This window comes from Spermophilus citellus, assembly GCF_964194105.1.
Source record: "Spermophilus citellus genome assembly, chromosome: 8".
Taxonomy (NCBI): Eukaryota; Metazoa; Chordata; class Mammalia; order Rodentia; family Sciuridae; genus Spermophilus; species Spermophilus citellus.
The window spans coordinates 1,058,061-1,128,867 of NC_138189.1; the positions used below are offsets into that span (position 1 = coordinate 1,058,061).

The 70,807-nt window shown below is 53.9% G+C and overlaps 2 protein-coding genes across 6 annotated transcripts in view; both read right to left on the reverse strand.

Annotated features, from left to right (window-relative positions):
- Positions 1-21,345: 21,345 nt before the first annotated feature.
- Positions 21,346-52,370, reverse strand: FAM53A (family with sequence similarity 53 member A). Of its 5 annotated transcripts, none has more exons than XM_081303833.1 (8): positions 51,797-52,370; positions 47,676-47,766; positions 40,458-40,573; positions 38,153-38,386; positions 33,109-33,163; positions 31,471-32,264; positions 21,873-22,747; positions 21,346-21,794 (listed from the first exon to the last, which is right to left on the reverse strand). In XM_081303833.1, the coding sequence occupies exons 4-7, from the start codon at positions 38,228-38,230 to the stop codon at positions 22,439-22,441; spliced, it is 1,236 nt and encodes a 411-aa protein (XP_081159959.1). In that variant the 5' UTR covers positions 38,231-38,386; positions 40,458-40,573; positions 47,676-47,766; positions 51,797-52,370; the 3' UTR covers positions 21,346-21,794; positions 21,873-22,438. The 5 variants fall into 5 exon arrangements, with proteins under 5 accessions (XP_081159959.1, XP_081159957.1, XP_081159955.1 ...); XM_081303831.1 differs by having other exon boundaries at positions 21,354-21,794; positions 31,483-32,264; positions 40,474-40,573; XM_081303829.1 differs by having other exon boundaries at positions 21,354-21,794; positions 31,483-32,264.
- Positions 52,371-66,733: 14,363 nt separating this feature from the next.
- The window catches only part of SLBP (stem-loop histone mRNA binding protein), a 10,563-nt gene continuing 6,489 nt past the window's right edge, over positions 66,734-70,807 (reverse strand). Inside the window, exons 6-8 of the mRNA XM_081303503.1 lie at positions 70,761-70,807; positions 69,559-69,640; positions 66,734-67,640 (exon numbers count right to left, since the gene is read on the reverse strand). The exon at positions 70,761-70,807 is cut by the window's right edge and continues 103 nt beyond it. Coding sequence (XP_081159629.1) covers positions 67,524-67,640; positions 69,559-69,640; positions 70,761-70,807 — 246 coding nt within the window. The 3' untranslated portion in view covers positions 66,734-67,523. The remainder of the gene's footprint in view (positions 67,641-69,558; positions 69,641-70,760) is intronic.

Genomic DNA, 70,807 nt, shown 5'->3' on the forward strand with positions numbered 1-70,807 from the left:
CCTCACTCTCCATCCCTCACTGTTCATCACTCACTCTCCATCCCTCACTCTCCATCCTTAACTCTCCATCCCTCACTCTCCATCACTCACTCTCCATCCCTTACTCTCCATCTCTCACCCTCCATCACTCACTCTCCTTCTCTCAGTATCCATCGCTCAAAATCCATTCTCACTCTCCATCCCTCACTCTCCATCACTCACTCTCCATCCCTCACTCTCCATCCCTCACTCTCCATCCCTCACTCTCTATCCCTCACTCTCCATCACTCACTCTCCATCACTCACTCTCCATCACTCACTCTCCATCACTCACTCTCCATCACTCACTCTCCATCCCTCACTCTCCATCACTCACTCTCCATCACTCACTCTCTATCCCTCACTCTCCATCCCTCACTCTCCACCCCTCACTCTCCATCCCTCACACTTCATCCCTCACTCTATATCCCTCACTCTCCATCCCTCACTCTCCATCCATCACTCTCCATCCCTCACACTCCACCCCTCACTCTCCATCCCTCATACTCCATCCCTCACTCTCCATCCCTCACACTTCATCCCTCACTCTCTATCCCTCACTCTCCATCACTCACTCTCCATCCCTCTCTCTCCATCTCTCACCCTCCATCACTCACTCTCCTTCTCTCAGTATCCATCACTCAAAATCCATTCTCACACTCCATCTCTCACACTCCATTCCTCACCCTCCATCGCTCACAATCCATTCCTCACCCTCCATCACTCACTCTCCATCCCTCACTTTCCATCACTCACCCTCCCTTACTCACTCTCCATCCCTCACTCTCCATCATTCACTCTCCATCCCTCTGTCTCCATCCCTCACTCTCCATCACTCACTCTCTATCCCTCACTCTCCATCACTCCCTCTCCATCCCTCCATCTCCATCCCTCACTCTCCATCACTCACTCTCCATCCCTCATACTCCATCCCTCACTCTCCATCCCTCACCCTCCATACCTCAGTCTCCATCCCTCACAATCCATTCTCACTCTCCATCCCTCATTCTCCATCCCTCACTCTCCATCCCTCACTCTCCATTCCTCACACTCCATCCCTCACTCTCCATCCCTCATACTCCATCCCTCTCTCTCCATCCTTCACACTTCATCCCTCACTCTCCATCCCTCACTCTCCATCCCTCACACTCCATCCCTCACTCTCCATCCCTCATACTCCATCCCTCACTCTCCATCCCTCACACTCCATCCCTCACTCTCCATCCCTCACAATTCATGCTCACACTCCATCCCTCACATTCTATGCCTCACACTCCATTCCTCACTCTCCATCCCTCACTCTGCCTCTTCATAATCCATCTCTCACTTTCCACCCCTCACACTCCATCCATCAAAATTCATCCTCACAATCCATCCCTCAACTCCATCCTTCACACTCCATCCCTCACACTCCATCCTTCTCACTCCATCCCTCTCATTCCAATCTCACACTCCATCCCTCATAATCCATTCCTCACACTCCATCTCTCACTCTCCATCCCTCACAATCCATGCTCACACTCCATCTCTCACACTCCATCCCTCACACTCCATTTCTCACTCTCAATCCCCCACTCTCCATCCCTCACACTCCATTCCTCACTCTCCATCCCTCACTCTGCATCCTCATAATTCATCTCTCATTTTCCACCCCTCACACTCCATCCATCAAAATCCATCCTCACAATCCCTCCCTCAACTCCATCCTTCTTACTCCATCCATGACACTCCATCCCTCACTCTCCATCCGTCACTCTCCTTCCCTCATAATGGATCCTCAAACTCCATCCACACCCATCCCTCACACTCCATCCCTCACCCACCATCCTTCACACTAAATCCCTCACACTCCATTCCTCATGCTCCATCCCTCACTCTATCACTCACACTCCCTCCCTCACTCTCCATCTGTCACTCTCCATCCCTCACTCTCCATTCCTCACACTACCTCCCTCACACTGCATCCCTCACAATCCATCCTCACACTCCATCCATATCCATCATTCACACTCCATCCCTCAACTCCATCCCTCACAGTCCATCCCTCAGAGTCCATTCCTCACACTCCATCCCTTACACTCCATCCTCACACTCCATCCCTCACACTCCATCCTTCAGGCTCCACCCTGCACACTCCATTTGTCACTCTACATCACAGACACTCAATCACTCACTCTCCATTCCCTCACACTCCAACTCTCATACTCTATCCACTCACTTTTCATCCCCTCATATTCCATCCCTGACAATCCCACCCTCAACTTTCATCCCTCACTCTGCATCCCTCACACTCCATGCCTCACACTTTAACATTCCATTCCATCACAGTTCGTCTTTTATACAACATTCCTCACATTCCATTTATCACACTGTATTCCCTGTTCCTTCATCTTCTCACATTCCATCCCATCATCCTCCATCCCTCACAATCCATCCCTCACACTTTATCTATTCACTCTCCATCCCTCATTCTCCAAAGACTCACACACAATCCCCTCACAGTCCATCTTCTCACACTACAACCCCCACACTCCATCCTCTCATATCCATCCTTTCACACACCATTTCCTCACACTCTTTCTTTGACACCTAATTTCCTTACACTCTATCCCTTGCAATCCATCTCTTCACACTCCATCCATTCACATTTCCTCCGCTCATACTTCATCCCAAATACTCTGTCCCTCATATTCTATCCCTCACACTCCATCCTTCGCACTCTTTCCCCCTCACTCCATTCCTCACACTTTATCTCCAGAAACTTCATGTCTCACACCCCATCCCTCACACTCTATCTCTCACATTCCATCCTGTCACAGTTCATCTGTCACACTCCATCCTCTCACTCTATCCCTCACACTCCCTTCCTCACACTCTATCCCTAACATTCCATCCTGTAAAACTTCATTCATCACACTCCATCTGTCACCCTCCATCCCTCACCCTCCATCCCCTGAGAATCAATTTCTCACACTCTGTCCCTCACACTCCATCCCCTGAGACTCCATTTCTTACACTCCATCCCTCACACTCCATCCCTCACTCTCCATCCCTTACACTTCATCCCTCATACTCCACCCCTCACACTTCATCTTTCACACTCCACCCCTCATACTCCACCCCTCACACTCCACCACTCATACTCCACCCCTCATACTCCATCTTTCACACTCCACCCTTCACACTTTATTCCTTACACTGCATTTCCTCACACTCCATCCCCTCAGACTCCATTTCTCAACTCCATCCCTCACACTCCATCCTCTCAGACTCCATTTCTCAACTCCATCCCTCACACTGCATTCCTCACACTCCAACCTTCCAATCCATCCCTCACACTCCATCCCTTCAGACTCCATTTCTCAACTCCATCCCTCACACTCCATTCCTCACACTCATCCCTCACACTCTACCCCTCACACTCCATCCCTCACACTCCATCCCACACTCCATCCCATTCCATACACCCCTTTCCCCAGTATACTCTCACCACTCTTACATATATTTTCTCATATGTGTTTTAAGCATATGTATATATTGATGCATAGTTCCATTTGTGGTAATCATATGTAATGTATTTTTGTGCATATTATTATGAGCTTTTGTTCCTATATACCTAGTATGTATGTTTCGTATATAAGTGTGTTCATGCATGTTCTTCATATACTTGTTTGGATATATTTGTTTAATCGTTTGTATGTCTTACATGTGTACATATGTGTATGTATGTCACCAGGATTGATGCATCAATTATAAATGAATTGGAGTCTAGTCCAAGTTGTGTTATAAATGACACACCCATTTAGTCAGTTATCTGTTTATCTACTATATGAATCGTCTTTTTCACTGCTGTGTCTAAAATAGCTGAAAATTACAATTTTATGAAGAAAAAATTCACTTGGGGACTTCGGTTTCAGAGATCTTATTCCACAGGCAGCTGGCTCCATTCCCTGGGACTCGAGGTGAGGCACAACATCATGGCAAAATAGTTCAGCAGAGAGAAGTGGCTCATAAGGTTATCAAGAAACCCAGAGAGTCCACACTCACCAGATACCTTGGATCTACCCCAAAGGCACACCTCCATGGCCCCTCCTCCGGCCACACCCCAGCTGCTTGTTACCACTCAGTTAACAGGCTCTCATAATCCAGTCTTTTCACCTCCAGCCTCTAGCTTTGTCTCACACATGAGCATTTGAGGGACACCTAATATTTCAGCCATAACATCTCCCTACCTGAATGTGTAGGGAGATGTTATGCCACACAAATGTGTGTGTTTTTAGAAGGAAATCACTCAGTCATCTCAAAAGTGTCAGGAAATGTATCTGATAACCTTTAAAAAATTTTAAATATCTCAAAAACTTGGGATAAAAACAAATTGGATTATTATATGGAGACAATGGAGACAAGAATATCTCTACATCCACCCCTCAGGCCACACGATAAGATCTAGGGGGTAAGGTCACTCAGCAAGTTTTAGCAATGGACAGGAAAAGTTGGGTCCCAAAAGAGTCACTGAGATCAAGGGGCCAAGGTTCCCAGAAGAGAGCCAATAGGCTACCACTTCCAGAAAGAGCCAGTCCAGCAGCTGTGGAGGTGTGGCCGCAGACACACTGCTGCTCGCCAGAAGAGCAGACACCATCGGCCAGCATGGGAGGAGCTGGGCCAGGCCCAGGCCCCCAGGGGACGCCACCCAATGCCACTGCGTGGTTCTGAAAACCCACCTCACTGCCTGACGGAGTGGCCTGCAGGTAGGCGGCACCAGGCAGGGGAGGGTCCTCCTTGCAGCGGGCAATGGAAAGTGTCCCCACCCTGCTCAAAATGAAGCCCAATTTAAATCTGATGGAGTTTATCTCTGGACTTCCCCTCGGTTGCCCTCGGTGACGGTGAGGACGCCTGGGAGCGTTACTGAAGGTGGGTGAATCATCAGATCATCAGTGTGCACAGACTCTGACTGTGTGATGTCCAAGCTCAGCCTGCCCAGGAAGAAACAAGGACAAAGACAGGACAAAGGTGGCTTTCTCCCTGGGAGTGACCACAGGTAGACCCCAGGGCTGGCATGAGTGGGCACTGAGTGGACACCTTTGCCAGGCTCCTTCTGGCCCCCATGGCCTCCCAAAGCTGTGCCCCTCACACGCGTCCTGCACCCAGAGCTACCCACACAGCCTGCTTGCCGAGTCCCGCCCACAGCCATCAGCCTCCTGCAGCCCAGCTCAGTGCCAACCCTCAGCTCCCCATAGTGGACCACTCACAAGCTGACCTCTAGGCCTGTGGTCAACAGCATGCACCCCAAACTCTCGAGGAGCTGACAAGGAGCCAGACAGGTGCCCCTCTGTCCTCTATGGGGTGTGCGAGCAGAAGGCCACGCAGGGGCCCAACACAGGCCAGGCCTGCCCAGGTGGCCTGTCTGTGCTTCACCCTGAGCCAACATGGAGACGCCACGTCAGCACCCCACAGATCCCTCCAGCCACGCCCACCACAGCTTGCAGCACCTCAACACCTGTGCCTAGGGACCCACTGCCGAGGTCGGAGCCCCCCATCCCATCCCCCCAGGGGCCCATCTCTGAGCTCGGCAGCACCATGAGCCTCTGGAGACACTTCTCAACTGACCATCACAGTGGTACCCGCCTGGCACTGGTGCCCATGCTGAGAAGGGGGCAGCAGGTCTACTCTCTGCCTGGCATGGCCAGGGCCCCAGGACCTGGATGCTGTGGAGCCAGCTGGTCACGCCACACGTGGATGCAGCCCATCACCCACCAGCTGACAGAGACGGGAGAAGCCTCCCTGGACACAGTGGGAACTGCTCTGAGCTGGTCAGCTCTCCTGGGAGGAGGGCTACTCTGCCCTCTGCAATGAGGCTCAGCCAGGGCCCCGGGCCACATGGCCCCAAGGCTCACGGCGCTTCAGCCAGTTGGCCACCAGCTGGACAGCTCTCAGAGTCCCTGTGGCCACCCACCACAGGGTTGCCCAGCTCCCCGCCCACCCCTGCACCTTGGCCCACCCTTCCAGCGGGGGCGGCTGCTTGGTGACCTTGTGGTAACCCGAGTGCCATCCGTCAGCGGCCGGCCGCCAGGCTCCGGAACACTGCGGCAGCTCATCTGAATTCAAATTACCCTGGGAGCCGTGGCGGGTGCCAGCCATAACTCAGAGCCCGTGAGGAGGAGCGCGGCCCGCCCGCAGATTGGACATTACCATACATTCCTGGGGCGTCGGACAGCGCTGCTAATGAAAATATCAATCAAAAACTCAGCTGACTTAATGGTCAATTTAAATTAATTAATTGGAGAGGAGAAAAAAGTTGAGGAAGGCAGTGGTGCTGGGCTCCATCCCCAGCGGGCAGTGAGCAGGAGGCAGGACGCGGCTGGGCATGGCCCTAGGCTGGGAGGCAGCAGCTGGGCCCAAGGCCCCCAGGGCACATCCCAGCACCCAGGGACCCATGCCCGCCCGAGAAAGGGTGCGAAGACTGAGCTTCCTGTCGTGGCCACCCACCCACACAACAGGTGCCTGAACACCCGCCTGCTGGTGGCCCCACTAGGTCCCTCAGCTCCACGGACAGGGAGTGATGGCGTGGTGAGCATCGGGGAAGGCCCTGGGCTTGGGCCTCCTCCACACACCTGCCCAGCCCAGGCTTCCTGACCTGGCCCATGAGGCCCGACTGCAGTCCTCTGCCCAGGGTCCTGGAGGGCTGAGGGCTCAACAGGGGTCAGGGGCGCAGAGGCCCCTTGAGGCCTGTCAATTTCTTCCACACAAAAACAGAGAGAGGGGCTGGGGATGTGGCTCAAGCGGTGGCGCGCTCGCCTGGCATGCGTGCGGCCCGGGTTCGATCCTCAGCACCACATACCAACAAAGATGTTGTGTCCACAGAATACTAAAAAATAAATATTAAAATTCTCTCTCTCTCTCTCTCTCTCTCTCTCTCTCTCTCTCCCTCCCTCCTCTCTCACTCTAAAAATAAAACAAAACACAGAGAGAGCAGGAGCCCGTGAGGGCAGCCTCAGGATGCCAAGGTGGCCAGAGCACAAAGTGCTTGCTGTCCCTGTGGCCAGGAGAGGACTCCGCACTGCCCTCCTGCACTGGTACGCCAGCTTCCACAGGGAAACGCCTGCGCACCCACAGCCCCAGCCTTCAGGGACACAGGGTCCCAGCTTCACCAAGGAGAAGCTGAGGCCGGGAGAGGAGCACGGAGATCCCAGAGGCAAGACTCTGAACCCCAAGTACAACGGCCCAGGCGATGCTGGGCCAGCCGTCCAGGGACCCACTCCAGACGTGCCAGCCGGTTCGCACCCTCCACACAGACAGGGCAGGCCAGCTCCACCTCCAGCAGGGCAGGCCGCACTGCTCCATGCGAGGGGCGGTGCTGGCTGTCCCTGTCCTCAGACATGAAACTGGAACAGGTCCCTTCCTGGCAGAATTACTCAAGCACCTGCCACGTCGCAGAGGCAAGCCAAAGGCCGACCCTCAGCAGAGCCTCAGGAAGGCTGGCCACAGCGTCCTCCCCCTGACCCCAGCTTGGCCACCTGAGCAGCTCGTTCCTGGACACCGCTGGCCCCAGAAGACATGGGTGAGGCTCTCAGGGCCCCTGGTCACACACCTCCAAGCTGTGAGGAGCCAGCCTCACGCAGACCAAGGACAAACAGGAAAAGCCCTGCCATAGCATCCAGAAGGGGCCTGGGGCATGTGGGCAGTGCCCGAGGCCCAGGCCCACACTGGGTGACCGGGATGAAGACCTGTGGTGCTGCGGCTGCCTGGTACCTCCTCCCCAAAGGTGGTGGCAGTGAGGCCCAGCCAGGGCCACGGGTTCACCGTCCACCCAGCAAGACTCATGGCTGGCAGAGCTGGGGCTGGGCGCATCTGGGGGAGGCCAGCCCTCCACAGGCCTCGGACAGACGCTGCCAGGACAGGGGCTGCTGGACTGAGGACGCAAGGCTTGGCAAGGAGTGGCCACCAGAGGGCAGAGCAAGGCCGCTGTAGCGCTAGGACCAGGGGGCGGAGGGCAGGGTGCAGGGACACAGGTGGGGGCAGCTGGGGAAGGAGCCCAAGGCGTCTGTCCACGGAGCAGAATGACCCCTCCCACCCCATCCTGCCCACCTGGTACTCCCCCGAGTCCTAAGCAGATGCCAAGTCCCCACTCCACCAGTCAGGCTGATCACGCGTGGCACCTCAGTGAACTGGACGGAGTCGGGGAAGAGTCACCCCCCCCCCCCCCCCGACAGCCACAGTGGAGGGGGTGGAGGAACAGTGAACTGGACGGAGTCCGGGAAGAGTCACCCCCCCCCCACAGCCACAGTGGAGGGGTGGAGGAACAGTGAACTGGACGGAGTCGGGGAAGAGTCACCCCCCCCCACAGCCACAGTGGAGGGGTGGAGGAACAGTGAACTGGACGGAGTCGGGGAAGAGTCACCCCCCCCCACAGCCACAGTGGAGGGGTGGAGGAACAGTGAACTGGACAGAGTCGGGGAAGAGTCACCCCCCCCACAGCCACAGTGGAGGGGGTGGAGGAACAGTGAACTGGACGGAGTCGGGGAAGAGTCACCCCCCCCCACAGCCACAGTGGAGGGGTGGAGGAACAGTGAACTGGACGGAGTCGGGGAAGAGTCACCCCCCCCCCCGACAGCCACAGTGGAGGGGGTGGAGGAACAGTGAACTGGACGGAGTCGGGGAAGAGTCACCCCCCCCCTGACAGCCACAGTGGAGGGGTGGAGGAACAGTGAACTGGACGGAGTCGGGGAAGAGTCACCCCCCCCCCCCACAGCCACAGTGGAGGGGGTGGAGGAACAGTGAACTGGACGGAGTCGGGGAAGAGTCACCCCCCCCCCCACAGCCACAGTGGAGGGGGTGGAGGAACAGTGAACTGGACGGAGTCGGGGAAGAGTCACCCCACCCCCACAGCCACAGTGGAGGGGTGGAGGAACAGTGAACTGGACGGAGTCGGGGAAGAGTCACCCCCCCCCCACAGCCACAGTGGAGGGGGTGGAGGAACAGTGAACTGGACGGAGTCGGGGAAGAGTCACCCCCCCCCACAGCCACAGTGGAGGGGTGGAGGAACAGTGAACTGGACGGAGTCGGGGAAGAGTCACCCCCCCCCCTGACAGCCACAGTGGAGGGGTGGAGGAACAGTGAACTGGACGGAGTCGGGGAAGAGTCACCCCCCCCCCCACAGCCACAGTGGAGGGGGTGGAGGAACAGTGAACTGGACGGAGTCGGGGAAGAGTCACCCCCCCCCTGACAGCCACAGTGGAGGGGTGGAGGAACAGTGAACTGGACGGAGTCGGGGAAGAGTCACCCCCCCCCCACAGCCACAGTGGAGGGGGTGGAGGAACAGTGAACTGGACGGAGTCGGGGAAGAGTCACCCCCCCCCCCCCGACAGCCACAGTGGAGGGGGTGGAGGAACAGTGAACTGGACGGAGTCGGGGAAGAGTCACCCCCCCCACAGCCACAGTGGAGGGGTGGAGGAACAGTGAACTGGACGGAGTCGGGGAAGAGTCACCCCCCCCCCCACAGCCACAGTGGAGGGGTGGAGGAACAGTGAACTGGACGGAGTCGGGGAAGAGTCACCCCCCCCCACAGCCACAGTGGAGGGGTGGAGGAACAGTGAACTGGACGGAGTCGGGGAAGAGTCACCCCCCCCACACAGCCACAGTGGAGGGGGTGGAGGAACAGTGAACTGGACGGAGTCGGGGAAGAGTCACCCCCCCCCACAGCCACAGTGGAGGGGGTGGAGGAACAGTGAACTGGACGGAGTCGGGGAAGAGTCACCCCCCCCCCTGACAGCCACAGTGGAGGGGGTGGAGGAACAGTGAACTGGACGGAGTCGGGGAAGAGTCACCCCCCCCCCTGACAGCCACAGTGGAGGGGGTGGAGGAACAGTGAACTGGACGGAGTCGGGGAAGAGTCACCCCCCCCCCCCCCCCGACAGCCACAGTGGAGGGGGTGGAGGAACAGTGAACTGGACGGAGTCGGGGAAGAGTCACCCCCCCCCTGACAGCCACAGTGGAGGGGTGGAGGAACAGTGAACTGGACGGAGTCGGGGAAGAGTCACCCCCCCCCCCCCCCCGACAGCCACAGTGGAGGGGGTGGAGGAACAGTGAACTGGACGGAGTCGGGGAAGAGTCACCCCCCCCCACAGCCACAGTGGAGGGGTGGAGGAACAGTGAACTGGACGGAGTCGGGGAAGAGTCACCCCCCCCCACAGCCACAGTGGAGGGGGTGGAGGAACAGTGAACTGGACGGAGTCGGGGAAGAGTCACCCCCCCCCCCCCCCCCGACAGCCACAGTGGAGGGGGTGGAGGAACAGTGAACTGGACGGAGTCGGGGAAGAGTCACCCCCCCCCACAGCCACAGTGGAGGGGTGGAGGAACAGTGAACTGGACGGAGTCGGGGAAGAGTCACCCCCCCCCACAGCCACAGTGGAGGGGGTGGAGGAACAGTGAACTGGACGGAGTCGGGGAAGAGTCACCCCCCCCCCACAGCCACAGTGGAGGGGTGGAGGAACAGTGAACTGGACGGAGTCGGGGAAGAGTCACCCCCCCCCACAGCCACAGTGGAGGGGGTGGAGGAACAGTGAACTGGACGGAGTCGGGGAAGAGTCACCCCCCCCCACAGCCACAGTGGAGGGGTGGAGGAACAGTGAACTGGACGGAGTCGGGGAAGAGTCACCCCCCCCCCCCCGACAGCCACAGTGGAGGGGTGGAGGAACAGTGAACTGGACGGAGTCGGGGAAGAGTCACCCCCCCCCCCCCCCCCGACAGCCACAGTGGAGGGGTGGAGGAACAGTGAACTGGACGGAGTCGGGGAAGAGTCACCCCCCCCCCCCCCCGACAGCCACAGTGGAGGGGGTGGAGGAACAGTGAACTGGACGGAGTCGGGGAAGAGTCACCCCCCCCCCCCCCGACAGCCACAGTGGAGGGGGTGGAGGAACAGTGAACTGGACGGAGTCGGGGAAGAGTCACCCCCGCCCCCCCCCCCCCGACAGCCACAGTGGAGGGGGTGGAGGAACAGTGAACTGGACAGAGTCGGGGAAGAGTCACCCCCCCCCCCCCCGACAGCCACAGTGGAGGGGGTGGAGGAACAGTGAACTGGACGGAGTCGGGGAAGAGTCACCCCCCCCCACAGCCACAGTGGAGGGGGTGGAGGAACAGTGAACTGGACGGAGTCGGGGAAGAGTCACCCCCCCCCACAGCCACAGTGGAGGGGGTGGAGGAACAGTGAACTGGACGGAGTCGGGGAAGAGTCACCCCCCCCCACAGCCACAGTGGAGGGGGTGGAGGAACAGTGAACTGGACGGAGTCGGGGAAGAGTCACCCCCGCCCCCCCCCCCCGACAGCCACAGTGGAGGGGGTGGAGGAACAGTGAACTGGACGGAGTCGGGGAAGAGTCACCCCCCCCCCCCTGACAGCCACAGTGGAGGGGTGGAGGAACAGTGAACTGGACGGAGTCGGGGAAGAGTCACCCCCCCACCCCCGACAGCCACAGTGGAGGGGGTGGAGGAACAGTGAACTGGACGGAGTCGGGGAAGAGTCACCCCCCCCCACAGCCACAGTGGAGGGGTGGAGGAAGCAGGGGACCCAGGAGTGGAGTGAGGCGGGCCTGGAGTGGGAGTCTCCATGGGGCATGTGGGCCCAGAACTGAGGCACACGGAAGTTCAGCTGGGGCAAGGCTGGGGTGGGCGAGGTCAGCACTGCAGTTACTATGGTGGCTGAACCCTGGCAGTGTCCCCTATCTTCAGCCCCTGGCGCAGGCGCCTGAGGGAGGCCCTGGCTTGGGGTCCACAGGGAGCCACACAGAGGCCCTGGAGTCTGGTGCTGGGGGCCCCACTGGGCGGGCCTCTGGTCCCACCAGCACTGCACCCAGCAATCCACCTCACCTAATTTTGTACCCTCTTGCCAAGGTCACCTCCCTTGGCCACCAAGATCACCAAAGTCCCTAGCACAGGGCACTCAGAAGCTGCCCAGCCCAGCAGGTGGAGGTCCATGACTTCTACCCTTTGGTCCCTGGTGCCCCATCTGGCCTGGCCAAGCCTGATCTGACAAGGCCACAGCAGTGCTTCAGCTGGTGTCCCTGTCCCCTGGTGGCTCGAGCCCTTGGGCAACCGGCCAGCTGTGAAGTGCCTGTTGATAGACATCCCTCAGACATCAGGTGCCATGACGACTTCTCCGTAACTGTGGGATCACCCTGGAGCCTCAGACCAAAGGACCCAAGGCCGGCCCGGCACCCCCCGGAACCCACCAGACAGCTCCCCAGAAGACTGCAGCCCACTTAGCCCTCCCCGCAGGGCCTGCCAGGAGCTGGGATTGGTTGGGTCAGAAAGTGCGCCTGCCCTCCTGCCCAGTAGGGACTGACCCTGCTCTCCAGACCTGGGTCAGATTCTAGGCTGGAGGAGGGGTGTCCACCAGCCTCAGGGTGTAGAGGTGCAGAGCCAAAGTGATCCTAGGCACTCCCGGACCCTCTCCCCCTGCTCCCAACTGCAGCCCTCTAGAACTTCCACTCAGCAGGTGGCACCTCCAGGACCAACAGAAAGTCAGGGGCCTGAGGCCCAGAGTTCCTCACTCCAGGCCCTATATCCACCGTGAAGTGACCCCTGCAAAAGCCAGGCTCTGTGAGAGCTTGTGGCCTCAGGTCAGTCCTCCCACATCTCTGTGCTCAGGATCCATGGGTCTCCCAGCAAGAGGAGTAAAGATTCCCCGAGCCGTGGGGTCACACCTGGGTCATGCCCACAGCTCACCTGGGCAGAGGAAGGGGTGGCACAGGGTGAGGACACCTAGTAGGTCACTGACCACTGCAGGTCTCCACCTCTGCATCTGGTAGGTTGCTGCACTCTCCTAGGCAGGGAAGACGCTCCCTGGAGCAGAGAACGAGAGGTCTCTTCCCCACCCATGCCTCCCACTCTTGAGGAATGGCATGGACCCCCTTGGGCACCCCCCAGACCCGCACTGGCTGGAAGTAGAAAGAGCTGGTCATTGGGATGCAAGAGAAGACGGGACAAACAGAGGAGCCCCTCCATCTCACGGGCCAGGGGCCTGCATCTCCCCTAGAACTCCAGCTCCCACCAGGGCCACCAGGGCCAATCTTTGCTGCCACCCAGTGGCTACTGGGGGCAACGCAGGTGGAGCCCAGTGAGTCCCGGGTGAGAGGGAGGGCTCAGGAGCTGGCTGGTGGTGGGCGCTTCCAGGGTCCAGCCCCATGCTGGGTCTTTCAGGCAGCAACCTGAATGTCCTTCAGCCCCTGGGAATTCACAGCCTGTCACAGCGCCGGGCCATCTGTGTTTCTGTCAGAACAAGGAGAGGACACTACAGAGACAGGTTCAAGAAGCCAGCTAAAACACCAAGCACAGGAACAAATGGGAAGACTAAGGAATGACCCAGATGTCAGGTCAAGCTGCTGAAAGCCAAGGTCAGAGAGACCTCCAACGCTCCCAAGGAAGAGCGATGAAGCTCACCTGACTCCCCCTCAGCGGCGCCAGCCAAGAGGCAGCGGTCAGGAGGGAGAGGCGACCTCCATCTCACAAGGCTAAAGCGCCCATCAGTGAAGGCTGACGCAGGCTTCGAGTCCTGAGCACACATCTCAGGCTGAGGGAGGTGAGCCTGGAGACAAGGGCTCCAGACACAGAGCATATGGGGGAAGGAACCCCAAGTAGAGATGACCATCTGTGTACGTCTTAGACAAAAGAGGGTTTAAGCAAAAATCATCACCAGGGACAAGAAGGTGAAACGCACACTTCTGAACTCTGTGCACCAACAAAACCAGAAGGAGGAAGACCCAGCAGCCATAGCAGAATCCAACGCAGTGATCAATAACCAATCATCGGGCAGACCAAAGAAAGTGAGGACAGAGGAGACATGCACCAGGCTCCATCTCCCGACCCACAGGTGTGTCCCTGCAAGATGTCTCCTCAGGTGCACATGGAGCATGTGTGGAAATCGATCATGAACTTTCAACACATTCCCACCACGGTGGAGATGAGAGGTCGTAGGCATTCACCCACAGGGTGGCTGCAACAGAAAACCAAAGGAACAAGCATGGTGGAGGACATGGGTGCTGGGGAGCACAACAGTGGCCATCACGGAGGACGGCACGTCAGTCCCTCCAAAACTCCAAAATGTTCGCCAAGTGCTGCAGCAAGTCCACCTCTGGGCATGTCCCCAGGGACAGGCAGACCAACATCCATAGCAACCCTGCTCCCAAGAACCAGGGGGCAGCGACTCCCACCACCACACATGGGGAAGCAGATGGTGTGCACCTGTGATGAAATCTCGCTCGCTTCCTGAGGAAAGAGGGCCTGAGGTGCTGGGCGGCACCAGGGGCACATGTGGGGAAGCAGGAGGAGGGAGCCAGTGCCTCAGACCCACGGGCAGCCCTTGACCCAGTGCAGGGGCTGGGCGGGAGGGGACCTGCGTGTGGCAGGCCACAGCCCTCTGGGAAGACGAGGACCTCCTGCACGTAGCTCGTGGTGGCCGCGCCACAGCATGGATGTGCTCAGAGCCAGATTCACAGCTTAAGGTGGCTTACAGCGTGGCAGCGTGTGCACAATATGTATCTTACCATGACATGACGGGCACTCACACCTGGAGACGCAAGGCCAGTGAAGCCACTGACTGGGTCCACTCTGCCTGGTGTCCACCCAGGAAGTGGAGATTAGGACCCAGACACACAGGGAGCGAGCATGGGAGGACCAGGGACAAGATGCCACCTGTGAGCCACAGAGATGGCAGCGGCCTGTTGTCTAGCCAGGTTTGTGGCACCTGTGACAGCCCAAGCAGACTGACACCAAGTAAACCAGAGAAACGTCACAGGCCGTCTCAGTGGCTAAATGAAACTAGAGCCATTCACGACCTCCATCAGCTAACTGGGAATGGAACCAACCTTCTGTCTGGAAATCTCCGGATCCAGCACCTCGACTTCACGGCCCTGTAGAGGTCCCTGGAGGTTGGAGGGAGACCCCAGGACAGGGAGCAGCGCCCTCCCGTCCTCCAGGACCCCTCCAGGTCAGCTCAGGGACAGATCCCAACTGCAGGGAGATCACCAAGCTGTCCTGCCACCCATCCCTGCCCACAGCCAGCCCTGAGAGGTCAGGATTGTCTGTCATGAGCACGACAGGGGACTTCGGGTCCACATGAGGGGCAGGCCTGCAAACCACCCTGGGGACACCTAGACGCCTACGGAGACAGAACTAGACCCAGGAGGAGGCCTCCAAGTCCTCACCCATGCCCTGACCCAGCAGCTGTGTCCACAGGCACCTGCACCCCACAGAGGGCACACATTCCACAGGCACGCATGCACACACGTGTGCTCATATGTATACATGTGGGCAGACTGCACACGTACAGACCACAGGTACACACACCTGCAAGCACATGCACACGTCACAGGTGTACAGAGACATACACAGACCCATGGGCAGACACGCATGCAAATGGGCACATGTGTAGTTACATGTATACACATATCTAGGTCCATAGAGATATGGCACACATGTGCTCATGTACATGCAAACACATGGTGTGCACATCTGCGTGTGTGTGGTAGTGGACAATTTGCACATGTGTACACATGCATGTGCATGCATGCAGGCATACCCACACACGCACACACAGCACATACCTCCCTAAAGTCCACTGGCAAAACCTCAGCAGGTCTCATTATTCCAACCCACACAAGGGACCTAGAAGTTCATAAAGGACCTAAAACACTGAGGCAGATGATCTGGAGATTCAGAGACACCCTCCCAAACAACTCCCAGGTCACAAAGCAAATAAAACACTGTGACAGGCGATTTTACAATTATACGGGAAGAGGAACTGCAGTCCACGGAGCGGCTCCAGGAGGAGCTGGAGGAGAATTCACAGCACTAAATGTCTTTATTACTGAGCAAGAGTGACTGAAAATAAATGAACTAAACATTCGACACAAGGAGGGAAAAACAGAACAATAAAGTAAATCCATGGAGGCAGGAGGGGGAGGGATGGAGATAAAGGCAGAATTAATGAATTGGAAACAAGAAAAATGGAAGCGCCCATCAGTAAATCCAAGAGCAGCTCTTCTAAATAAATAAATAAAACAAACAAACCCCGACCAGTCTAATCAGCAGAGAGCACAGCCCGGGAGAACCCAGGGGAGCAGAGCAGCCAAGGAGACAAAGTGACAGGTCACGCAGCCTTGCTCTGGGTGAGACCAACAGTCTTCTAAGACTATGAATCACCAGGACCAACTCACAGATCCAGGAAACTGCCCGCCTCGGGACCCACTGCGGAGCCACAGGACAGCTCTTGACACCACTCAGAGTGGCCAGGCCACACAAGGACTTGGGTGGGGCGCTTTGGGTATGGCTGGGGGGCCTGGGTCAGGTGGAGGTGGGGGTCCCTGCTGGGCCTTGCTGCCCCTGGCCGGCCGAGGCTCTGGCTGCCCTGAGCTCACTGTCTCCCATAACTGGCTCCGGTTGTCCAGACATAGGCCTGACTCAGCTCTGCCCACGACCCTGGCCAGGGGCCATCACAGCCTCCGCTGCCCACTCTGTTCCTGGGACCAGTCAAGCCTCCGGCAATTGCTGGGGGCGGGGGGGGGGGGGTCCACTCCTAAGCAGTCTTAGGGAGATGGGGATTTCCTTTCTTCCTTTCTTGGGCTCTGCAGAATTTGCGTATAAAATCACCTGGGGCTGATTTCTTTGCAGGAAACACAAGTGACCGTCTTGCTCTGTCCAGTGGTGACAGGACTGTCAGTCTGTCTCCTGGACCAGGCCCACTTCCCTAGTTGATCCTGGCCTTCTGACCGGGGCCCCTCCTCCTACTCCTTCCCGTCCAGCCTAACTAGGTGAGGGACACTGGTCTCCTTCCTCATCTCCACCCGTCCCTTCCCTTTGGCTTGGCTTTCTTCCCCTTGCTGGACACCTACACATTGGTTGACCAGAGAGCTGAGCTCACTTCTGCAAGGCCGAGGAGGACGGGGGCGGGGGGGGACCACCTGAGGCCCCAGACCTAAGGGCTTGCTACCCAGACCTTGAGAGAAAGCTGGGGACCGCACTGATCCTAGCACACAAACTCCCACCTCTCCTCCCAGCGGAGGAGCTGGACATCCAGTTCCTCCACAGGGCTTCAGACACTCCAGTCCTGGCAGGTGGCCTTCCCGTCTCCAGCTCTTCCAACTCCCATTTTGAGCTCCCTTGACCCACTACTGTGAGTGGGTTTCTTTTGAATTCTCTGAGCCATGAGATTTTGTTGTGGGGTGTGGCTGGACAGGAGGGCCTGTCTCCACGTGACCCACATCCAGTGGGGCTTTGTCCAGGGATGCCCAACAGCTGAAGCTCACACAGGGCAGCCAGATCTGTGTCCTTGCTGCTCTGAGCCCACTTGTTCAGTTAGCTACTGAGATAGGACTATCAAAATCTTGCTCAGTGCTCACTTTGGCAGCACATATACTAAAACCAGAACGATACAGAGAAGATCAGCACAGCCCCTTGGCCCCTTGTGTAAGGAAGACACTCAAATTCATGAAGTGTTCCTTTCTTTTCTTTTTTTTTAAGACAGAATTGCTAAGGGCTGGGGTTGTGGCTCAGTGGTACAGTGTTTGCCTGGCACGGGTGAGGCACTGGGTTCCATCCTCAACACCACATAAAAATAAATAAAAATAAAACAAAGGCATTGTGTACATCTACAACTAGAGAGAGAGAGAGAGAGAGAGAGAGAGAGAGAGAGAATTGCTAGACCAATGGCACCTAGAGATGACACTAGAAAATCTCTTCCACGACAGGATGGAGCCCAGTAAGAACCTGGCCACAGGTGTGATGCCCTAAAGTCAATCAATGCACGACTTCCTGACACCTGTGCCCAGGCTCCAGCAGGGGAGCAGGCTTCAGTCTAGAGACTTAGAGAGCCGGCTTCCTAACTGTGCCTCCTGATGAGCACATCTGCCAGCCCACAAGCACTGCAAGCCACCTGGGAACCGCTGGCCCACTTAGCTCTGCAAGCCACCAGGTCATCATCACACTCACATGGCACTGACAGGACTCAGCCATCTACAAACAAGCTTCACACAAAAAAATTCTATATCTGTACTTAAGAAAACTGTTAAAGTCGGGCTGGGAGAATGAGAAGACGATGAATATCTCAGAAATAATTAGCAGAAAATATTTAACTAAAAATTTAAATTTATATTTGAACAGCATGGATTAGAACTTTCAATTGATTTGCACATTAAATTTTCTTTATTTAGGGCTGGGGCTGTGGCTCAGTGGTACAGCACTTGCCTAGCATGTGTGAGGCACTGGGTTCGATTCTCAGAACCACATATAAACAAGTAAACATATAAACATCCATCAATAACTAATAAAATATATTTTTTAATTTCTCTATTTAAAATACAAAAAAAAAATTCTCGCTCAGATGGTGGACTTATGAATTTCTCCTTGCAACTCCATCAGTTTGGTTGTAGCACACAACTTCTGGGAGTGACTTTGTGGGTTGCCTGCTCCCTGGCGATTTCGGTCTGTTGTCACTCAGTACATTTATCTTTTTTTTTTTTTTTTTTTTTTTTATCTTTGAACTCAGTGCTTCATCTTTGTTTACCCCAGCTTGCTCCTGCCCTGGGGCCTTTGACCAGCTTTCCCTGAATACAATGTACCTCCCCACATCCCACCCTCCTTGAGGGTAGCGTCCAGTGCCCAGAGCCATCAGTAGACAGCCTGGGGACCAATGAGCACATGGGCGCTGGGGACTTGGACTTCTGGCCTGTCTAGAGAGGGTATCTGCCCCTGCAGGGCCAGGCCAGGGGCTGGGAGGCCACAGGGGATGGCATGGGGCCCAGGTCTTCATCTGCAGCCATGCATGCCTCAACAGGACCTGTCCCAACCTGAGGGACCCCAGAAGGTCTGGCCACTGAGCAGACCCCAGGGACCAGGGCTGGGCTGGCCAGGCCCAGCCACTGGCCCAGAGCTCTAGGCCTCCGCCCTCCCCAGTGCAGAGGGAAGGCTGTTATCAAACCCAGGTTCACCCTGCACAGTAAGTGAAAGCAGCCTTGCCTAGCTGTGCTCCAGACTTCAGCGACAGGCATCTCCATATTGCCACAGACATACCCCAATATGCCACACAGACCCCATGCAGGTCACACTGGCCACACCTTGGACAGAGAGAGACATGAGGACAGTGGCCATCACACCCTGAGGGGCTTGCTGCTCAGCTGTCCAGGCAGCAACTCTGCAGGGTAGAGCCAGGTTGTTGGAGGGGAGAGGGCCCGGAGTCCCACCCCAGGAAACACATGCGTGCACACACTCAGACGCCCTGGGGACTTCGGGCATCTGCCCACCGCCCACCCTCAGTGCACACTCACACTGTGGGGCAGTGCCCTGCAGAACCCCACGAACTGCCTCTGGGCTCAGACCTTGGTGGAGACCTGCTCAGAACACTGGCCTTGCTCCAGAGGCCCAGCACATCACCCAGGGCCTGCCCCAGCAGGTGCCACCCCCACCCTCCCAGGGCAGCGTGGGCACGGGGCCTAGCTCAGCCCTCCAAGCTCTCCCCCAGTCCCACTGACCGCCAGTCAGCGTTGGAGGCCCAGGGAGCCACAGGGTCAGGAAGCAAGAGATGGGAGGTGGCACCCAAAGGTGGGACTGGCTGCCGGCCCCCAGAAGCTGTGAGAAGGCCAGGCTGGGCAGAGTGCTAGAAAGGAAGTCACAGCAGCATGTCCCCAGGCTGGCCCCAGGGCGTCCCTTCTGCCTGTTCCAGCCAGCCTGCACCTGTCTGCCACCAGGGACCACACACCCAGGGAATGTCTGGGTGGCAGGAGGGGTCTTGGAGGTGATGCCTGGGCTGAGCAAGAGCAGGACAGGGATTCTTCTGTGACATCTAATTGCCCTGCAGAGTTAAGTGGTCAGTAAATGCTGGATGGTGGACTTTCTGGTTGGGCACCTGTTCATACCCTACAGTGTACTTTCAGGATTTAGTAGACTGTATTCTCATTTAAAAAAATTAAAAAGAGCGGGGCAGGGGAGCAAGTGCCTACCTGGGGGTGGCGACCACTGTCCAGTGTAGTCCAGGAGCTACCAGGGCCAGGGGCCATGGTCTGGCTTGGGGGGCAACGGCCAAGCACGTCTCTACCCTGTGAGCAGTGGGAAGCCCCCGGAGTGACAGGACCCACCCCCGTCTTCAGGACTCGAGCATAATTAGTGAGGGTGGCCCCCACACACTGGCATCATCCCTTCCTTTAAGGGCAGTCCTGACACACAGCAGGGCTGGCCCTCGAGAATGTCACGCTGCGTGAGTGGCCCTGTCACACCAAGAGACACCAAGACTCGACCCCCCAAGGGGCCTGTAGCCTCCAGTTCAGGAGCAGAATGGGACTGAGGGTGGTTGGGGCCGAGAGCTTCTGCTTGGAAGAAGGCCCTGGAGATGGGCGACGGTTGGCTGGAGGGTGTCACGCACAAGCTTGGAGCACTGAGGTGCACTCTGGGAGGCTGAGAGGCTCAACCTGCAGGGCGGGAGCCGGAGGCCAAGCAGGTTGTTGGAGGGAGGTGGCAAATCAAAGTTGGAGGGTTGGGTCCTGGTTGGGAAATGGGCCTGGAGGTGCCAGACCCCCAAGGACACTGGCAGCTGATGTTTCATCACGGTCTCCCCTCCAATGGAGACCATGGACCCCAGAGGTGGGACAGGATAGGTTCAGGGTAGGATGGCCAGGGGTTTTTGCGGCTGGGGAGGAAGCAGCAGGGAGCCACAGAGCACCCACACTTGGCTGACAGAGGAGGGGCCCATACCCAGCATGCCTGGCCGCAGGCTGGGGCAGCCAAACAGGGCGGAGGCCCAGAACAGGCAGCAAAGGTCGACTGGGAGGCACAGAGGAAGGGGCTGTGGGCATGACCCAGAAGCCACAGTGGGGCCTGGACTTTTCTGGGGACCTGAAGGGTGGAGGGACTTGGGGGTTCCATGGGTGGAGACCAAACTCACACAGGAATGGTACAGCCAAGTGAGCTGGGGGTGTGGTCCCTCAGGCCATGCGAGGTGGGGGCCCAGAACACGCCCACCCATCCCTCTGCTAGGGAGGGCCTGTTGGCCAAGGGAGCCAGGAATGTTCCAAACCCTCAGGGAGGGGTTCTCCCTGGGTAGAGGCTGAGGGATCTCCCAGGTGTGGGTACCATCTGGCAGAGGCACTGAGCAGCCCGAGTTACACCCTCCACACGGCCCTGGTCCCCAGGATGGGACAGGGCTCACCCGGCAGAGCAGTGGTTTTCAGGGGAGGGTCCCAGACCCCTGCCCTGACCTGGGGGCCCAGCAGTACCCACAATCAGCAGCCCTCATGACAACTCCCCCAGACAGTGACCCCCCATCTGTTCAGTTCCATGCGGCTCTATGCCCAAAGCTGTGGGGTCCAAACGCCAAGCCCAGTGGGGAGGACAAGAGCCAGGGGGCACAGTCCAGAGCCAAGCACAGGGGCCCTCCATTGGCCCAGCAGGCTCCCTGACCTGGGCCTCCTCACTAACAGTACTCAGCAGTGGCTGCTGTGGACACCAAGCCTGGGCAGCAGCCTCGGCTCCAAGAGTAATGTTCATCAATGCTAATGGACGGGAGACTGGGTACTGGGCAGTGAGAGCTGTGGCCCACCAGGGTGGCAGGTGACCACAGCCTGCTGTCGGCCCCCCTGCAGGGGCCAGGCACCCACAAAGCAGCTCCTACACCTGCACCTGCTCAGCTCTACGCTCTGAACCAGTGGGAGTGGCTCAGACGAGTGTGTCCGTCACCTCTACCAAATCTCCTTGGGGGGCAGGAATCAGGAAAATGTCCCCAGGGGGCCTCCTCCACTGCTGCAGACACCCTCTCAGGGGCAAACCTCAGATCAAGGCTGGCTTCACAAATTACAGGACAGACAGTGGGTCTGGTGCCTGCGGCCACCAGGCCCACACCACCACCCAGGAGAGGAAGAGGTCATGGGCACTTACAGAGCAAACGCCTTTTATTGAATTCACAGCTGGGTGCAAATGTGCCACCAGGACCGCCTTCCCATGGCCCCTTGAGACCCTGAGCGCAGAGACCTCTGGGCCACAGGAAGCCCCCCAGCAGTGCAGCAACCTGGCGGTCCAGGCTAGAGGCCAGCCAGCACCCAGTGACAAGCCCGGGCACAGGCCCATGCCCCAGGAGCTCTGCCCCAGAAGGACACAGACCACCAGCCCCAGGGTCTCCAGCAAGCAGACCACATGCCACGCTTCCCACGCTGGGCTCCTTACGAAAGGAAGGTCGCCCACACTGGGATCCACAGGCAGACTCGCATTTAATAGAACGCCCTTCTGAAAACTCATTTCAAAATAGAGAGCTCTCCCCGGGTTGCAAAAGCCATAAAAATGCAAAATACTTCTTTAGGAAAAATTGAATCAAAATTACACCTCATGTTCAAAATAGCACAAAACCTATTTCGGCCATCACCTCGCACACAGGCCCCGCCTGCCCAGATTCAGTTGTTCTCAATCTGTTCCAGGTCCAGGTCGCCACGGTCCAGGGGGAAGATGCCCTCCTCCCCAGCACTGTCCCAGTCACTGGGGTCCCCACTGCTCCCTCCCTCGCCTGTGCTGGCCACTGGCTCCCTGGAGGCCCAGGAGCTGATGGGGCAGGGCCCGGGAACCCTGGGGCTGGAGCCTGGCGTGCTGGTGCCCACGGGGGCCTGCGAGTCACACGGGGAGGACACGACCGTCTTCGCCTGGGCCTCATCCTCCTTGTCGTCCTCGCAGTCCAGGGAGCAAAGGCTCTTGGAATTTTTTAAAGTCTGCAACAGAAAAGGCACAGGCTGAAAGCACTCCCCGCAGGCCGTGTGCTGGTTCCAGGGATACAGCAGCATGGCTCCACCCACACCAGAGGCACAAAGCTTGTGGGTGCCTGGCACCTGACAAGCCTAGCCACCCAGGGGACTCGGCAAGGGCTGTATCGGGAGCCCTAGTCTTGTACCCAGCAGACAGACCAGCAGGGAGGGTTCCATGTGTCCGTCCAACAGCATCCCCCACCCAGGGCACACTCTGCTCTTCTGCTCCCTTCACCTCTCAGCCATCTGGGCCTCACCAAGACAAGTATGAACCCGTACAGGACCTGACCACTCACCTGGCTCACCACGGCTTGTCACCCAAGGCCCACCCACTTCCACCTGGTCTCCCACTTTCCTACTCTCCTTATGGTTGGTCATTCTTCAAATATGTCTGTGCAAATACTTCCCCTCTTAACATCTAAGACACACACATGAGGCCACCAACCACCCTGTCCCAAGTGGGTACCTCCCAGCCCTGTCCAGGTCCCCAGGCTGCCCAGGGCGGCAAAGCCTCAGCCCTCTGCTGAGAGGCTTTGACACCTGCTAGCACCACGGCAGCTGTCCTCCTCCTCACTGGGCCCTGCTCAATTCAACCTCCAATCTGCACCCCATAGTCCCTGGACCATCCCCATGCCAGCTAGGCTGTGTACTGGCCCCCAGCAACAGCCATGGACATTCCACCTCAAGACTGCACTATAAAAGCCATTTCTTAGCATAAACAGGACTTGGTCCCAGTACCATTTTCCAGCCTGCAGCTCAGTCCAGTGATGGCTCCCTGGACCCACTGACCACCTCGGCCTCCACTGCAGCTCCACCTACCCAGGTGTTGACTGCTCAGGATCAGACTCATGCTGGCTTCAGACATGTGTCATGTGGTTGGACACGGGGCACAGACCACATGGAAACACAGCCCTGGGCTGGAAGCAAAACTGGCACAGGACCTGACCAGCTCTACACAGCCCAGTGCCCTCCCCACACCTCGATTTTCTAGAGGCTCCGGCTGCTCACAGGACAGCATCTGCTTCTGGGTAGAAACTCCCCAGACCCACTGGGAGGTGAGGGTGAAGGGAGGTGAGCGCACCCTCCAGGGTGCTCCTGATGAGTCAGCACCTGCAGGGACCCACCCTGAGTCCAGCTCCCCCAGACCCAGCTCCCCCAGACCCAGCTCCCCCGGACACAGCTCCCCCAGACACGGCTCCCCGGACCCGGCTCCCCAGGACACAGCTCCCTCAGACCCAGCTCCCCCAGATACAGCTCCCCCAGACCCAGCTCCCCCAGACCCAGCTCCCCCGGACACAGCTCCTCAGCTCCTCTGGACCCAGCTCCCCCGGACCCAGCTCCCCCGGACCCAGCTCCCCCGGACCCAGCTCCCCCGGACCCAGCTCCCCAGGACACAGCTCCCTCAGACCCAGCTCCCCCAACACAGCTCCCCCGGACCCAGCTCCCCCAGACCCAGCTCCCCCGGACACAGCTCCTCAGCTCCTCTGGACCCAGCTCCCCGGACCCAGCTCCCCCGGACCCAGCTCCCCCGGACCCAGCTCCCCCAGACACAGCTCCCCCGGACCCAGCTCCCCCGGACCCAGCTCCCCCAGACACAGCTCCCCCGGACCCAGCTCCCCCAGACACAGCTCCCCCGGACCCAGCTCCCCCGGACCCAGCTCCCCCAGACACAGCTCCCCCAGACACAGCTCCCCCAGACACAGCTCCCCCGGACCCAGCTCCCCGGACCCAGCTCCCCCAGACACAGCTCCCCCGGACCCAGCTCCCCCGGACCCAGCTCCCCCAGACCCAGCTCCCTCAGACCCAGCTCCCCCGGACACAGCTCCCCCAGATACAGCTCCCCAGGACACAGCTCCCCCGGACCCAGCTCTCCCAGACACAGCTCCCCCAGACACAGCTCCCCCAGACCCAGCTCCCCCGGACACAGCTCCCCCGGACACAGCTCCCCAGGACACAGCTCCCCCAGATACAGCTCCCCAGGACACAGCTCCCCCGGACCCAGCTCCCCCGGACCCAGCTCCCCCGGACACAGCTCCCCCAGATACAGCTCCCCAGGACACAGCTCCCCCGGACCCAGCTCTCCCAGACACAGCTCCCCCAGACACAGCTCCCCCAGACCCAGCTCCCCCGGACACAGCTCCCCCAGATACAGCTCCCCAGGACACAGCTCCCCCGGACCCAGCTCCCCCAGACACAGCTCCCCCAGACCCAGCTCCCCCGGACACAGCTCCCCCAGATACAGCTCCCCCAACACAGCTCCCCCAGACCCAGCTCCCCCGGACACAGCTCCCCCGGACACAGCACCTAGAAGGATGCTTCCCAAGACACAGCGCCCCGTTTCCTGCTCTCGTCGCTCAACTATGAAAAGTGAGCATCTGAGGAGTTACACCCCAGAGAACCAAGTCCTCAAAGACAAACGCAGCCACGGTTGGGCACAAACAAGGGTGCATCACTACTTTTTCTCAAACCACGGTGAGCTGGACCCCGTGCCACCCCACACGCAACCTCCACTGGCCGGAGCGCTTGTCCTGTCTCCCCCCGGCCCTATTGGTCAGTGGGGCCACACTGCTTGCTGCGCCAGCTTACAGGGACACTGCATTTCAGCCCTCAGTACAGAGGCCAACCTGCTGGACTTGTGCATAAATCTGACAGACACACAGGAACCACTGCGGGGTCCTGTCACCTCTGTGACCCCAGCTGTGCAGCTAAGGCAGGAAACCAGCAGCTCTGAGGACCTCCAGGTGTAGACAGGACAGGACGGCTGCTCCAGGAGACAGGAACCTCACGCAGGGCTGGGCCGCAGAGAGGACACTGAGGTTCCCGGGGAGACCACTGCACTGACACCGTCTGCACACCTGGACTCGTCCCCAGGGCTGTCCTCCACTTCCAAGCAGAGAAGCCTGACAGAGGCGTGGAAAAGCAAAGGCCAGATTCGGGTTCTAAGCAGCGCTGTCTCCAGAGCGCCTTTGGCCCTGGGCATGACACAGCATGTGGGGACAGACTTGACTCCTGAGGCAGGCTGGCATGTGGTTAAGACTGTAGCACCATCATCAGGTGAGCTGGGGAAGAAAGGGCGGCCTCCTAACACCATCCCAAGATCACTTCCACACGTGTCCAGGCTGGGCTCACCACATCTGCACTGACCCACCTGCAGAAGCCCCAGCTTTGGCCAAACTAAGAAGTCCAGGTTCACATTTTTGGGAAAGTACTAGCCCTGCCCACCATCCAAGGCTACTCAGGACCAATGCTAACTGTCCACAGGCCCAGCAGCCCCTCTGCAGGCCAGGGCTCTAGCCAGGGCCTAGCCCAGAAGAGTAAGCCACGGTGTGGCCAGGAAACAGCAAAGACATTGGGCAAATGCACAAGAGCCTCCCTCCATGGCCAAGAAGAGAAAGGCCAGGCTGGTCCAGGCCAGGGGCCTGCAGGCCTGCGCACATCCACACCAAGGGCCACGGTAGACACGGTCAGACAGGTGTGTCCACAGGCCTGTGTGTGAGCACGCCACGTGTATGTGATGAGGAAGCAGGTGTGGGAAGCACATGGATCCCTGGTCCCTGCCACCTCCGCTGGCACCTGCCCCAGCCTTGCCTGAGAGGAGCTGCACTCTCAGGAGTTTCTGGTAGAGGGTGGGGGCTGGGTGAGCACCTGCACCCCACATGCAGGCCTCTCCAGGCAGGGACTCCCGGGCCTCTCTGGGGACTTGAGCCTGAGGAGACTCCAGCCTACCTGATGCCACAGGAAGCCCAAGGCTGAGGGCCGCACCCCATGCATCTCTGAGAGCAAACCCAAAGAGGGAGCAGGAGGTATGGCGGCCAGCAAAGACAGCCTGCCCAGCAACACACAGGGTGTTGCAGAGACAAGATGCCCATCACTCAACAGAAAGAAAGATGGGAGAGAGAAGCAGGACACCAGTGACCTGAGCCCAGGCCGCAGGGAGGGACAGCACCCACTCCTCACAGCAAGTCAGGGCTGGAGGAAGGAGTCGGATGAAGACAGGGATCGAGGTCCTCAGAAGCACAAGACAGTAGCTAGGGTGGACACCAGGATGGGGCCACATGCCCCTGCCATGGCACTGGAGAGGCAGGAGAGCCAGGCCACAGCACTGCCGCAGGAGGCCTGCGGCAAGGATGGCGGGAAGCAGGCAGCTTCTCACCCTACTTCTGCTGCTGACCATGCCCGCAGGTACCCTGCACCCAGCAGGTGGAGGGGCAGGCATGCAGGACTCTGCACCCAGGACAACCAGGCTGGCCGGGAGTGCTGCAGACAGGTCCCTCCAGCACAGGGCCTTGGCCACAACCCTCACAACAGCACACACCTCACTACTGACAGCATCAGGAGGAGAATTCACAAAGGTCAAGAGGGATCTGACCATGACATCACCCAAAAATGAGACCCTAATTAAAACAGACCCTTTATCACAAAGATACAACTTACATAAAAAAATAAGTAGAAAATCCTAAAAGATGTGTAACCATTAAAGAAACAGAGCAGCAGCAGGTGCCCCAGGCCCAGATCAAACTCATGGGCGAGGCTTCGACTTAATCAGGAAATGTAGGCAAAGCGTCCTCAGGGCACTGCTCAGAAGGGCCACAGGCCCAGGCCAGGAGAGACTTCTGACCACCTGTGCAACCAGAGCAGAGAGCCCCGGGAGACTGCTAGCACTTGACAGACAGAAGGCAGGGACGCAGGTCCAGAGGCCTGTGGGAGGCTGGCCCCAGGAAAACAGGCTTGGTACCAGGACCCACAGTCACACCCAGAGGCCACAGGAAGCCGCATACAGCTGTGGACGATGTGAAGGGAAGGGCAGGGCTGCCCCAGGAGCACAGCCCACTGGGAGTAACCCAGCAGCCTCAGGGAGGCGGGGGGGGGGGGGGGGGGGGACAGGCTCTCAGGTGCAGCCGGACATGCTGGTCCCCTCCCCATGTGGGCTGCCACTCCACAGGGCAAAGGAGCTGCACTGCATGGCCCTGCACAAGCCGCAGACTGACCACACACCTACAAGGTCTGCAGAGCAGGTTCAATGTCCTCACTCTGAAACATAAAGATCGAGCACACATTCTGAAGTGGCTGACAGCAGGTGGAGGGGAGGAGGCTTAGAGGACAGTCAGCTGACAGGGACACACAGAGGACAAGGTCAAGGGAAACGGTGGGGTCAGTTTTGATCAAGGACAGCTCACAAACAAGCGAGCTGCGCAGCTTGGGAGGCTCAGGCAGGAGACAGCTATCTGAGAACAGCTGTCGACCCACAGAGCCCCCATAGCAACACAGAAAAGGGCTGGGAAGTGATATTGGCCAAATTATATATAAATATGTACCTGTTTATTTTTTGGTTTTGGGGGGTTTTTTGGTACCAAGGATTCAACCCAGGGGCACTTAACCACTGAGTCACATCCCCATTCCTTTTTATATTTTATTTTGAGCAGGGTCTTGCTAAGTTGCTCAGAAACTCATTAAGTTGCTAAAGCTGGCTTTGAACTTATGATCTTCCTGCCTTGGCCTCCTGAGCTGCTAGGGTTACAGGCATGTGCCACCACGCCCAGCCAAATTGTATTATTTTCATATGTGCATTTATGAATATGTAACAACTAACTATTATGTAGAAAGATAAGGCACCAGTTAAAAAAAAAAAAAAAAAAAGCAAATTTTTTTTTAACATTTAAAAAAAGGGTTCACGGGTAAAGCACTTGTCTAGTATGTGTGAGGCTTCAGGTTTAGTAACCAACACCTCAAAAAAATTTTTTTAAAAAGTAGGTGTGGAGCTGGGGCTATAGCTCAGTGGCAGAACACTCACCTAGCATGGGTGAGGCACTGAGTTTTAGTCTCAGCACTACATAAAAATAAACAAATAAAAGTATTGTGTCCAGGGCTGGGGATGTGGCTCAAGCAGTAGCGCGCTCGCCTGGCATGCGTGCGGCCCGGGTTCGATCCTCAGCACCACATACCAACAAAGATGTTGTGTCCGCCGAGAACTAAAATAAATAAATAAATATTAAAAAAAAAAAAAAAAGTATTGTGTCCATCTACAACCAAAAAAAAAAAAAAAAAAACAGGCAGACAAGAGGGAGACTGGAAGAGCAATACTTGGGCTGAGGTCCACGGGTCCGGGTTTGCAGAAGCAGCAAGAAAACATCACTGCCTCCTTGGGACTTGGTCCCTGGTGATCTGAGCATGACCCTCGTGGTGCAAAGAGAAGAGCTGCTCTTTTCACTAAAAATGAGGGCCAGGTGGCAGTGGTATCTGTGAACACTTTCACAGATAACGTGAAGGAAATGGCGCTTCACACGCTGCATGCCATCACACGGCATTGCACACAGCAGACCTCAACGACCGACGTGGCCTGCGTCCCGGAGGGGCACAGCATGGCAGGGGCCCTGCTGCTTCACTTCATTAAGAAAGTGACTGAAGGGGCTGGGGCTAGGCTCGGTGGCAGAGATCTCATCGAGTATGGATGGGTCTGATCCTGAGCAAATAAAGGTATTGTGTCCACCTACAACTAAAAAAAAATAAAATAAAAAAAGTGATTCAAGAAAGTGCAGCAAGTTGTCACCCACCAACCCTGGGGTGGGGACACAGAAAGGCCCATCACAATCCTAAGGTGGGAACACAAAAGTCTACTATTATGTTTTTTAATAATTTGAGATGCCAATTTTTATTGTAATTGGGAAAGATGGTCAGTAAGATTCAGAGAATGGAAACTGACCATTTTGCACTACACAGAAATCCCACCTGCACCTCCTACCACTTTGCTCACTGCCCACTGCATCTACACTAGCTGAGAAAGTGCATTTGATCTCTGTCACACACAGCGCTTGGGGACACATCCCTGATGAGCAGAGATGTGGAGTTTCCACACTAATAAGCAAGGCTAATAAGCAGCTGCCACAGACACCAGGGTCTATGGTGTCTAAAGTACCGAAATCTCTCAGCTTTCCAGAGCATGAAAGCCACAGCGAGGTGTGCAGAGCACAGCCCCACCCTCACACCTGAGGCACCTGGCCAGCCAGCCTTGCCTCTGGCCACGCCCTGCCCTGTGGGGCACCCCACTGTCCCACATCTATGGACACTCTGACCCAGCACCACCCTTGGTCATGCCCGCCTTCTCTCTCTCCCAACGGGTGCGGAGTGTCTATGGTATCTCCAGAACGTGACTGTCGCCTGGCCATCAACATGTCCCTGGCATGAGCTATGTCCACCCTGAAGGCACCCAGCCAATGGCTCCCCACTGGCAGCCCCTCCTCTGCCGTCCTCCTTCTACCCACAAGCCATGCCCACGGGCACCCTGGCTGGTGGGGACAGTGCTGTGGGCCTGGAGCTCCTCCGGCTGTCCACAGGCGCCCCACCTGGCTCTCTGCAAAGTGAGTCTGGGTCTGACCCCCATCACCACCAGGAAGAGCCTTGCAGAGAACTGGCCGATCAAGTGGGCCTGGTCCAGAGCAGGCACATGGCAGGGCCCCATGGCGTCCCACACGGGACACCAGCCAGTAGGCCAAGAGCCTGAGGCCACTGTCCTGACTGTGCTCAGGACTCGGCAGACTGCACTCCAGCAGCTGCTTCCAGGACACCCTGGGCACTGCCCACCAACTGCCCACCACGTGCAGGGCCCAGACTTACCCACAGCAAGGCCCCACAGCAGCAGGAGCCAATGGCCTGAGGCCCTGGGATGGGCTGGGCAGTAGGCAGTCAGGGAACAGCCAGGGCCACGGGTCACTTAATGAGGAGGCAGACACACCCTGCCACCCCACCTTCCGCCTTGTGCAGCCCCAGGACCCCACACAGCCAACCAGCTGTAAGCAGGGCCCATCCAGGTCTAGCCTCCTTCCACCTGAGGCAGGGAGACGGACATGCCTCCCAGCACACACCAGAGGCCCCTCTCAGTCCTCCCCTTCTGGACTGCGCCACAGGCAACGGCTGTGGGCATCGCCAAAGGTCAGGGTGCTGGCACCCACTGTAAGGATCTCCAGGCTGCGCCAGGTTTTCTTCCAGACCACAACACAAAAATGGCTCCCTCTAAATGGACTTTCCCAGGGCTGGAGCTGTGGCTCAATAGCAGAGCTCTAGCCTAGCATGTGTGAGGCACTGCGTTCTATCCTCAGCACCTCGTAAGAATAAATAAATAAAATAAAGTCATTCTGTCTATCTACAACTACAAAAAATATTAAAAAAAAAAAAAAGGACTTTCCCAAGAGGTGGCAGGGACATCAGGGTCACGTGTGGGTGCTACCTGCCAGCTGCTACTAGACTGAGTCACCTACAGCCAGGCCAGTGGCCCCATCTCCCACTGACTCCCATGGGCCAAGGGGCCCAGGGTTTGGAGCAGCTCCCCAAGCTCTGCTGGGGTCCCGGGCTCACTTCCCGGGTGATTGCCACCCTTGAAGATGCAGCAGGGTCCCCAGCAGACAGCCCACTGGGCTGGAGAGGCACATGCACTCCTCCCGGCTTCCTCTGTCCCCAGGGCCAGTGTGCAGGCTCTGCCCCAGTGTGACTACAGGTGCTCTGAAGCAGAGACAGGGCCACCATCACTCACAGTGGGACTCCACTCCATGGGGGCTATGCTCCCTGCCCAGGTCATCCCACACAGCACACCGACTCAGAATGAGGTGCACTGAACCTTGCACAAGGCTCCTTGCCCCTTGCAGAACCCCCGGGCACACCCCATCAGGGCCTAGGTTTCCTGAGCACCCAGGACTCACGGTGAAGCTCACCCGTGTCATTTTTAGTAAGTCCAAGGACGGGCGCGTCCACCTGGCATCCTCCTCACGCCTCCGTTTGCGCCGGCTCCTCCTCCCACTGAGCACGCATGGCTGTGAGCGGCACCGCAGCAGGCCATGGCGCCGGCCCAGCTCGGGTGTGGATGTGGGGGTGCTGCTGGCTGAAGGCAGGCGGGTCCCCGCCTCTGCGAGGTGCTCCTGTGAGAGGGACAGGCGGCGCCTTGAGGAGAGCGGGCAGGGCCCTGTGGGACGCCAGGGCAGGCCCGAGCCAGAGGAGCTGCCTTCACTGCTGTCCACGAAGCCGCTACTGGCTGAAGCTGGCCGGGGCACCAGAGGCGAGATGGGGCCGGCAGGCGATGTGGGGCTCCTGGGCAGGCCTGCGCCAGTGCTCCGCTGCAGGGCGGAGCTGCCGGGGCCACAACGCTGCAGCGTGGCACTCCCGCCACTGTTGCACCGCCTCTTGGAGACTGGCGTCCAGACCTTGGAGCCGCCAGGACGCCATGGGGACGGGCAGCGTGCCAGCTCCTCGGGCTCGGATAGAGATCGGCAGTGTCGCTTGGTCGGTGGTGCCGCGGGTGGCCCTGTGTTCTCACAGAGGTTCAGAGCACTGCCCACCCCCGGGCCTGTGCAGGAGCAGGGAGACTCCGGCCTCCACTGAAGACCCTCAGTGTGCGCCACGCCACAGGGGCCTGGGAGGAAGGGGCACACAGGCCCCGCAGCCGCCTGGCTCCCAGCAGGTTGTCCTGTGTGAAAAGCCTTCCAGGGGCTCTCGTCCACTGAAGAGACACAAAGGGCGGAGGAGAGACAGTGAGCAGGGGCTGGGGTCCCCAGCAATCCGGACACAGGCCAAGAGCCTGCCCCAGTTCTGCTCTGAGGGATGCAGCCACAGCAGAGGGACAAAAGGTGACACAAGGTGAGTACGTGTTAGAGCAGAAGCCACCAGCCACACGGGCAAGGCTGGCCCACTTGTGCTGACCACGGGCTCCGGGATAGTCTCCCTCCCTAAAGGCCAGCTGTGGGGCTAACTCACTCTGAGGAGACCACCTGGTCTCAGGAGGCCCTCAGAGCACCCCTGGGGGCAAGCCCAGCTCTGTGCACGCCCTGCGCCACCGAGCTGTCTCCCTCTGTCCCTGCCAGCCTCACAGGCTGGGACCCCACAGAGCCACTTCTTAGAAACAGCCCCCAAGCTCAGAGGTCGCCTCCATGGCTGAAGGGCAAGCCTAGGAAGACACAGGCACCCCCCTGCATAGCCGTCCCCAATGACACAGCTACACAGTGCACACCAGGGCAGATCGCAGTGACAGCCACAGCAACACCTGATTCACTCGCTCCTTCTCTAGGGGCCAAAGGATGCCATGGGGCAGCCTGGTACCTCCCAGGAAGGGCCAGACAGTCCCCTGACCCCCACCCACATTGCTGCCTGCAGAGAAGGCAGAGCCCTCGCTGAGCCCTGACCCTGGCCCATCCTCACAGACCATGCATGATCACTGGCCCAGCAGGGAAGACAGCAGCCAGCGACCTTCCCGGCCCACACAGAGGACACAGAGGATCCCCTGGGCCTGGCTCTAAGACTCCCCTGGGTCCCACCCTACTCCCTGTCAAGGATTCTGAGACACTTACCACTGACCTCCAAAGGGAACAAATGGCCACTTTTGTTCAGTTGCTCAGCAGAATACTAAAAGTGATAAGAGAGAAGTTTCAGCACTGAGACTTACATATGAAAATTCAGAAAAAAGAAATTCTCCTGGCTGGCATGGTGGTGCACACCTGTAATCCCAGTGGCTCAGGAGGCTGAGGAAGGAGGGTCTCAAGTTCAAAGCCAGCCTCAGCAACTTAGCCAGTCCCTAAAGCAACTTAGGAAGACCCTATCTCTAAATAAAATGTAAAGAAGGGCTGAGGAGGTGGCTCAGTGGTTAAGTGCCCCTGAGTTCAATCCCCTGTACCAAAAAGAAATACTCTAATGCATTCATCACTGCAAAAAATCCTACTTCTCCCTAACACTTTATTTTGGGGGTAAGGGTGATTAAAATGAAAAGCACTGGCTTCCAAATACACTTCTAAGAGACTCTGTGAGCATGTGTATGTGAATCCAGTGCTGGGGTGGAACCCAGGGCCCATGTATGTAAGGTAAGTGCTCCTCTGCTAAGCTACACCCCAGCCCTTTTTTATTTTTTTATTTTGAGAGAGGATCTTGCTAAGTTGCTGAGGCTGGCCTCAAACTTTCTACCCTCCTACTTCAGCCTGTGAGGAGCTAGGATTACAGGTGTGCACCACCACATCCAGCATTATTGAAAGTTTTTTTAAGCCAGGTATGGTGGCGTACACCTGTAATTCCAGCAGCTCAGGAGGCTAAGGCAGGAGCCTGATCACAGGTTTGAGACCAGCTTCAGCAACTTAGCAAGGCCCTGTCTCAAAATTTTGAAAAATATAAAAGGTTGGGGCATAGCTCAGTGACAGAGCACCCAGGATTCAATCCCCAGCACCAAGAACTTGCCAACCTGAGCTAGATGAATGGGCAGTTTCACTCTGAGCCTCAGAAACACCTCCTGTCACTGAGCCTGAAGCACCGGCTGCCTCTCCTCTGGCAGCTTGGGCTGCGTCTATGCTCCAATCATTGCGCCTTCCTCTTCAGCAAGGAGCCCCAGAGCCAGGCTACAGAGGGTGCAGAGCCTCCCACTCCCTCAGGGAGGCAGCTCTAGAGGCCAGCACAAAGATGCCATGGCGATGCCATGGCAAATGCCTTTCCCGTCACTGCACCCCATGATGTAGCAGGGACAGCATGGCTGCTGCACAGAAAAGGCACTAACGGTTGGTTCTGAAACCAAGAAAAAGACACCCATGGATAGCAGCTGCCCACATGCACAGCTGTGGGGGCTGGCATGGGCACAGGCACTAGTGACCTTCAGGTTCAGAAGCGGAGAAGCAACAGTTCTGCAGACCACCTGACACTGACAGCGCACACCTGAAGGCTCCCAGGTCCTGGTGCAAACCAGCACAGCTGTGATACCGCCCAGGCCGGGGGCTCACTCTCCCAGCCCCTTCCACATGGCTGCAACCTCGTCTGTAGCTGGCAGTGCCTCATGGCCAGTGGCCCTTCCCCCCATCCCAGCACTCCCCCACAGTGAGTACAGGACAGCACACAGAGCTCACCCTCCCAGGTCTGCATCCCCAGTGTATAAGGAAGTGACCCCCAATCCACAGACTTGCAAGACAGGGCTCCCTCAGCCAGCTCGAATGGCTGCCACCGTGGCTGAGGACCGCAGGCCTGCACCTCCCAAGTGACCAACACACATGCGGGGCAGCACATGCTTCCAGCAGGTCCCCACACATACAGGCTGCATGGGATGTGAGCTGAACTGGTAACCTCCACATCCACCCAGGCCAGTGGCATGATGGGACTTCCCAGAGCCCCATGTCCCTCCCCAGCACCAACCATAGCCAGCCACAGCCACTCTATGCCAGTCTGAATGGTGACCCAGGCCAGCTGCATTCTCTGCTTCCATCTGGCCTCCCAGCCCTCCCCTCCCACTGCTCCAGGGCAGCTAGTCTGACCCGAGTCCACAGTTTCCTACTACCACCAGTTTGTCAGCCAGCAAGGATCTCCCCGAGACCTGCACACAGCCCACCACCCAGCACCTGCAGCCCCAGCCAGAGGCCATCGCCCTGGCAGCCCCCGACCACTCTGGCCACCCTCAGGGGCACCAACATTTCTTTAAACACACTGCACAACTCACCCTTGCCCCTGCCCAGCGTCTGCCACCCACAGGTGAGCACTTACACCCAGCCCAGCATGGGAACAGGCACAAGTCTGGGAAGGCACCCAGCTGAGTGACTTCTACACGTGGAATTTAGTACCTGCTGCTATCTCCAGGCCTCTGGACACCCAAACACAAGCACTGTCCACTCTTTTCTCTCCCTGGCCCTCAGGGCCCTCATGGCCCCCCTTTCTGCCACAGCAACAGAAGGACCCTTCCCACCTTTCAGTGCTCAGCCCCCATCATGCCCCAGCCCCCAGCACTGCTCCAGCAGTCAGTGAGGCCCCGCCACAACCCCCAGTGTCACCAGTCGTCACTCCTATGGTCACTGGTCATCTGTGGGCCTCCAAGTGGTCAGCGCCTCCTCTGGCCTGAAGCCACAGGCCAGGGAAGGAATCAAAACCCAAATCTCCCCAGAGGGCAAGGAACACCCTGCTAAGTGCCCCAGGAGCCGGTCAGGACCGCCACGTGCTGAAGAAGCCTCCAGAAGGCAGCGTCCAGTCCAGACTCACTCCTACCATGAAGCTCCCCCACTGCACAAGGGGGCGAACCAGAGAGGCGGTGACTACAGGCCAGCTCTCAGAGAGCTGCGCAGAAGGAAAGCCAAGCCAGAGGCTACACGCTGCATGGTGCCATTCGAGAATCACTGCTGACCAAGAGCAAGCAGGGATGCTGGAGGGCCCCAGGGAAGGGGGACACACAGGGGAGGTGGTGTGGCAGGAGAAGAGAATTGGGCAACCTCAAGGCACTTACTGGCCTACCTGGGCAAGAGAAGGGCAGGGGAGGCTGGAGTAGCCCATCCTTTCCCTAGGCCTCTCTGCAGAGCAGGACTAGCCTCCATTCCCCAAAGACAGAAGCAGAGCAGAAGGAATGGGTGGGGCTGGGGCTGGGGCTCAGGGGCGGGGCTCAGGGGTAGAGCACCTGCCTAGCACATAACGATGAATACAATAAAAATACTGTGTCTGCACACAACTAAAAATAATAATAATAATAATTTTTTTAAAAAGAAAGAAATGGGTGAACCTGAGTCCTGGGTAAAAGGAGGCCTTGGGGACAAGGGGTGTAGCCCCAGGAGACTCAACAGAGAGCAGCGATGGAGGAGCCCACCTCACTGCATCCAGGGAGGACTCGGTCTGACGGGATGGACCGGCCCTGCAGTCCTCTGTCACGACAGACACACTGCCCTCCCTGCCAGAGCCTCCGGGACTGGGCGAGGCCTCTGAAGTGCACCACACCCAGGCCAAGGCCAGGGACGTGGGGTCCTAAGCATCCAGCACAGGGAGGTGCTCGGGGTGGGCTGGGCTGGACAAGTGGCATGGGCACTGATGTCTGGGACTTCTAACTGCATTCAGATTATTTTAAATTTTAGTTTTAAAACTTATATCCAATTCTGTTACAAGAAAACTTGTGTTTTTTCTGCAATGCCAAGGATTGAACACAGGGCACCCTACCAACTGAGCCACTTTTGCAGGGAGGGGTACTGGGGATTAAACTCAAGGAACTCCCAGCTACAGCCCCGGCCATTTTTAATTTCAGAGAAGGTTTTTCTAGGTTGCTGAGGCTGGGCTTGAACCTGCAGCCACCCACCCTCAGCCTCCCGAGGTGCTGGGATCACAGAGGTGCACCAACACACCTAGCTCTGAGTATGTTTAGACACCCTGGATGCGTGAACCTTCTTTTTCAAGTGTAAGTTTTATGAAATCTAAATACCACCATCAACTATTTCTGTAACAAATATTTGGTTTTTGAGTTTTTAGTTTTGTTTTTTTTTTTTACAGTGAGACTTTTAGGGTCTAAGTTGAATTTGCTGTAGAATAAAATATACAAATTTCTCAAAAGATTTGGCTTTTAAAGAATAAGTTTTTGCCAGGTGTGGTGGAACACACCTGTCAACCCAGCACCTCAAGAGGCTAAGGCAGGAGGATGGAAGGTTCAAGGCCAGCCTCAGCAACTTAGCGAGGCCCCGGTTCAAAATAAAAAGGGCTGGGGTCTAGCGCAAGGGTACAGCACCCTATGTTCAATCTCCAGAACCAAACCAAACAAAAAACACCGTGTCTTCAGCGATGCCCTCAAGTGAGTGCAAAGTCAGCACCCTGGGCAGACGAAGCTCCACGACTGCCAGCAAGGGCCAGTACCCAGAGCCCAAGAGGACACGCATGAGTGACAGCCAACAGAGGAACAGCAGGACCACCAGGGGACCCAGCTCAGAGGACGAGGAGCCCCACAGCGAGGCGTCACCCACATCCACGAAGGCGGCTGTGCTCTCCCTGACAGCCACAGTTCTCCCAAGACGGGACGCGGCAGCTGCTGTGGGAGCACCTGGCGGGTCCTCGGGAAACTCCTCCAGCACACAAGGCACGCTCCCACGACGCCCGCAGGCCAGGCCCATGCCACAGGGGACCAGCCACAGTGGGCCAGCCCACGGCCACCCAGAGAGGGACAACACACTGGGTCTGTCTAGCACGGGCCCAGCCACGTGCCAGCCGGGATGGGGTGACAGGATGGAGACCCCCCAGGCAGGCCACCTACACAGTGCCAACTCCAGACTGGACGCTCAATCTAACCAGGGCAGTGGGTGTCCTCAGGGTGACATATAAAGTCCACTTACCTCATAGGTAGAAAACTACTCTGCCTACGCCAGGTTCAGACCAGACAAAACCCACAGTGATGAAATCAAGAGGTTCCCTCAGAGCACCTGGCCAGGCCACATGTGCTGACCACCTAGACACAGACGTGCACAGGCCCCGACAACGCCAACAGGCCTGGGCCTGGATGCACACGGCGCCTCTGCTGCCCAGCCCACCAGGCCCCTCAGCTCTCGGCCTGGGAGGCCTCCATGTCCCAGTGCAGCCACCTCTGGGACACCACATATGGGCAGCACTCTGCCCTTGGCGCTGGAGCCAACTCACCGGGCCAGCTTCACAGGCCTTGTGGGTAAGGTCATCCAGGCTCTGGTTCTGCAGCTTCTCGGTGATGAGCGTGACCATGGTCAGCGCCCTCCCTCCGCCCACCACGGAGTGCTGCAGTTCTGAGACATCGGACCTCGGGAGGCCCAGGCCACATCTGGGTCGTGCTGAACCTCAGGTTATGTCTCTGCTTGGCAGACACAACGGCCCATCTCCCCAGGCTCTTCAGAGCTGTGCCTGCAAAGAGAAACGGCCACGTGACCAGAGTGGAACCACGGTGCGGAGGCTTCTCTCGTACACTCCTAACATCCCGCCCGACAAACACCTTCCCGCCTTCAAAACCACCTGGAACCTCCAGGAACAGGCTCTTCTGGGGAAGGATGAAGGGTCAGAGGCACACACAGCACCAGCCCCACTGAAACCCTTTCCTACAGCTGCAGGAAAGGCCACCCAACCTGCTCCAAGGAAGGAGGGAAGGATGGCAGCAGTGGGAGCCAGGTCTCCAGGTGGCCAGCAGGGTTCCACACCAGGTCTGCCTCCCCAGCCCTGGCCCCTGAAGCGTGGGTCCCTCTGGGGAGAACAGGGTGGCACACCAGTCCTAAAAGAAGGAGGTTTGCAAGTCCTGAGCTCTCTGGCCCTGGGGAGGCCAGCTCCCCCACAGGGTAAGATGTCCCCATCCAGCAAGAGGTCCAGCATGCCCCCAGGACACCACTCACACAAGGCTTTAGACTGCTCTGGGCCCAGTGGTGAGTGGGAGCTGCCACTAGGGGCCATCAGCCAAGGAAGCAAGAGGCCACACAGATGGCGGGAAGCAAAGTGGCAAACCCGGTGACAGCACCTTCTGAAAGGACAAAGAGAACAAAAGAGGCCTTGAAGCTGAAGAGCACCGGACCCCACAGGCCTCCTGAGCACACGTCCCCAAGCGCCACAGACAGGACAGGGCAGCTACACATTGGAGCACCTGCGAGCGCTAGCTCCACTTCCAGCCAGCCAGCTTGCCCAAGGTGAGTGTCCACCCCAACTCAGCAGGTACGGCCAGCTGGCCCACAGTGTGGCGCCACTGCCACAGCAAGCAGGGCCACACTGGAGAGCAGGAACACCCGACCTCAGCCATGCACAGAGAGACCAGAAAAGCCCAGGAGAACCCCCGTACCTCCAAGACGCTGCCAAGACTTAGCACTCACTTCCCACGCTTAGGAAACACACCCTCTAAACAGAATCCACCAACACTTCCTCTGCGTGACTTTGAAACTGAGGCCCAAAGCTGGCATCTGCCTGGATGGGGCAGTCAGGGCCCTCCATAAGCAGGAAGCAGGGCCAAGTGTAACCATCAACACTGCACCTGAGACCCAGCAGGTGCCACAGGCCTGACCTGGGGACCAGGAGGCCTGGCCCAGACAGGACTGAGTCCTCCCCACACACAGGGGCTACTCCAGGTGGGGGTACCCAAGCAGCTGGAACACTGCTCCCGTATAGCTCGTCTGCTTTGGGATCACACCCCTGTTCCGTCAGCACCTGGTGTGCCTGGCACTGACAGCCCCCACCGACCTGGGCAGAGCTCTGGCCTACACAGGGAATGTGAGCCAAGACAGGTCCAGCGGGTCTGTGTTTTTCAAACAAGGAGGTTGAATCAGCGCCAGGCTTGCTGTGGGACCAGCACTGGTCTGGCTGCCCAGCCTCGCTGCACAAGAGCTCACCTCAGCCCCAACTTCTGAGTCACACCCTCATAGGACAGGGCTTTGTAGGGTCCACCCTCAGCTAGATGGGTGACAAGCAGGACACTCCTTAATTATACCAATCCAAACATCCACCAGTTCCCTTTCCCTCAGCCCAGGTGCCACCATCTGCTGAAACCATCTCCTCCTGCTGAAACCTCCTGGGTAGACAAAAACACACACGTCAACCCCCAAAAGGCCACAGTAGCACAATTCAACTTGAAAAAAAATCATAACATAATGAGTAGTTATTTTAAAAACAGCCACAACCAGGTGTGGTAGCTACGCCTGTAATCTCAGAAACTCAGGAGACAGGAGGATCCCAAGTTCAAGGCCAGCCTGGGCAACTTAGTGAGACCCTGTCTCAAAATAAAAATAAGAAGGGCTGGAGATGTAGCTCAGTGGTAGAGCCCCTGTCTACCATGTGGAGACCCTGGGTTCCCAGTTCAAGGAGAGAGGAAGCAACAGACTCCATGGTCCTGGAGCACTGGAGGAGCAGGTGAAGCTGGGCTGATGCAGGTTTGGGGGCAGCTGGCAGATGGGACAGGAGTGGGTCTGTTTCAGACCAAAAGTCTGAAACCCCATAAACTCACCCTCTGACACACACACCAACATGGGTTTCAGGCAAGAGCCATCAGTGGAGGGCTGGAGTGCAGCTCAGGGGTAGCCTGCCCGCTAGGCATGTGCGCGGCTCGGTTCGATACCAGCACTGCAAAACAGAAAGAAAGGGACCATCACCAGCTGAGTGCTAAACTCCACAGGGGCGGTATGAAAGGATCTGAACTCACACTGTGTGCAACCATCTCCCCACCAGATATTCATTAGTTACAAAGGAAAATAACCCACAGGGGACCTCCTAAGCCACAGGATCAAATGACCACAACAAGAGGCAGGACACATGGACACCGTGCCTTCTGAGGGGACGCTGGGGAGGACACAGCCCACAGCAGGGCTCCTACTGAAGATACAGAACCTCAGTCTATTCAGACACACCCAGAGGGCAAACTGCAAAACAACTGGCCAGCACCATCAGAAGTGTCATGGAGGCCAGAGCAAGGCCAGTAAGGCCAGGAGGGCACCCAACACAACACCGACCATTGCTGAGGCCTCCCAGCACAGCAGGAGGACGCCAACTGAGGAGGAGACTGGGAGACTGACTCGGCCCCGCTGGACGGCAGTCCTGCACCCCTCAGCATCACTTTCCTGATGGACGTCAGACTCTGCCCTGTAGCAGTGGCAGATGTGGACCTGCGGAAGGTCTCCACACCCCTCAACAAAGACATCGAACGCTGGCGGAACTGCATCTTGTCAACACTGCGAGCTCAGGAGGGGCCTGCACTGCTCGGCAGGGCAGAATGGGGGAGGGCCATGGTGGTGGACCCCTGCCAGCAGAGGAGAAAGCAGCTCCGCACACCCTTCCCACCTGGAAGCCCAGCAGGGGCTGTCAGTGGCCAAACCCCAGCACAGCAGGAAGATGCCAACTGAGGAGAAGACTGGGTGTTTCCAGGGCTGCCACCACAAAGCACCACACTGAGGTACAGAGGAACAGAGGAACAGCTGGGCCCTGCAGCTCCAGGTCCAGTGGCTCAGAGGGAGCCTGAGCTTCTTGGCAGCATCAGCATCTCTGCCTCTCCATAGGTCCTCACCTAACAGGTGAGCAGCTTCTCCCAAGGCTCTGCAGCTTCAGAGGACTGGACGATCCTAATCCAGTGAGGCCTCCTCTTAACCTATCTAGGTCACATCTGCAAAGACCCAACTTCAAAGCAGGGTCACATTCAGAGATGTGAGGGAGGTGTCAGGACTTGAATACAGCTGGGAGGCACTGTTCAACCCACAGTGCCAGGCCCGTCTGCCCTCTAGGAAACTGACCGTGATGCCAGGACACAGCCACTAGGCTACAGCATGCCCATCCTCCAGGTAGGCTCCGCCCCTCCACAGGAGCCTAGGTGGGGTTCTGAGATGAAGCTGGTCAGGATCAGAGGAAGTACAAGTCTAGGCAGGAAAGCCCAGAGAAGCACAAAACAATGAAATGGCAGTAAGGAGGAAACCAACCAGCCACCGTCAGGAAAGAGGTGGCAGAGAGGAGGGCCACTGGCCTCCACCAGAGAAGAGGTGGCAGAGAGGAGGGCCACTGGCCTCCATCAGAGGCCAGCAGCAGCCTGTTATGGGCAACCTAAGAAGCCCCTCGGAAGACGACATGAAGTGGAGACTGAAAGCTGAGCCAGCGGCCCCAAGAGGGAGACAGAGGCTGGCCCTGGCAGGAAGATCCCCCAGATGCAGAGGTGGATGTACAGCAGCGGAGGCAAACTGGGATACCTGGCTCAGGTGACAGAACTGGCCAGCCCTGCCCACAGGAGGGTGGGACATGGCCAAGGACAGTGCTCTGGAAGGAACTGGGAAAGGACACAAGCCAGACACCTCAGGAGGGACAGTGGGCCCCACGGTCTGCCCCTCCCAGGGGCCAATGCCCACTGGAGCCCATTCCCACTCCAACTGTCACCAAGCCAGCTCCCAACAGCTCTGCCCTCCTTGCACAGGAGCCAGTGTCAGCTGACCCCTTGGCCCTGCCCCTTCCCTGCCACTCTTTCTCACTCTACCCTGGAGCATGCTGGGCCAAGCTGGTCCTCAGGCCCCTGCACCAATGCCAGTGAAAGGGGGCTCCCACGTTCTGCCCCCAGAGCCACCCTCCCGGGTCTCTCTAGGACAGAGGACAAAACCCTGGCCCTGGCCCCAAGCCCTTGGCCTTCCCTACCCTCCTTCTTCCGTCACCCTACATTGTGGCTGCACAGCCCCCATCCTCTGCCCAAGCATCACAGGCGGGGCAGGGGCTCCACAGGGGCAATGAGAAGAGCCCCCAACTCGGCACCAACCCAGATGCTCACCCTCTACCTAGACAAGAGACAGAACTCCCGCTGGGCTCTGCACTCACTTCCTGGGGACCCACCCTCCACATCAGCACCAAAGTGGGTTCTTTTTTTTTTTTTTTTTTGTCTTCATTCAGGTCTACTAGATGGAGTCAGAGCATTGGCCAAGCCATGAGTCAGTATCCTGTGGCTGTCCTAAACAAGCCCCACAAAATGCACAGCTCTAATGGCCCTCCAGTGGCCCTGGGCATGTTCAAAGGCCTCTCCCTAATAGCAGCCTCACTCCCACCCCCACCATGCATCCCATCTGTGTCCACCAGTTCTTTGGGATTAGGGCCACCCCACTCCAGCACGACCTCACTGATTACATGGGCCACCACCCTGCTTCCAAATAAGGTCACATTCTGAGGTCCCGTGGATGAGGACTTCATGTGGATTTGGGTGAGATACCATCCAAGTCCATATCCTCTCCTCACAGCAGACACCCCAGAGGGTGCTCTCAGCCCCTGGGAGGTGTGCTTCCCTTCTTGCCCCACTTCCTCCCCCTCCCTGGGACAACCAGTGACTGATACTGACCAACTCACCTTGACCATGGACACGGCCTACACCAGCTCCTGCACCACACCTCCCAGGGGCTCAGTGAGTCTTCTTCCACGTTACCCCCATGCAGAGCATGCTCAGTCAGCTGCCCAGCAGGCTGTCCCCTAATTAAAAATTCCCTCCTTTTTGTGGCGGGGGGTGGGGGGAATCTGGAGATTGAACTCAGGGGCACTGGACCACTGAGCCACATCCCCAACCCAATTTTGTATTTCATTTAGAGACAGGGTCTCACTGAGTTGCTTAGTGCCTCACTTTTGCTGAGGCTGGCTTTGAACTTTTGCAATCCTCCTGCCTCGGCCTCCTGAGCCGCTGGGATTACAGGTGAGCACCACTGCGCCCAGCCCTCCTTTTCTCATATGCAAAGTTTCTGCCTAATACAGTTATTTCCCCAAACTCCCCAATAGAATTATAAAGCTCCTAGGAACAAGTTTGGTTGACTAAAAGACATCAAGAGGGCTGGGGCGGTAGCTCAGTGTGCAGCACTTGCCTAGCATGTATGAGGCACTGGGTTTGATCCTTGGCACCACATAAAAATAAATAAAGGTCTTAACGCCCATCTACAACTAAAATATTAAAGAAAGAAAGAAAGATGGGCTGGGAATGTGGCTCAGGCAGTAGCGCGCTCGTCTGGCATGCGTGCGGCCCGGGTTCGATCCTCAGCACCACATACCAACAAAGATGTTGTGTCTGCCGAGAACTAAGAAACAAATATTAAAAAATACTCAAAAAAAAAAAAAAAAGAAAAAAGAAAGAAAGAAAGAAGGAATAAAAGACATCAGGACCCTGCAGCCTTGAGCTTAGACCATAGGGTAGTGTCCTCCTACCTCTGGCCTGGCCCCGTATCTTGCAGCTTCCTGGGAAGAGGTGCCCATGAGCCCATGACTCTGCTCTCTTCCCACAGAGGCAGGAAGCCCACCCCTCCAACACCTTCTAGCTCTCAGGGTCTTCTCTCCCCAGTGTTGGAAAACAGAACAACCTTGCAGAACTCAGGCGTGCTGGCTGCTGACCATGCCTCAACCCTCTCCAGTGCTGTCTCTGGAATGCTCCTGGATGTCCTCTTCAGACCGCTGGCCTCTCCTCCGGGCCTCACCCCCTTTGCTGTGCCGCTGACCTGCCTGCAAGGCCTACCCTCAGCTCCAGCTCCCAGCTCTGTGTGGCACGGGCCTCCACCAGGCCCGCTGAACCTCCAAGGCCCCTCGGAACAGTCCACCTTTCAGCCTGCTCTCTCCCAGAGCCGTCTGCCGTTCCTTCTGGTCCTGCACTGGTCACCTCAGTCCTGTTTCCAGGCTGGACTTCCACCAACGTTTGTCATCCTACTCGTCACTGACGCCAAGGAGAGCCACATGGCTGCCTCAGGCAGAGGAGCCCACTGGCACGACCCCTGGCACTCAGAGGGTACTCAGAGAGCTCAGCAAGGATCTCACTAACTGGACTGACACGGGCAGCACGAGCCCAGGAGGCGCTAGGCCAGGAGAAATGCAGCTGGTTCCGGGCAGACACCAGACCCGGCAGCAAGGGTGCTGCCAGGGAGGCTCCCCCTGACCTACCAGGGTGAGACCCTGAGCAAGGGCCGCCCCGAGGAGCTGCTCCAGAACCTCAGATCCTAGAACCACACGCGATAATAAGTGACTGTTACTGTCCCAAGCCACCAGTTTTGGAGGCAATTTATTATGCTGCCAGGTAACTAAAACAGTGATGCTTACTCCAGAGAAAGGGGCCAAATGCCACCTCGCTGCTAGACTGATTAGTCACCACACTGGCACCAGGACTGGGGAGAAGGTACCAGTGGTGTCCCTCTCTCAGCACGGCCAAGCAAGTGAACCTCCCATGGCCACTGAAATCATCAACTGTTGCTGTTTGGTGGCTGCTGACCAGCTCAGAGCTGTCTCTTCTTTGAAGAGAGCGTATGCAGATGCCACGCTCTGGGTCCTGGGAAGCCCGGGACACATTCTTATTCTGCTGCCACACAGCTAGTGCTACTAATAAGCTGCACAAGAACTCGGAAGTCTTTCTGGAAAGCCCTTTCAAAACAGGACAGAACAAAAACGAGAAAGGGAATAAAATGCACCTGTCCTAACCAATCAATCTCTTGGGTTTTGGTGCCAGGGATTGAATCCAAAAGTGTCTAACCACTGAGCCACATCCCCAGGCCTTTTGAGACAGGGTCTCACTAAATTGCTTAGGGCCTCACTAAGTTGCTAAGGATGGCTTTGAATTCATGATCCTCCTGCCTCAGCTTCCTGAGCCGCTGGGATCACAGGTGTCTACCACCACACCCAATTCTCTCAATATCTTGCTAACAATAAAACCCACAACTATTTGTTTGGAAGTAGGATCTTAGTTTAAAAGTACTTGGGAAGGGCTGGGCATGTAGCTTAGTTGTAGAGCACCTGCCTAACATGTGCAAGGCCCTGGGTTCCATCGCAGGTACCACAAAAAAATAATATCATTATTATGGAGCAAAAAGTGCATGAGAATGAGAGTCAGTTGGTGTAACCCAACAAATCAACAGACTAACATAGAAAACTCATGTCATCACATCAGTAGATACTGGAGAAAGCATCTGACAAAATCCACCAGCACCCATTCATGATAAAAACTCAGAGGCGGACGTGGTGGCGCATGCCTGTAATCCCAGCAGCTCAGGAGACTGAGGCAGGAGTATCCCAAGTTCAAAGCCAGCCTCAGCAACATCGAGGCACTAAGCAACTCGTGAGACCGCTTTAAATAAAATACAAAATAGGGTTGGGGATGTGGCTCAGTGGTCAAGTGCCCCTGAGTACCCGGTACCAAAAAACTCAGTAGATACAAGGAAAGGGTACAACTTGAACATGTCCCCTCCAAACCTCAGGCCTTGCCAAGGTAACAGTTCTAAGAGCGGGGCAGTAGGAGGTGACGGGCCACAAGGGTACCTCCCTCCTGGAGGGCACTGCCACAGAACCAGACTGAGAAAGTAAACTGCTGTCCTTGCAAACCACCTAGTGTGACATGAAGCGACACGACGTGTACATACGTGCTCCTGGCCCCGGCTCCGACTGGGTTAGTGCTGGGTACCACCAGCCTCAGGAGCAGGCTCAGGCCTCAGAGAGCAGTCCTGTTCCCGGGCCTTCTCTTCCCCTAATTTCTTCTACCCAGGGCAGGTCACAGAAATCTCATCTTAAGTTCTCATCAAACACCACCTGTCTGACAAGACCCCCATGAGAAGTGTCCTGCCCCTGCCCTCCAGGAAGGCATGCCCAAGAATCTGGTCAGAGACCAGTGCTGGGCTTGCCCACCCAGTCTGTCAGCCTATGTGTCTAATCACACCATGCTGGGTCACACCATGCAAGGACAATGACTCCAAAAACACTCTGAAGGACAGGGCCCAGGAAGTTTCTGAATAGGGAACCCTCACAGGAGGGTGAACAGAAGTCACCTGTGTGCTGGGAGGATGGCAACCCAGCTCCAGAGCCCTGCCCCCTGCACTGAGGACCCCTCTAGGCTTTGCCCTCTGCACCTCTCCACCTCTCCACCTCGCTGCTCATTTGTATTCTTTAAAACACCCTCTCTGTGTAGGTGCAGTGATGCACGCAGGGTGACCTGGGGGGCTGAGGCAGGAGAATCTCAAGTTCCAGACTAGCCTCAGCAACCTAGCGAGGCCCTGTCTCAAAATAAAAAGTAAAAGGGCTGGGGATGTGGCTCAAAACATATATATATATCTCTCTTCCACATTAAACTGGCAAATGTGTGTATGGTACTCCTGAGTTCTGGTTAATCAAACCGGAGGAGGGGGCTGTGGGAAGGTCAATTTACAGTTGGTCAGTCAGAAGCTCCAGAGGCCCAGAACTGCAGCTGGGGCGAAATGGGTGTAGTCTGGGGACCTGATGTGTCTCCAGTCAGGTGGTGTCAGAGCTGACCTGACCCTGCTGCTTCTTCTGCAGACTAATGGCTCACTTGCTGGTGGGGAGTAAGCTCCCACCTCCAGAGGCCAGAGAAAGCTTCAATGTTGGATGTCATGGTAGGAGAGCAGAGAAGCTTGCTTCTCTAAAACCCACCCAGCGCCAGGTATTCTAACAAAAATGGACTAAAAAGAGAACTTTCTCAACTTGATGAAGACCATCTATAAAAACCGACAGCAACACATGCATTAGCAAGAAACGCGAAGCTCCCCCACTCAAACCAGGAATGAGGCAAGGATGCCCCTCACTGCTGCTTCTCAAGAGCACCCCCCAGAGCCCAGCTGATGCAGTGGGAGAGGAAGGGACGAAAAGTCCACAGCCTGGGGAGCAAGAAACAGAACTATGCTGTTCTCAGCAGGAGACGGAGGAAGAATCGTTCTGCAGCAGATCTGAAGGGCCTGACGACTACCTCTGGAACACTGAGCCGTGGAGATAAGACTGCAGCAGTCAGCACACATGCGTCACCACGTTCCTCTATACCAGCAGTGAACAAGTGGAATCTGAAATCAAAAACACACCACCATTTACATTTGCACCCAAAAAAATGACTAAGGAACAAATCTAACAAAATATGTACAATCTCTATACCAAGGAAACCACAAAACTGATGAAAGAAATCAAACCCTACATACATGGAAGAACCCTCGTCTGTGCAGAGGAAAGGCTCAACACTCAAAGCACCATCTCCTCCCAACTGGACATACACATTCAGCACAGTCCCAAACTTCTTACCCACGAAGTCACCATACCAGATGCCAAAGACTGCATGGCTTGTCAACAGCAGAGATGCGTTACTCACCATTCCGGCAGGTTTGGTGATTAGTGAGGGCCTACTTTCTGGTTCACAGGTGACCATGTGTCCACACATGATACAAGGGCAAGGGAGAACCATAATCTCTTTTCTAAGGACACTAATCCCATTCCAGAGAGATCTGCCCTCACAATCTAAGAACTTCCCACAGACTCCACCTCCAAATACCATTGCATCATGGAGTAGCTTTCAGCACAGGACTTTTGAGTGGACATAACAGTCTGTTTCTCTCATCAGTGGAAGCTGGAGCAAAATAAGGGAAAGGAAATGGGAATGAACTATCATAAAGATAGGGGAAGGATCACAGGAGTAGGAGATGGAGGGAGAAGGGACGGGAAAGGCAAGAAAATGTGGAACGAATTTAACAAAATCATGTCATATGCATGTATAAATATACCACAAGGTAGTTTCACCTTTATGTATATATAGATAGTACCAATCAAAAATAAATAGCCAGGCACAGTGGCGCATGCCGGTAATTCCAGCAGCTCAGGAGGCTGAGGCAGTAGGAACACAAGTTCAAAGCCAGCCCCAGTAACTTAGCCAGGCCCTGTCTCAAAGTGAAAAATAGAAAGGCTAGGGGGTTAGCTCAGTGATAGAGCACCCCTGGTTCAATCCCCAGTATAAAGGGGAAAAAAGAAAAAACACACAACCCTGAGGTACCACTGCACACCTATTAGAATGGCCAAAATCCAGAACTTGGACACTAAATCCTGAGGAGGACGGGGAGCAACGACACTCTTTTTCACTGCTGGTGGGATGAGAGATGGCACAGACACTGTGTATGATCATTTGGCAGCTTCAACACTCCTCATCCCACAACTAACAGTCATGTTCCTTTGGCATTTAATCAAAGAAAGCAGAAACTTCTGTCCACAACAATCTTGCCCAGGTGCCTACAGCAGTTTCATTCCCATCACCAAACCTGGACACATCCAAGGTGCCCTTCAGCACTCCAGTGGATAAATAAACTGGCACATCTGGACAAGGGGTGCCGTGCAAGGCTGAGAAGAAATGAGCTACCAGGAGACACAAGGAGCCATGGAAGAAACTGAAACACAGTGAAAGCAGCGCAGCCAATCTGAAAAGGCCCTGCGCTGGGACTCGAGCTAAGACAGTGCCACCAAGGTGGCAGAGCGAGGAATGAACAGGCATGGCACAGAGGGTCTTCAGTAGTGACACTACTCATCACACACTTGTCAAGCCCACAAAACAGTAACACCAAGAGTGGACCCCAGTGTTAGCTCTGGACTCGGCTGACGATGTACTACGGTAGCTTCTCAAGTGGAACCAATATGCCACTCTAGTGGAATGCTGGCTGTGTAGGGTAGGAGAAGGGGTAGATGGGAACTCCCTTGCCCTCTGATTCAATTTTGCTGTGAACCTAAAGCTGCTGCTCTGAGAAATAAAGCATATTTTTTTAAATGTACAGAAACCAAGCTTGAAGTGCTACCTTTGAGACACAACAAGACACTTGAATGGAGTCCTCCTCTCTGCTGGTCCCCACACACTGCACGTCACACAGAAGGAAACAGCTCCCAGGCGCTTCACTCTGACAAAGGAGCACAAGGCAAGCTCTAGACAGATGGGTAGGAGAGCAGGTGGCCCCAGCTGGCCGGTATCCCCTGGGCTCCTTGAGCAATGACTTCTCCTTTCTGACCCTAAGTTTCCTGGAACTGAAATTAAGAAGAGCTTGCCTAGCACACACCTGGAATCCCAGTGTCGTGAAGGTAAAGGCAGGAGGATCCTATTTCAAGGCCAGCCACAGCAACTTCCCAAGACCCTGACCCAAAATAAAAAATAAAAAGGGCTGAGGATGTGGCTCAGTAGGTAAGTGCCCCTGGGTTCAACTCCTAGGACCCAAAAAAGGACAACCCATGAGACCTCAAGGAATCAAATTAACTAATGTTTGAAAGCACCCAAGTGCCAAAGATGAGGTTTAAACTATGACCTATGCTTACAGCAGATGCTTAGAAAATTTTTATCCAATTTTCCTTTGGTAAATATCATTGCAGAAAATGCTAAAAAGGTTTACATAAAAATTTTTAATTTGCCTTTTAATATATATATTTTTAGTTGCTGACAGACCTTTATTTTACTTATTTATATGCAGTACTGAGAATCGAACCCAGTGCCTCACACATGCCAGGAAAGTGCACTACTGCTGAGCCACAGCCCCAGCACCCCCTTAATTTGCTTTAAAAAAAAAATGTTTTCAGGATTTCTAGTACACCAGTGAAAAGTACCCAAGGGTTTTCCTGGTTCTTCTCTCTACCAGTTAAATCATATTTTCTCAAAAAGGAACGTCCTCATACTACTGTTCCCTATGCTCACAGTGATATGAGCAAGCATCTCCACAACCAGAAAGCTACCGGTGCATCTACTTTAAAACAATGACTGCCTTGGCATTTCATCTCACATACTTTGAGCAGCAACAAAAACTGCTCTCTCTGTGGCCCCCAAATCTAACGTAAGTCAAAAAATTAGGATTCATACACAGTGGCAGAACGGTTACAAAGGAAGTTTCTGGGTTTTTTTTGTTGTTGTTGTTTTTTGCAGTGTGCAAATGAAACCTGGGCCTTGCGCATGCAAAGCAGCCCCCCACCATGCATCTGGTCCTCAGAGTGGAACCACAACTGTGCTAGAAACCCCAGATACAAGCTCCAAGTTCACAGGACAGGGAGAGGAACCATGGATCAAGCAATGGAAAGGGATGGAGATCACCTGTGCCCAGCATACACCAAGGAATCGGGAGAGGGACAAGGCTCCAGAGCTAGGGGAGGAGAACTGTCTGAAAGAATTACCACCAAGAACTCCTGGACTGGCTACCCCAATTTCAGGAAAAGCCACTATTTCTGAACAATTTCCATTTGGAATTTGAAGTAATAGTTTCAAATCAAAACAAAACTGTTCCCTGGCCTTCTACCTTCAGAGCAAGAGGCCAGACTTTCCCTCTTGGACTGATTTTCCTTGGGGACAAGGTGACTGTGAAAGGACAGCACAGCAGCAGCAGCAGGTCCTGAAGTCAAAGCAGCCCCAGCTAAAGACTTTCTCAGAGCTGAGAACTCATCATAAATTCAATTAAGCCATGAATCTAGTTTGAGTTAAATAAATAAATATGTGGAGCACTTGTTGCAAGTGAAATGCCTTGGGTTTCGTCCCCAGAACCACTGGGGAAAAAAATAGAAAAGAGGGGGGAAAACTTAACAAAGTTACAAGGGAAGCTTAGATTCAAAGAGGTACCCTGTTATGAAATATAAAAGTCAAGAGTCATTTGAGGGGCTGGCTGGGGTTGTGGCCATACAATGATGGTAAGTGTGAGGCACTGGGTTTATCCTCAACACCATGTAAAATGAACAAACAACGAAATAAGAGTATTGTGTCCATCTACAAAAAAAAAAAAAGAGTCAACTGAGCACAAGCCTGAGGCTGAGGCAGGAGGATCATAAGTTTAAGGCCAGCCTCAGCAACTGAGTGATACCCTGTCTCAAAATAAACAATAAAAAGGTCTGGGGTGCCGCTCAGTGGTGAAGCACCCTGGGTTCAATCCCCAGTACAGAGAAGAGCCAATGTCACACAGATGGAGTGATGAAACCTCAGATTTGTGACTGTACTCAGATCAGGCAAAATGAAATAAATGCATGCTGCAGAGTCAGTCAGGAGACGCCATCTCACCTAGTGCTCCCTTCTCCACTCAGAGAAGTCCTAAAGCCACTTACTGGGGCCACAGCCTACACAGGAAAAGCGGCTCCGGATTCCACCTGAGTCACCTTGTGCAGGTCGCTGGGGATGGTCCCCACCTCGTCTGGGTCCACCTTTGGGGATTCCTTAATGTGCTGCGTTATCTCCTCAAATGCCCTCCTTCTCCTGGGTTATGGGACCGACAAACACGTGGGCCCCAGAAAAGGCAGTGGCCCACCCAGCTCTGCAAGGCGACAGCAAAGTTGATTCAACAAGTGGAGCGCGCCCCTTGCAGTGTGCATGGGTGCCTGGGGCGGCAGGAGGGATCCGGGGGTCCCGGGTCGCGCCTAGACTGGTCGGAAGGGGTCGCCGGGTGCCGGGGAGTTTTAAAGTACTGGGGACCCCGGGGAGCGCGGGGATCCGAGGGTGCACAGGGTCCCGAGGCGAGAGGAGCGAAAGCCGGCGGGGGAAGGGTCCGAGAGCGCGGGGGCCTGCGCCGGTGGAAGGAGGTCGCCGGGTGCACGAGGAGTGTTGGGGTGCTGGGGACCCCGGGGCGCGCGGGGCTCCGAGGGCGCACAAAGGTCCCAGGCGCGCGGGGGCCTGGGCTGGCGGCCGTCTCGGTACCTGCGCGGCGGGCGGCGGGCAGCGGCCGAGGTGGGGCGGCGGGCGCCGGCCGCGCAGGCCGCGCTCCTCACATGCGCTCGACGCGCCCCAGCCGCGGCGGAACAAAACCGCGGCGACGCCCCGCCCCCTCCGGCCGCCCTCATTGGCCGCCGCCGCCGCCGCCGCCGGAGCCGTCACCCGCCGCCTGCCGCGCGCCGCCGCCGCTCCGTCCTCTTGGCCGCACTGACGGGCGGGGCGACGCCAGAGCCGGCGCCGCGTGGGCGGGGCCTCCGCGCCCGCCCCGCCCCCGCCCCCCGGGAGCGCGGGGCGCGCCGGCATGGGTCACGCCCCGGCCCCGCCCCCGGCCCGCCCTGTGCGCCGGCGCTCACTGGGTCGCGTCGTACCGAGCTGAGGCCGCCGGCGAAGGCAGGCGGCGGCGACCTGCGGCGACCTGCGGCGACCTGCGGCGACCTGCGGCGACCTGCGGCGACCTGCGGCGACCTGCGGCGACCTGCGGCGGTGGGCGAGGGCGCCGGGCCTGCAGGGCCGCGCCTGGCCTGCGCGAGGCGTGGCCGACGGATCCCAGCTGAGGCCTCCCGGGCCTGGCTTTGACCTATGGTTCCGGGGAAGCCACTCGCCCTCTCGGGAGCTGCTACGGGAACTGCGCTGTCAATAGGCACGCGTGCGGTGCCGAGGAGGACGCGGCGCAGGCGACGCGGAGGGGCCGGTTCCGCCGGCGCCCGGGGGAAGCCGCGCCGCACTCTGGGTGCCGGGCTCCTCCTGCAGCCTCTCAGCCCGGCCGGGTCCAGAGCGCGGGGTCCGCCGGGCGCCCGCCACGTCCACTCTTTTCAGTGTTAAGGAAAGAAGTTAGAAGGGCTGGAAAGGAAGAAGTCAACGCCTGTGTTTACAGTCAGAACGACTTTCCATATTCAAACACCAAAAAAAACAGATCAGGGTTTGTAATAGGCAGCCAGGGTGCGGGACAAGACCAGGAAACAACAATCGGGACACAAAGCGGCATCTTTTAGAAAGTGCCATTTTCAACCTCAGGTCCGGGTGAGTGAGATGAGGTTAAATAAGACACTTCTGTTGAAGGGTCTGAAGGAGGCAGCTGAGCTGTATTTGTGGATAGCTGTGGTCTGGACCTTAACCACCCCCAAAGACCCGTGTACTGAAGGCTTGGTCCCCAGCTTGGGGCACGACTAGGAGCCGGTGGTGGAACCTTTAGGAGTAGGGCCCAGTTGGAGGAAGTAGGACACTGGGGGCATGCCTTTGAAGAGGACATTGGGACCCCCATGCTTCCACCACGACGTGCTACAGGCCCAAAGCTACAGGGCCACAAAATCATGGGCCAGGAAGAACCTCTCCTTATGCTGACTTAGCTTAGTGGATGTTTTGTCACAGTGACAGAGAGAACGCCAAGATGGCGGATTTTCTCTCCAAATAACCTGTAAACTCAAAGCTTTCAGTGTCGCTTGCCAAGCTGATGCCAGCAATCAGTAGAAAGAACAAATGGCCAAAAGTAAGCAGGACAGAATCCAGAAATAAGCTGCTTCTCTGGGGTCACTGACCTGCAGAAGGGGCCCTGCTGGCCAGGGCAGGTGTGGGCTGGGGCTGGTCCAGAGTGCCACTGATTCCCTTCCATGTTTGTTTTTGTTTTGGTGTGGTGCTGGGATTGAACCCAGTCCAGGCCTGCCAAGTCAGCACTGCAGCCCTGGCTCTCTCCAGGTAGTGAATTCACATCACCACCTCTTGCCTTATACAAAACCAGCCCCAGAGGAATCAAAGCAAGACCTCGGGAAAACCTGGGAGAATATCCTTATCTAAGTGGAAGTAGGAAGGGTTTCTTTTTTTTTTTTTTTTTGGTGATACTGGAGATAGAACCCAGGATCCCTTTACCACTGAGCTACATCCTCAGCCCTTTTTATTCCTTTGTTTTTTGTTCTTTTGTTTTGTTTTGTTTTAGCCTAGGGTAGGATTTATTCAAGTGAGAAGAGGCAGAGTTCCCACAGGACAAGAGGGAACCTGATAGGTTGTCTCTAAATAGAACATAAAAAAAGGCTGGGGATGTGGTTCAGTGGTTAAATACCCCTAAGTTCAATTCCCAGTACCAAAAAAAAAAAAAAATAAGGAAAAGGGGGAAAACAAGTTGGATGCCATGGCACACATGCACCTGTAATCCCAGCAGCTCAGGAGGTAGAGGCGGGAGGATCACCAAGTCAAGGCCAATCTCAGCAACTTAGACCCTAAGAGCTTAGTGAGACCCTGTCTCAAAACAAAAAATAAAAAGGGCTGTGGATGTGGCTCAATGGTAACGTGCCCCTAGGTTCAATCCCCAGTACCAAAAAAAAAAAAAAAAAGAAGAAGAAAACGATAATAATAACTACTCATGGTCCACTGAATGAAATAAAAATCCAGGAATCTGCCAGGCACAGTGGCACACACGTATAATCCCAGCAGCTTTGGAGGCTGAGGCACAAGGATTTCGAGCTCAAAACCAACCCCAGAAACTTAGCAAGGCACTTAGCAACTCAGTGAGACTCTGTCTCAAAATATTAAAAAAAAAAAAAAGTTGGGGATGTGGCTCAGTGGTTAAGCACCCCTGGGTTCAATCCTCAGTACAAAAAAAAAAAAAAAAACTAAAAATCCAGGAATCTAAGCCAAGTTGACAAACAGGCAAGAAGAGAAGCCCTCCTTAGGACAGCAGCTAACAAGTCACCACACAGGGAACACCATGACAGTAGTACAATAGCAATGGCCGGTTCAGACCAGAAGCATCACAAGTGCCGTGAGGATTCACTCCACGTCCATCTGACCTCAGAACACATTCAGTCGGCATGTCTGGGTGTTGCTGTGAAGATGTGTTTCACATGAGATCAGCATTAATCACAGTAGACTGCTGAAAGCACAATGCAGATGGGCCTTGCCCAATCAGTTGAAGGACTTTTATAAAGATCAGGGGGGCTGATATCCCCCATGAAGAGGGAAATCTGGAGGCACGTGGCTTTCAGACTCCAGGGTAACACCAGCCCGTTCCCTGTGGGAGGCCACCCTGCCCATGAGCTAAGCACTCCTCTCAGCCTTGATTAAAGGGGGTGTTGGCCTGGCATTGCACGCCATAAGCTTTTTCGAAGCAAGTGGCCTTCACCTTGGCTCGACAAAGAATTTGCTTCAGCCCTGGGCTTGAGCGTTACCCAGTGGGACTGGACAGCACCCTGAAAGCTTACCCCCTTCTTTATTTGGTGTAGAATATTCTATTGAAAATCCTTTGTCTTTTCCCTATAAATAAAGTGATTCCGGGTACACTTACTCTCTTGCCTTCCAGCGTGGAAGAGGACCCCGGAGGTCGCAGAGCTGTCCACCACCACCACCCCGCTTCCGTCAGGCTTTGTGAAAAAATTACTTCCGTGTCTGTGTGGTCTTTTTGCTGCCAGCCCAAACCACGCAGGGTGATCTCGATTCCATCGCCCATGGATGTGGGCGATACCTCCCCAGGCCTACAGCCTGTGGCAGACCTGGCACATCTCAGACCTGAAGCCTTCACAGTCCCTCTCTCCAGAGGGAGGGGCCAGGGCGATCTCTCTTGGAAGCCCTGACACAGGCTGGTGGGTGGGGATACTGCTGAGGGCAGCACAGAGCTACTGACAGTGAATAGCTGGCAGAGCCTCCTAGCATCCCCGCAGGTGCTCTGCCCACCTTGTGGGGAACACCAGTACAGCACCTGTCCAGGAGATCCATCAGTGCCCCAACCAGCCCACTCCCTGCTTCTGAGGATACACAGGAAGGCCACAGCCCACGCTGGATCTTGTGGGGGTGAGCAAAGCCAGCACCATCCAATACAAAACGAGCCGCCAACCCAAGTGGAAAGAGCCCAGTGTGAGCACCCAACCAGAAACCTTTGCCAGCAAAGCAATAAACCCATCTTTTTCCTTTTTCACAAAAATAAGAAAGAAAAAGAAGCCAGAGTCAGGCACAGTGGCACCCACCTGTAATCCCAGTGACTTGGGAGGCCGAGGGCATGTCCCCAGAAAAGGACCTCCCACCTGGCCCCACCTACTGAGGGCCCATGGCCTCCCCACAGTGCCACCCTAGGGGACACACTTAGCCATGTCCACCCACAGGAGTGAGAAGGACACCCCTCTGACCACTGGGCCCTCCCTACTTGGCTCACCTCCTAGGGCCCCGCTGCACCCCCAGCAGCCTGGCGCAGTCTGGAGCACAGCCCACGCCCTCGGGGGGCTGTGCAGGTTGGCTGCGGCACAGGCAGGCGCTGTGCAGCCACAAGCATCGGATCCCACAGGTGCTTTGTGGGATGTGGCCGAGGACTCCGGCCTGGAAAGCACTGCAAAAGTCAACTTGTTTCCACAGGCTCCTTCTGGTGTGCAGAGCCATTGCTCTAGTGCCTGCGGCCTTGCTGGGCTCAGTTGGCAGCTGCAGGGCCACTTGAGTGGTTACCTCAGAACCATCTGTATGGACATCCCATGGCCTGCCACTGGGCAGCTCTTTCTAGTGCATGCCTCTTTCCCCCGCCCTGCTCCACCCTGCTTTTCTCCCTTTCCCACCCCCCCACCCCCCCCAGCAGGGGGAACCCAGGGCCTTGCACTTGCTGGGCAGGTGCTCCACTGCTCAGCCACACCCACAGCCCCGTCTTTCTGTTCATTCCTCTGCTCATTCACTTCTAGCAGCCACCTCCATCCTGTTGTCTCCTTGAGTTGCCCTCTGCTGCCTGTTGCTCTACCGAGGCTGCAGTCCTTCTAATGGCTGGGCAGTCTACTTCTGTCTTCTGGGGTTCCTTTGGGCACTCACACTGCCTGTAGGCACAGGACCCTGCTCCTTAGTCCCTGAGTGGGACTTGACTTTACTAGGGATTGAACCCAGGGCTGCTCTACCACTGAGCTATAATTTTATTTACCTATTTTTATTTTTTTGGAACCAGGGATAAAACCCAGGGGCACTTAACCACTGATACATCCCCAGTCCTTTTTTATATTTTATTTAGAGGTGGTCTTGCTGAGTTGCTTAGAGCCTCACTAAGTTAAGTTGCTGAGGTTGGCTTGCAATCCTCCTGCCTCAGCCTCCAGAGCCACTGAGATTATGTGTGTGCACTCAGCTTCAAATTCTTAAACATAAAATCATGTTTATTTGCCAAGCCAGGTTCAAAGCCAACAGGCCAAGTACCAGTCTGCACAGCACTTGATGTACCCAGCCCAGCAGACCTTCCAAATTGCCCATGCTGGAGAACCAAAGATCCTAAAACCTATCAGCTCATCAGAAGAGCTGTCCACCAGGGTTCAGAAGGCCCCCGGTGGCTAACTCAGACAAGTGACTCACCTGGGAGACTTGATGGACATCTTCCTACCAAAGGGAGGGAGGAGTCAGCAACCTGGTGGCAGAATTGCTGAGACAGGATCCTGACAGCAGCCAGAAATGAACAGCTGCACAATACATAAGGAGAAAGCAAGTCAGGGGACATGGGATGACAGCCCTGATAAGCTGACCCCATCTACACACAGAGACGGGAAGATGACTGGTGAATGGGATGAGATAGCAATCAGCCTGGGATGTGAAGAATTAATCATGCTGAACTCACTTAATTTAATTCCGACACTCCTTGGTTCGATGTACAAGAGTCAAGAATAAAGACGACTTGATCTTCGCCTGTTGGTTATTTGTAACACTCATACAGAAAATACTAGATTATGTTCACACAGTAAAGCAAGGGCTGAGGCTCAAGATTGATTTCCTTGGGTGCTCAACAGCCTTCCAAGAATTTAAATGTGCAGCAACAGCTAGGAGCTGGGGACTCGCCTCTGTGCACCAGGGCTCCCAGCTGCCCAACCCCTCAACAAAGCCTCAGCCTCCCTCCCCCACTCTGGCCTCCTCATCACCCCATCTGCCTTGCCCTGGGCTGAGACCATCACAGCCCACCCCAGCCACAAATCAACTAAATTCCTCCAAAATGGAGGATATACACACCAACCCCACCGAGGCCTCAGAGTTCCACTTGATCACAGCAACAGCCCAGTGCAGGGCATGGTATTGGAAGCTGCTCAGTGTGGCAAGGCTCCTGGATGTGCTTCTAAGTACAGCACCCCAGGATGAGTATCTCTTCCTGCCCCACCACACACACAACACAGAGGGGGACATATGCTCTGGGGTCCCCAGTCTATGGCAATTGCACAATCCAGCCAGCAGGGCACACAAGCAATCTCCCGGCTAGGCTTGGCACAGGGCAATGCTCTAGGCTCCTGGCTCTGCCCTCTGGATCCTGGGCCCTGTCAGAAGCACCTTCTTTCCATCAAGGGATATTTGTGAATGCAGCTGGGGTTTTCTCAGGCGGCTTCCTGCCAGAGGATCTGAAGGGTCCAAAGGTCTTTTCCCATTTCCCACTGCCTGTCCCTTCCAGTCCTCTACCTCTTCCAGAAGCTTTGAGACCTGTGAATCTTATTGGCTACATCCATCTCCCTTCCAGATGAAGCCTCTGGGTCCTAGGCTTCTGCAGGACTAGCTCATGAGCTCAGCAGCCCTAGTGTCTCTGAGACCCTCAAGCAGTCAGCAGCCCTGCCCTTAGCGTCAGCACGGCCACCTCTGGCTGCTCTCTGCACCTGATGTTTGCTTGGAAGCCACTTACATAACTTCACCTTCTTTGCCATCAGGAGAGGTGGAAGCCCACACTGTGTGTTCAACAGTCCTTTAGCTTATCAATGCCCATGTTCTCACATGGGCAGCAGAAGCCAGGAAGTGGTCAGCAAGCAGTCTGGAGAGCTTGTATCAGGAACAGGTGGAGGTTGGTGTCTCTGATTCCACCACCTGAGATGGCAGTCTGCCCTCCCATCCTCTCCATTTGGAACTTTACTGCAGTCTACACTTCGCTCCCACCTCAGGGCTCCACACTTGCTGCTCCCCAAGGGGTGACAAGTCACTCAAATGCATCCTCACATCTACCACGCGGCCTGCGCAGTGGTTTCATTAATGAGGTTCTGGCATTAAGTTAGTTAGAAGAGATCAAAATAAAACACACAGACAGTACCTTATTTTATATTGCTAGGTCCCAGACGGCTCGCCTCCCTGGTCCCCGCCTCAAGCCGCCCAGCAGGTCAGCGAGGATTACTCTGGGCTAGCAGGAGAGAGAGAGAGCGAACACGCCGGGGAGTAGCCTTTTATTTGGGGGGACAAGAGATTCAGGGGAGAATTCCATCCAATGAAGGTTGAGGGGGGGCTGCACTCCAAGGTCAGGGTCAGTGATTGGGTCTCCAGGGTCAGTGGTTACGCACACCCCCACACGGATGGGCTCTCTCATCAGGAAAGGGTCGGGATAACTCCGACACAGCCAGAGTGCCTCAGGCCCTTAACGGGAGTCACCCAATCACGTGTCAGAATGGCTCCCCACATATTCCCCCTTTCTATTCTTAACAATGAGGCGGCGGTTCACTCTCTGGAGTCCCCGGATTCTTGATTGGAAGACTCGCCATCCTATAGTTACAATACAAAAGAGAATTAACAGCAAAGAGAACAATCCAATAATGTACCAAGCGGAGTGTTTAAGAATATTTCCAGGGTTGAATCCATTTAACTCCTTTAATATTTGGTTAGCCAAAGAAGAAGGATCTGAAAAATCAGCTCTATTATTTTGAATGTCTTGGATATGGTGATGAAGTTCCAGAATATCCAAGCTATTATTACTATTTTGCCAAATACCTAATAAATGGTTTTTAACCTTCTCCCAATCCCAGAGAGAAGCATTGTACTTGGCAGCTGTAACACATACATACTTATAATTAGCATGGCATTTAAGCCTTTCCTTAAATTTTAAGGCTGAAAGTTCATTACCAATGTTTATAACAGTCGCCTCTAAGGCGTTTAACTTAGTCTCAATCTTTTTATCAATATTTACTTGATTACGCAGAGCCTTGGAAGTATTTTGAGCTAAATTATTAAGAAATTTTGTATGTTGAATATTCTGAGACAATGTCAGAGATGTAGAGACAGTTGAGGCAATAAATGAGACCAGTGCTAAGACACCAACAATTATGACTCCAATAGCACGTTTAGGTCTTGTTAGCTGGGCATGAATTTGCTGCAAAACTTGTAAGCCAGCATCAGTATACCATGGCTCTGAAATATTAGCAGGTAATAAAACAAAAGAGGGCTGATGAAGTATCAGCACTCCTTTTCCTCCATTATACCTAGAAATACAATTGGTTAGGTTGCACTTATTACAAGTAACAAAATATCTATCATATATCCATTTAACTTTTACATTTCCAATAATTAAAACATAAGGAGATTGGATACAGGCTCTTAGGCCATAGCAAGATCCCTCCTTACAGTTCTTGCCAACAAATTTTGGTAAAGGTTTATCTGTAAAATGTAAATATTCTGAGGCAGCAATTAAACGCCAAATATCTTTTTGAATACCTCCTTCACTATAAGTCAAAATATTACTAACAAATCCTGCAGGTGTCATAGCAGAATTTCTTTGTAATTGTCTCTTATCAATTTTTGGAGACCAGTCTAAAATATACCCACTAGCTTTAGACACCTTATGTTGTACAGGAAAGGTATTTACACAATCCATCCATTTAGGAAAGGTGCCAATTTCAATTATAGAACTATTTGGACAGTGGGGTACCGGTGGAGGTTTTGCAGAAATGACTGGCTTGTTATGGGAAAGTCCCATCTTAATTACTGATCTAGTATTAGGTTTTAAGTCCCCATAAATAGAATTATTTGTCAGTCTAGGTTTACCAATCGTTGTCTTTTCTTCAAATGATACTTTCAGACAGCCAGCATGTTTATCATGTGACCAACACAAAGGTAATTGGGCACTGTAGCCAGAATAATTAAATCTAGTCACATGATTGGGAGTAATATGAGTATCTGTAAATCCTCCCATCATGAATGAGTCATTAGTAAATACTGGAATAGATTCTCCAGTCCACACAGCTGGGTGTACCAGGGGTGGATCTGGGAAATATGTCCAATAAGTGTCTACTTGATTCCCTTTTACCTGACAGCCCAGTAGGGCAATTACTGTCGCTACCATCAAGACTGGGGTCCTGTTCTTTCCTAGGCGTCGAAGTATTTGGGAAGCCTGGGTTGTCAGCTTCTTCACATCTTTCCACGAAATCAGCTTTTTGGCTGGTTCAATCTGGTCTTTCTTCATCTTTTTCCGATATCTCCTCCTTCTGGGTTGTGGCTCCTCCGGGTCAATCCTCAGTCGCTTGAGTCTGGGTTCTATCTCCTCCATGTCTGATAGCACGTTCAGGCACCCAGATAGGACGAAAAGCACCTTCTGGAAAAATACAAGCATGCCCTCGGCCCCATGATATTACCGGATCTGGGCCCTTCCACTGACCAGTCTGTAAATCTTTCCACAGAACTCTGCCTAAAGGGCCTGTCACCGAGGGAGACATTTGTCTCTCAGCAGCTGTGTGACCTTCTGCGTCACAGTTTAAAAAATTTAAAACAAATAAGGCATGATTAAGGCTATTTTGGGGAGTCACTATCTTATCCCCCCTTTTCAATTTTTGTAATTGAAGTTTAATAGATAAATGAGCTCGTTCTACAATGGCTTGACCTTGGGGGTTATAAGGAATTCCTGTTTTATGATTAATTTTAAACTCTTGGCAAAATTGTTGAAAAGCAGAGCTTACATAAGCTGGAGCATTATCTGTTTTAATCTGCATAGGACACCCTAAAACGGAGAAGGCTGCTAAGCAATGAGAAATTACATGTTGAGTATTTTCCTTAGTACGTGCTGTGGCAAAAATAAATCTAGAATAAGTGTCCACTATGACATGCACATAACATTGCTTACCAAATTGAGGAATATGAGTTACATCCATTTGCCATATCTGATTTGGTTTTAATCTATGGGGATTTACCCCTGATGGCAGAGATGGAGTGTGAATAACACACTTAGGGCATTGGCTTACAATCGGACGAGCCTGTTCTCTGGTAATACTGAATTTTTTACGTAAGCTAGAAGCATTCTGATGATGCAAGGAATGGGAAGCTAGTGCACAGTCATACGAAGACATCTGTTGACAAAAAGCTACTAACTTATCAATTTTATCATTACCTGTAGCTAAAGGTCCAGGAAGGCCAGTATGCGCTCGGATGTGTCCAATAAAACATGGGTACTTCCTCATTAGCACTGTCTTTTGTAAATTATGAAATAATTCAAATAACTCCTGTGATGAAGTAAAGCCAATAACTGAGGTTTCAATATTTTTGGTAACTCCGACTGCATATAAGCTGTCAGAATAAATATTAATAGGCTCATTTGAAAAATAATCTAAGGCACAAATCAGAGCTTGAAGCTTTGCCCTTTGGGCAGAAGTATAAGAAGTTTGTATTACCTCTGTGTGAACACGGCTGAAGAAACCTGCCTTACCAGAGTTGGAACCATCCGTGAAAACCGATAAAGCTTCCTCTATTGGATGAGAATGTACAATCTTTGGAAAAATAAGTGATGTTAATGATGCAAATTGTACAATCTTATCACGAGGATAATGGCTATCTATCTGGCCAGGAAAATCTCTGCAAAAGCTATCTGCCATGAGCTAGAAGTTTGAAAAAGCCAATTAGTCTGTTGAACAGAAAATGGAATAATTATGATATCAGGCTCAGATCCAATTAATTGTAAAATCCTAGTTCTACCTTTAATTACTAATTGAGCTATAGAATCATGAAAAGGAATTAATGTTTTTTGAGGGGAATGAGATAAGTAAATCCATTCAATAACTCCTAATCTTTGCCATATGGCTCCTGTTGGGGTATGCTCAGTTGGAAATATTAACAAATACATTATTTCTTTAGGATCTATTCTAGTAAGCTGTGCATTTTTAATTGCAATTTCCACTTTCCTTAAGGCTGCTTTGGCCTCCAAAGTTAGTTGACGTGGAGAGGTTGGAGAAGGATTTCTTTGTAATATCTGAAATAAAGGACTTAACTCAGAAGTAGTTAACTTTAAGGATGGTCTTAGCCAGTTAATATCTCCTAATAATTTTTGAAAATCATTTAGGGTACGTAACTCCTTAACTCTTATCTGAAGATTTTGAGGACGGATTGTACTCCCTTGAATTATCTGACCTAGATATTGAAAAGGAGATATCTTTTGAATTTTTTGAGGAGCTATACATAAACCCATTGTAGTAAGTGAGGTCTCTAACTGAGTAGAAATTTCTGAAAGTACTTCTGGATTAATATGAGCCAATAGTATATCATCCATAAAATGAATAATATATGTATCAGGGAAGTTATTTCTAATGGGATCTATTGCCTGATCAACATATTTTTGACACAGTGTAGGACTATTACGCATTCCCTGAGGAAGGACTTTCCAGCAGTATCTTTTAACAGGTTCCTTAAAATTAACTGCTGGGACAGTGAAAGCAAATTTTTCACAATCTTCAGGATGTAACCTTATAGAGAAAAAACAGTCTTTTAAATCTATTACCATCAAACTATAATCTAAAGGAATGGCTGTGGGGGAGGGAAGTCCTGGCTGTAATGATCCCATAGGCTGAAATATTTCTCTTAAAAGCCTTGAAAATCATTAGGGGTTTGTACGGAAACTGTGGTTCCGCTCCGGTAAAATTAAATATGGCGGCCCACATGGTTGGCACGGAAACTGTTTGTTTTGCTCCGGTAAATCTAAAGATGGCGGCCCCCATGGCCGGCGCGATGACATCACACTGTGCGACCGTTCTTGGAATTCCCGGGCTCCCGCCAGGAGGAAATGCCGGCGGCGGCGGCGGCGGCGAGAAAGCGGGCTGATCCGCGCCATCTGAATTCTCCGCAATGGGTCGGAGAACATCCTGACAGATTTTATTTGCGTTCTCAAAAGCCAATTGCCTAACTATAAATTTGCTAGCTCCTGGGTCCCCGATGGACCTGTTCGCAGCCTGATAGAGTCGGGCTACGAAATTTGAATAAGTCTCACTGGCACCTTGTCTGATTTTGGTAAGAACTAAATTGGACTGGTCCTTGGGGACAATTTGCCTCCAGGCACGTTTTGCACAATCAGTTATTTGATTGTACACTACAAAATCATAATTTAACTGTCTTTCTAAATCAGCAAAATCTTCAGTCCCTAAAAACATCGTTACTGGCGTTTCTATGCCCTGTCTCCTGTTCCTTTCTGCTTGTTCATTACAAAAATCAGTCCAGTAAGTTTTCCAAAGCAAGTAATCTCCCCCGCTCAGACAAGATCTGGCTAAAAAATCCAATCACTAGGAGGAAGGGGTTGTGAGCAAATATTTTCTATTAGACTCTGAACAAAAGGCGAATTTGGGCCGTACGTTTCACATGCATTTTTCAATTCCTTGATAGTTTTAAAAGGGATTACAGCATGAACTCTAACTCTCTGATCTTGTTCATTAGTTTGCTCAAAAACTGGAAAGAGGTGAAAACCAGTAGTATCCTCTCCCATTTCTTGAGCCTTCCTAATACCTTGCTGAACTGGGGTAAGAAAAGTCATCTTTAATTCAGCACACCTGTTAAATTTGGTCCTTCTAGCAGGTATCGGCCGAATTTTAAGCTTGGGCAGGTGGTGCTAAATGCAGTCTATTAAAATTTCTCTCTAAGTCCTGAGTTTCTATGTCTAATTCTTCTTCCTCAGACTGTGAGCTGCTATCAGACTCTGTACTATCGCCATTTGGAATTTGGGTTTCTAACTCACGTAGCTGAGAAGAAACCTGAGCCCCTTTAGGAGTTTCCTTTGTATTTTCCTCTCCAGGAAGATTGTTTACCACTTCTGGAGGGCTCTCCAAGATTAGAGATGCTTCTTCTTTATCATGCTGTTCTGTACAATCTGTCTGTGGGCTAGCTTGCACAATTTTAACCTTTGTTTTAGCTCCTAGCGCGGCTCAAAGGAAAGGAAATTAATTTAGCTTCAGGCTGATTTTCCATTTGAATAGACCTAATGGCTCTTTGAATACCTTTCAGAAGGTCTTCTGGTGGCCACGGACTTTGGTCCATGTATTCAAAGAGACAGACTTCTAGGGCTGTCCAAGTTTTCTGTATGTTCTCTATACCTCCAGGTATTTCAGTAGAAAGACAAACTCTCTGTAACTTTCTTCCTAATTTCTCCCAAGTAAGTAAATTTGGAGACTCTTGGTCACAAAACCAAGGACAATATTCACCTACAATCTTTAAGAATTGCAATAACTGAGTTTTCTTTATCTGTTTTCCTTTCTGATTAATTATACTGTCTAAAATAGTTAGATACATTTCCTTATCCGAAGAAGTAGAATTTCCCATTTTAAGTAATTTAACGTCTCTTTCCTTCAATATCTCCCGGTACTTTTGTGACCCAAATGTCACTTCTTCCTTTCTCTTATTTCTTATTTTCCTTATCCTCTTTATTACTTTTGTGACCCAAATGTCACTTCTTCCTTTCTCTTATTTCTTATTTTCCTTATCCTCTTTATTACTTTTGTGACCCAAATGTCACCTCTTCCTTTTCTTTATTCTTTATTCCTTACTTTCCTTTATTTTCTCTTTATTTCTTTTCCTTATCTTCCTTTTTATTTTTTCCCTTAATCTTTTTAGCGCGCGCTCCCACTCAATCTAACTAATTCAGAATGCCCCCCTCGTGGGCGCCAATTCTACCACGCGGCCTGCGCAGTGGTTTCATTAATGAGGTTCTGGCATTAAGTTAGTTAGAAGAGATCAAAATAAAACACACAGACAGTACCTTATTTTATATTGCTAGGTCCCAGACGGCTCGCCTCCCTGGTCCCCGCCTCTAGCCGCCCAGCAGGGCAGCGAGGATTACTCTGGGCTAGCAGGAGAGAGAGAGAGCGAACACGCCGGGGAGTAGCCTTTTATTTGGGGGGACAAGAGATTCAGGGGAGAATTCCATCCAATGAAGGTTGAGGGGGGGCTGCACTCCAAGGTCAGGGTCAGTGATTGGGTCTCCAGGGTCAGTGGTTACGCACACCCCCACACGGATGGGCTCTCTCATCAGGAAAGGGTCGGGAAAGCTCCGACACAGCCAGAGCGCCTCAGGCCCTTAACGGGAGTCACCCAATCACGTGTCAGAATGGCTCCCCACACTCACAAGCATCACCACCCCCATATTTTTATCCCCTAACCTGACCCTGAATGCAGCCTTTGTAGCTTCCTCCCCATCAGGGCAGGCTCCCATGCCAAAGCCAGGACTATCAAGGCCCTCACCAGCGGGGCAGGCAGGGACTTGGGCCAGCACTCTCATTGGCACTGGGCTCAGTTCTCTCAGAACCTGGGCTGCTCTCCCTGTGCACCTCAGCAGAACCTCAGGGATGCCAAGAGGCTCACTCTGACCCCCTACACAAAGTTCATCAAGGCAGTGAACCCATCCAGCAACGTCATAGATCCGTTAAAAGAGTTTTTTCCTTTTTATTTTTGCAACATCATTCCATACAAAAGCAATGAAAACACAACAGTTTAACAAGTTTACAATTGAATATCTGTACACATTATCATTTACAGTAATTTTACACTGTCAATTAACTGATTGTAAAAAAAACATTCTAAGTCGCTCTGTTGCCTTAACTGTCTCATCAGTTAAGACCTAGCTAGTGCTATTTACAAGTACCCAATCAGAGACTTTAACTTACATAAAACCCATTAATTTAACATCTTTGTTCAGAGCTCTGTATGGGAGGGAAAAAACTACTTGGACTTATTGATAAAAGGCCAGAAAACACATTTCCACAAAATCATCATGTCTCACACTGAATATATTTTGTCAAGTACCTGCAAAGAAAACCACCCTATATTGGTCCTAAGAACACATGGTAAAGTTTACAACCAGCCCACCTGACAAGCGGCAACTAAAAGTCTAAGGAGGCTGTGGGAAACTAGTTCACTTGCACTGGCCTTTCCAACTTGAGAGTGGAAACACCATGCACCCAAGTTTGCTCAAGACTGCTTCGCAATCAATATTCCTTGGATTCAGCACCATTTACAAGTTAAAACATGCAAAACATTCACTATACACAAAATTAATGTTTCTAAGAAAGTAAGGCAAGAACAACAACTCATCCTAAGACCATGAACTACTGACAGACACCACCCAGCTACCAGTGCACATCACAGGCCTACATGTTTGGCGGACCTCTAGCTGGCCAGAGATGGCACCTGCTTCTCCCAGTGGCCACCAGGTGGCAGTCAACTCATAGCAGAGAAGTCTTTCAAGGGCTCAGTTAAGCAAGCTTCCAAATCAAATTCGTCTTCCACTTGGCAGTCCACATGTCTGACCTTGGTGGGTGTGCCAGAATACGCATCCTAAAAGACACAAGCACAGGTCACATCTGTCCCTCAGAGAGGCAGGCTTGCTGAGCGATTCCAATGCACAATAATAAACCTTATTTTAGTTGGAAGCTTCAAGTTCCTGCCCACTAACTATCCACCCACCCCTGCCCCAAGGAACACCTCACACCTCTGAGTCATGGCTGCCTCACCTAACAGGAGCTGCTGTGACACAAGACATCACCTAACTGACCTGTGAGGGTATGACCTTTCAATTAAAATTTTTCTTTAAAAAATTAAAAGGAGTGGGGATGTGGTTCAGTGGCAAGGCATCCCAGGGTTCAATCCAGTTTAAAACAAAAACAAAAAAAAAAAAAACACCACCATGATCTGAGACAGGGTTAGGGTTAGGCCCATAGGTTGTAGGTTTTTCTCCAATGCAGCAATGTTCAAAAATAGATGGCATGGGGACATGCCCCTGGAAGGGTGTATCTGGTTCCAGAGCCCTTCCTCTTCCCATCCCCCTACTTCCTGCTTTCCTGGTGGCATGAGCTAAGCAGTTTTCCTCTACCAAGTCTTTCCACCATGTTCTGCCTTTCCTTAGGCCCAAAGCAACAAAGCCAGGTTAACATGGATCGATACCTGTGAAATTATAAGCCAAAAGAAATCTTAAAATATTTTTAGGATTTTGCAAGTGGACAAAGTCTAACAAGGTATACGCCTTAAGCAAACATTTTGCTGTTCCTCTACTGAACATCTGTGTCGCCTACTAATCACAAGCAGACTATGTGGTGTACAAACGGGCGACATAGGAAGGCAGACAGTAAAAGGCAACTCTGGACCTTGGTTTATATGTTCAAATATGGTACAGGAACCCAAAAGCACCAATTGCTCAAGTATGTATGTTTGAACCTTTCACCTATTTTTTTTTTTTAACTAAAGACTCTGAATATGGGCTGGGGATGTGGCTCAAGCGGTAGCGCGCTCGCCTGGCATGTGTGCGGCCTGGGTTTGATCCTCAGCACCACATACAAAGATGTTGTGTCCGCCAAAAACTGAAAAATAAGTATTAAAAAAATTCTATCTTTAAAAAAAAAGAACAATTTTTTTTTAAAAAAAAAGACTGAATATTTCCATTTGAAAACATTGGGTAGTCTCCTTTATAAGAATAATAAAGGAATCTTTTCATTGTACATTATTGTACTTATGCAGGAAAGTCTGAAAAAAACCCAGGGCTGGGGTTGTGGCTCAGAGGTAGAGCACTCGCCTAGCATGTGTAAGGCACTGGGTTTGAAACTCAGAAACACACACACACACACACAAAAAAAAATTTCCACTTCATTATCCACAGAACTGGAGATGAGGCAACCTGTATACTATCTTTAAAGGGTTTCCCGCTAGAAAACCTAACTTTAAATACCTAAGTAGCAGCCAGACACAGTGGTGGATGCCTATAATCCCAGCGGCTTAGGAGGCTGAGGCAGGAGGATCATGAGTTCAAAGCCAGCCTCAGCAATGGTGAGGCACTAAGCAACTCAGGGACACCCTGTCTCTAAATAAAATACAATAGGGCTGGGGATGTGGCTCAGTGGTTAAGTGCCCCTGAGTTCAATCCTTGGTTGCCACAGTCTGGCTGGGCACAAAATAACCAAGCCGCCACGAGGCACTTGCAGGCTCTCAACACTTGGTACCATTAAAAAAAAAAAAAACACCAAAACCCCAGAGACAAAGCAATCCCTCATCTAGTAACATTCAGCATTGATTTTTATGCCAGTAGTTCCGCAGCACAAGCCGGACACCACTTACAACACTTGTGACAATGCTCACACAGATGCTGGATTCAGAGGGCAAAGGCCTTATACTATAAATGGAAATGGTGGGACTCTTCAAAAGCCTAACTTTAGGTCACTCTCTCAGAATTCAATCTTATGATCCGAAACATCCAAGTACTTACAAAGTTATCCTGTGAGCTCGTCTGGGACTCAGAGCTGCTCTCTGTGGATTCAGTTTCCATTTCCCCAAGGTCCACAGGGTGTCTGTAAAACGAAATCCAACAAGGCTTTGAGAGTCAGGACAGGACGGGGGGGGTTGGCACATGCCTATGATCCTACCTGCCTTGAAATTTAAAAAGAAAAAAGGGAGGTGGGACTCAGGATGTGGCTTGGTGGTCGAGTGCTCCTGGGTTCAAAACCTAGTACCTACACAGCAACAACAAAACAGAACTTGTGAAGATAAAAACTTCCCTTAATTAAAATAAGACCTCTGCATGGGCTGGGGCTCAGTGGTAGAGTGCTTGCTTAGCATGTGTGAGGCACTGGGTTTGATTCTCCGCACCACATATATATAAAGGTCCAACAATAACTAATAAAAATGTTTTTAAAAGACTCTTCATAGGGCTGGGGATGTGGCTCAAGCGGTAGTGGGCTTGCCTGGCATGCGTGCGGCCCGGGTTCGATCCTCAGCACCACATACCAACAAAGATGTTGTGTCCACCGAGAACTAAAAAATAAATATTAAAATTTCTCTCTCTCTCTCTCTCCTCTCTCACTCTCTCTTAAAAAAAAAAAAAAAAAAAAAACTCTTCATAGGGCTGGGGATGTGGCTCAAGCGGTAGCGCGCTCGCCTGGCATGCGTGCGGCCCGGGTCCGATCCTCAGCACCACATACCAACAAAGATGTTGTGTCCGCCGAGAACTAAAAAAAATAAATATTAAAAAATTCTCTCTCTCTCTCCTCTCTCACTCTCTCCTTAAAAAAATAAAAAATAAAAATAAATAAATAAATAAATAACTCTTCATAAATAATTTTTTTGTTGTTATTACTGTAGATCGAACCCAGGGCCATGTATGTTAGGCCAGTGCTCAATTGCTGAGCTATATCCCCAGCCTGACTCAAACAACTCTGAGGATGTTCATCTTTTAAGGGAATAGAAAAAAACCACCAGAGTCCTAGATTTACTGAACACTCTCTTCCAACTCCAGAAGGTAAATCCAACCCAGTAGGCAAAATCCTCCCTGAAATTCTCCCCACAGTCCCATGACTAGGGGACACCAAGCCAAGCCCTGAGAGCGAATCACTCTGTTCTGAGAACTTCTAGGAACACCTGTCATTAGTCACTGTGCCAGAGAAACGGAACTAGAACACAACAAAGACATACATTTCTTGCAAATCACAGCCTTCTTCAGCTGGAGGATCCCAGAAGTG

Bases quoted from the DNA above. Each gene is read 5' to 3' on its own strand.
- FAM53A (XM_081303833.1), bottom strand. From the start codon at position 38,230: ATGGTCACGCTCATCACCGAGAAGCTGCAGAACCAGAGCCTGGATGAC. The intron at 33,164-38,152 runs GTGAGTTGGCTC...TATCACTTTTAG, and splicing joins AGGCCTGTGAAGCTGGCCCG to TATTCTGCTGAGCAACTGAA. The intron at 32,265-33,108 runs GTAAGTGTCTCA...GTGTCTCTTCAG, and splicing joins GTTCCCTTTGGAGGTCAGTG to TGGACGAGAGCCCCTGGAAG.